Source organism: Protomyctophum parallelum, assembly GCF_964188405.1.
Source record: "Protomyctophum parallelum genome assembly, chromosome: 3".
NCBI classification, from domain to species: Eukaryota; Metazoa; Chordata; class Actinopteri; order Myctophiformes; family Myctophidae; genus Protomyctophum; species Protomyctophum parallelum.
The window spans coordinates 27,958,872-28,030,960 of NC_139698.1; the positions used below are offsets into that span (position 1 = coordinate 27,958,872).

At 43.1% G+C, this 72,089-nt stretch overlaps 1 protein-coding gene across 4 annotated transcripts; it reads left to right on the forward strand.

Moving 5' to 3' along the window:
- The first annotated feature begins 24,802 nt into the window (after positions 1-24,802).
- Positions 24,803-53,118, forward strand: LOC310855598 (uncharacterized protein). 4 transcript variants are annotated; one of them, XM_083760667.1, is made up of 24 exons: positions 24,803-25,003; positions 26,254-26,316; positions 26,877-26,982; positions 27,295-27,397; positions 28,351-29,091; positions 29,196-29,312; positions 29,591-29,698; positions 30,048-30,158; positions 30,293-30,361; positions 30,563-30,664; positions 30,839-30,910; positions 31,417-31,476; positions 31,896-31,967; positions 32,178-32,246; positions 32,686-32,748; positions 33,391-33,525; positions 33,772-33,834; positions 34,484-34,768; positions 35,703-35,863; positions 36,879-36,934; positions 38,245-38,400; positions 39,162-39,308; positions 51,171-51,242; positions 51,676-53,118. In XM_083760667.1, exons 1-24 carry the CDS (start codon positions 24,848-24,850, stop codon positions 51,682-51,684), a joined length of 3,096 nt encoding a protein of 1,031 aa, XP_083616793.1. In that variant the 5' UTR covers positions 24,803-24,847; the 3' UTR covers positions 51,685-53,118. The 4 variants fall into 4 exon arrangements, with proteins under 4 accessions (XP_083616793.1, XP_083616795.1, XP_083616794.1 ...); XM_083760669.1 differs by having other exon boundaries at positions 30,048-30,143; XM_083760668.1 differs by having other exon boundaries at positions 29,591-29,683.
- Positions 53,119-72,089: the final 18,971 nt, after the last annotated feature.

Below are 72,089 nucleotides of genomic sequence, written 5' to 3' on the forward strand. Positions count from 1 at the left end.
ATACTATAGCACGCCGTTTTTCAGCATTTTTGAGGATTTGAAAAAAATACAAAAAACATGGGTTATAGCCCATCGTTTTTTGAATTTTTGAATAAAAAGTTTAACCTCTTTTTCCATCATTTTTTAACATGGGCTATAGACCATACCGTACGGCATACTATAGCATGCCGTTTTTCATCATTTTTGAGGATTTGAAAAAAATGAAAAAAAATGAAAAAACATGAGTTATAGCCCATCGTTTTTTGAATTTTTGAATTTTTTTTAATCCTCGTTTTTCATCATTTTTGACCATGGGCTATAGCCCATACCGTACGGAATACTATAGCACGCCGTTTTTCAGCATTTTTGAGGATTAAAAAAAACAAAAAAACAAAAAAAAACATGGGTTATAGCCCATCGTTTTTTGAATAAAAAGTTTAACCTCTTTTTTCATCATTTTTTAACATGGGCTATAGACCATACCGTACGGCATACTATAGCACGCCGTTTTTCATCATTTTTGAGGATTTGAAAAAAAACGGAAAAAAAACAAAAAAACATGGGTTATATCCCATCGTTTTTTTTATTTTTGAAATTTTTTTAATCCTCGTTTTTCATCATTTTTGACCATGGGCTATAGCCCATACCGTACGGCATACTATAGCACGCCGTTTTTCATCATTTTTGAGGATTTGAAAAAAAAAAAAAAACATGGGTTATAGCCCATCGTTTTTTGAATTTTTGATTATCTTTTTTTAATCCTCGTTTTTCATCATTTTTGACCTATAGCCCATACCGTACGGCATACTATAGCACGCCGTTTTTCAGCATTTTTGAGGATTTGAAAAAAATACAAAAAACATGGGTTATAGCCCATCGTTTTTTGAATAAAAAGTTTAACCTCTTTTTCCATCATTTTTTAACATGGGCTATAGACCATACCGTACGGCATACTATAGCATGCCGTTTTTCATCATTTTTGAGGATTTGAAAAAAAAAGAAAAAAAAAGAAAAAACATGGGTTATAGCCCATCGTTTTTTGAATTTTTGAATTTTTTTTTATCCTCGTTTTTCATCATTTTTGACCATGGGCTATAGCCCATACCGTACGGCATACTATAGCACGCCGTTTTTCAGCATTTTTGAGGATAAAAAAAAAAAAAAAAAAAAAAAAAACATGGGTTATAGCCCATCGTTTTTTGAATAAAAAGTTTAACCTCTTTTTTCATCATTTTTTAACATGGGCTATAGACCATACCGTACGGCATACTATAGCACGCCATTTTTCATCATTTTTGAGGATTTGAAAAAAAAAAAAAAAAAAAAAAAAACATGGGTTATAGCCCATCGTTTTTTTTTATTTTTGAATTTTTTTTAATCCTCGTTTTTCATCATTTTTGACCATGGGCTATAGCCCATACCGTACGGCATACTGTACCACGCCGTTTTTCATAATTTTTGAGGATTTAAAAAAATAGAAAAAAAAAAAAAAAACATGGGTTATAGCCCATCGTTTTTTGAATTTTTGAATTTTTCTTTTATCCTCGTTTTTCATCATTTTTGATCATCATTTGGCTATAGCCCATACCGTACGGCATACTATAGCACGCCGTTTTTCATCATTTTTGAGGATTAAAAAAAACAAAAAAACAAAAAAAAACATGGGTTATAGCCCATCGTTTTTTGAATAAAAAGTTTAACCTCTTTTTTCATCATTTTTTAACATGGGCTATAGACCATACCGTACGGCATACTATAGCACGCCGTTTTTCATCATTTTTGAGGATTTGAAAAAAAACGGAAAAAAAACAAAAAAACATGGGTTATATCCCATCGTTTTTTTTATTTTTGAAATTTTTTTAATCCTCGTTTTTCATCATTTTTGACCATGGGCTATAGCCCATACCGTACGGCATACTATAGCACGCCGTTTTTCATCATTTTTGAGGATTTAAAAAAAAAAAAAGAACATGGGTTATAGCCCATCGTTTTTTGAATTTTTGATTATCTTTTTTTAATCCTCGTTTTTCATCATTTTTGACCTATAGCCCATACCGTACGGCATACTATAGCACGCCGTTTTTCAGCATTTTTGAGGATTTGAAAAAAATACAAAAAACATGGGTTATAGCCCATCGTTTTTTGAATAAAAAGTTTAACCTCTTTTTCCATCATTTTTTAACATGGGCTATAGACCATACCGTACGGCATACTATAGCATGCCGTTTTTCATCATTTTTGAGGATTCGAAAAAAAAAGGAAAAAAAAGAAAAAACATGGGTTATAGCCCATCGTTTTTTGAATTTTTGAATTTTTTTTTATCCTCGTTTTTCATCATTTTTGACCATGGGCTATAGCCCATACCGTACGGCATACTATAGCACGCCGTTTTTCAGCATTTTTGAGGATTAAAAAAAAAAAAACAAAAAAAAAAACATGGGTTATAGCCCATCGTTTTTTGAATAAAAAGTTTAACCTCTTTTTTCATCATTTTTTAACATGGGCTATAGACCATACCGTACGGCATACTATAGCACGCCATTTTTCATCATTTTTGAGGATTTGAAAAAAAAAAAAAAAAAAAAAAAAACATGGGTTATAGCCCATCGTTTTTTTTTATTTTTGAATTTCTTTTAATCCTCGTTTTTCATCATTTTTGACCATGGGCTATAGCCCATACCGTACGGCATACTGTACCACGCCGTTTTTCATAATTTTTGAGGATTTAAAAAAATAGAAAAAAAAAAAAAAACATGGGTTATAGCCCATCGTTTTTTGAATTTTTGAATTTTTCTTTTATCCTCGTTTTTCATCATTTTTGATCATCATTTGGCTATAGCCCATACCGTACGGCATACTATAGCACGCCGTTTTTCATCATTTTTGAGGATTAAAAAAAACAAAAAAAAACATGGGTTATAGCCCATCGTTTTTTGAATAAAAAGTTTAACCTCTTTTTTCATCATTTTTTAACATGGGCTATAGACCATACCGTACGGCATACTATAGCACGCCGTTTTTCATCATTTTTGAGGATTTGAAAAAAAACGGAAAAAAAACAAAAAAACATGGGTTATATCCCATCGTTTTTTTTATTTTTGAAATTTTTTTAATCCTCGTTTTTCATCATTTTTGACCATGGGCTATAGCCCATACCGTACGGCATACTATAGCACGCCGTTTTTCATCATTTTTGAGGATTTGAAAAAAAAAAAAAAACATGGGTTATAGCCCATCGTTTTTTGAATTTTTGATTATCTTTTTTTAATCCTCGTTTTTCATCATTTTTGACCTATAGCCCATACCGTACGGCATACTATAGCACGCCGTTTTTCAGCATTTTTGAGGATTTGAAAAAAATACAAAAAACATGGGTTATAGCCCATCGTTTTTTGAATAAAAAGTTTAACCTCTTTTTCCATCATTTTTTAACATGGGCTATAGACCATACCGTACGGCATACTATAGCATGCCGTTTTTCATCATTTTTGAGGATTTGAAAAAAAAAGAAAAAAAAAGAAAAAACATGGGTTATAGCCCATCGTTTTTTGAATTTTTGAATTTTTTTTTATCCTCGTTTTTCATCATTTTTGACCATGGGCTATAGCCCATACCGTACGGCATACTATAGCACGCCGTTTTTCAGCATTTTTGAGGATTAAAAAAAAAAAAAAAAAAAAAAAAACATGGGTTATATATAGCCCATCGTTTTTTGAATAAAAAGTTTAACCTCTTTTTTCATCATTTTTTAACATGGGCTATAGACCATACCGTACGGCATACTATAGCACGCCATTTTTCATCATTTTTGAGGATTTGAAAAAAAAAAAAAAAAAAAAAAAAACATGGGTTATAGCCCATCGTTTTTTTTTATTTTTGAATTTTTTTTAATCCTCGTTTTTCATCATTTTTGACCATGGGCTATAGCCCATACCGTACGGCATACTGTACCACGCCGTTTTTCATAATTTTTGAGGATTTAAAAAAATAGAAAAAAAAAAAAAAAACATGGGTTATAGCCCATCGTTTTTTGAATTTTTGAATTTTTCTTTTATCCTCGTTTTTCATCATTTTTGATCATCATTTGGCTATAGCCCATACCGTACGGCATACTATAGCACGCCGTTTTTCATCATTTTTGAGGATTAAAAAAAAAAAAAAAAACATGGGTTATAGCCCATCGTTTTTTGAATTTTTGATTATCTTTTTTTAATCCTCGTTTTTCATCATTTTTGACCATGGGCTATAGCCCATACCGTACGGCATACTATAGCACGCCGTTTTTCAGCATTTTTGAGGATTTGAAAAAAATACAAAAAACATGGGTTATAGCCCATCGTTTTTTGAATTTTTGAATAAAAAGTTTAACCTCTTTTTCCATCATTTTTTAACATGGGCTATAGACCATACCGTACGGCATACTATAGCATGCCGTTTTTCATCATTTTTGAGGATTTGAAAAAAATGAAAAAAAATGAAAAAACATGAGTTATAGCCCATCGTTTTTTGAATTTTTGAATTTTTTTTAATCCTCGTTTTTCATCATTTTTGACCATGGGCTATAGCCCATACCGTACGGAATACTATAGCACGCCGTTTTTCATCATTTTTGAGGATTAAAAAAAACAAAAAAACAAAAAAAAACATGGGTTATAGCCCATCGTTTTTTGAATAAAAAGTTTAACCTCTTTTTTCATCATTTTTTAACATGGGCTATAGACCATACCGTACGGCATACTATAGCACGCCGTTTTTCATCATTTTTGAGGATTTGAAAAAAAACGGAAAAAAAACAAAAAAACATGGGTTATATCCCATCGTTTTTTTTATTTTTGAAATTTTTTTAATCCTCGTTTTTCATCATTTTTGACCATGGGCTATAGCCCATACCGTACGGCATACTATAGCACGCCGTTTTTCATCATTTTTGAGGATTTGAAAAAAAAAAAAAAACATGGGTTATAGCCCATCGTTTTTTGAATTTTTGATTATCTTTTTTTAATCCTCGTTTTTCATCATTTTTGACCTATAGCCCATACCGTACGGCATACTATAGCACGCCGTTTTTCAGCATTTTTGAGGATTTGAAAAAAATACAAAAAACATGGGTTATAGCCCATCGTTTTTTGAATAAAAAGTTTAACCTCTTTTTCCATCATTTTTTAACATGGGCTATAGACCATACCGTACGGCATACTATAGCATGCCGTTTTTCATCATTTTTGAGGATTTGAAAAAAAAAGAAAAAAAAAGAAAAAACATGGGTTATAGCCCATCGTTTTTTGAATTTTTGAATTTTTTTTTATCCTCGTTTTTCATCATTTTTGACCATGGGCTATAGCCCATACCGTACGGCATACTATAGCACGCCGTTTTTCAGCATTTTTGAGGATTAAAAAAAAAAAAAAAAAAAAAAAAACATGGGTTATAGCCCATCGTTTTTTGAATAAAAAGTTTAACCTCTTTTTTCATCATTTTTTAACATGGGCTATAGACCATACCGTACGGCATACTATAGCACGCCATTTTTCATCATTTTTGAGGATTTGAAAAAAAAAAAAAAAAAAAAAAAAACATGGGTTATAGCCCATCGTTTTTTTTTATTTTTGAATTTTTTTTAATCCTCGTTTTTCATCATTTTTGACCATGGGCTATAGCCCATACCGTACGGCATACTGTACCACGCCGTTTTTCATAATTTTTGAGGATTTAAAAAAATAGAAAAAAAAAAAAAAACATGGGTTATAGCCCATCGTTTTTTGAATTTTTGAATTTTTCTTTTATCCTCGTTTTTCATCATTTTTGATCATCATTTGGCTATAGCCCATACCGTACGGCATACTATAGCACGCCGTTTTTCATCATTTTTGAGGATTAAAAAAAAAAAAAAAAACATGGGTTATAGCCCATCGTTTTTTGAATTTTTGATTATCTTTTTTTAATCCTCGTTTTTCATCATTTTTGACCATGGGCTATAGCCCATACCGTACGGCATACTATAGCACGCCGTTTTTCAGCATTTTTGAGGATTTGAAAAAAATACAAAAAACATGGGTTATAGCCCATCGTTTTTTGAATTTTTGAATAAAAAGTTTAACCTCTTTTTCCATCATTTTTTAACATGGGCTATAGACCATACCGTACGGCATACTATAGCATGCCGTTTTTCATCATTTTTGAGGATTTGAAAAAAATGAAAAAAAAATGAAAAAAACATGGGTTATAGCCCATTGTTTTTTTTATTTTTGTTTTATCCTCGTTTTTCATCATTTTGTATGTAGCGTGCCAAAGTTTGTGCTATTGCCTGCATTGGGCGTTTAAGTTAAATAACTCAGAAACTATAAAACATTTCAAAGTAAAAAAGTTCCAGCATGTGTCTCCACAGTAAGCTGAATAATAAAAAGTGTGAATGGAGTTTCTAGGTGAAAGTGATTTTTGACGTGCCAATGTCTGCCATTGAGCCCCATTGTACATTTGAAAGCACTATATTTCTAAAACCATGACACCTTTCAAAGATTCCTTTTCAGGCAAACATGTCCACCGTAAGATGAACCTAAGTAGGCTAGAATGGGGTTGGTAGGTTTAAGTATGTAGGACTAGTAAAATGCCAAAGTTTGTGCTATTGCCATAGAGAATGCATTGGGCGTTTAAGGTAAATAACTCAGAAACTTCAAAACATTTCAAAGTAAAAAGTTCCAGCATGTGTCTCCACAGTAAGCTGAATAATAAAAAGTGTGAAAGGAGTTTCTAGGTGAAAGTGATTTTTTGACGTGCCAAAATCTGCCATTGAGCCTCATTATAAAAGTCTCAAATTTGAAAGCACTATATTTCTAAAACTATGACACCTTTCAAAGATTCCTTTTCAGGCAAACATGTCCATCGTAAGATGAACCTAAGTAGGCTAGAATGGGGTTGGTAGGTTTAAGTATGTAGGACTAGTAGCATGCCAAAGTTTGTGCTGTTGCCATAGAGAATGCATTGGGCGTTTAAGTTAAATAACTCAGAAACTACAAAACATTTCAAAGTAAAAAGTCTCCTCCTGCCTGACTCCCCCTCACCTACTCTCCTCCTGCCTGGGGCCCCCTCGCCTACTCTCCTCCTGCCTGACCCCCCCTCGCCTAATCTCCTTCTGCCGGGGGCCCCCTCACCTACTCTCCACCTGCCTGACCCCCCCTCACCTACTCTCCTACTGCCATGGATATCAATTATCCACTGTCTGTGATTTGAGTATGTCGGGGTTTGAACCGGCACACTTCTATTTGGTATACTATGGATATCTGACTTACCTGTTGGGCCACTGAGGCACACAATCATTGGGAATGTCTGTGCTGCTTTAAAGTTGTCCTTCTGAAAGTCAGTGTGCAAAGCTAAGTGTCACAGAGCCACATGACTAATGTGGGATTTGAACCTGGGACCTGTGGATCACCAGCACAGCCACTCATCACACTGAGCTAACTACAACACAGCTTTTCTGTGCTACTTGATGTTAGTGTGGAATGCAAAGTGTCACAGTAAAGACTGGGTTGGAATTGGCCCCTTTATTTCTTTGTTTGAACTTGAGTGGGGTTTGAACCCACCATCTCCCGATCACGTGGCAGCGTTCTAACACACTGAGCCACTGGCTCCAGACAATTCACTCTGCTTTTTTGTTTGTTTTATTCTTCTGAAATTGGTCTTGAAAGTAAAGACTTGAGTGGGGTTTGAACTCACCATCTCCCAATCATGTGGCAGCGTTCTAACACACTGAGCCACTGGTTCCAGACAATTCACACAGATTTCTTTGTTTGTTTTGTTCTTCTGTAAATCGGTCTTGAAAGTAAATACATGAGTGGGGCTTGAACTCAACATCTCCCGATCATGTGGCAGCATTCTAGCACACTGAGCCACTGGCTCCAGACAATTCACACAGCTTTTTTGTTTGTTTTCTTCTTCTGAAATTGGTCTGGAAAGAAAAGACTTGAGTGTGGTTTGAACTCACCATCTCCCAATCATGTGGCAGCGTTCTAACACACTGAGCCACTGGTTTGAGCCACTGGTTCCAGACAATCCACACAGATTTTTTGTTTGTTTTGTTCTTCTGTAAATCGGTCTTGAAAGTAAAGACTTGAGTGGGGCTTGAACTCACCATCTCCCGATCATGTGGCAGCGTTCTAACACACTGAGCCACTGGCTCCAGACAATTCACACTGCTTTTTTGTTTGTTTTATTCTGCTGAATTTGGTCTTGAAAGTAAAGACTTGAGTGGGGTTTGAACTCACCATCTCCCAATCATGTGGCAGCGTTCTAACACACTGAGCCACTGGTTCCAGACAATTCACACAGATTTTTTGTTTGTTCTTCTGTAAATCGGTCTTGAAAGTAAAGACTTGAGTGGCGCTTGAACTCAACATCTCCCGACCATGTGGCAGCGTTCTAACACACTGAGCCACTGGCTCCAGACAATTCACACTGTTTTTTTGTTTGTTTTATTCTTCTGAAATTGGTCTTGAAAGTAAAGACTTTTTTTCTTCAGATTTTAGTAATGCAATTAATTTAATCATAGAAGGGTGGGTAAAAAATCATAATGCCAGTATTCTTACATTCCAACAAAACATGATAGACCTACTCATCTCCAATTCTGGCTTCATTACATAGGTTACAAATCCTCTGACTTCTTTCCAGTCCTTTATATCTACCGATAACCTTTGGAATTCTTGTGTTGTTTAGCCTAAAGTTGCAAATAGCCCGTCTATACTTTTTTTCTAATTTGAACTCTTGTTTGTATTCAACATAGATGTCACATGATGTCATACTATTGAGTTCACTTTGCCACTTTTGCCAAAAACTGGTCTTTCAACCATTGTTCGACAGTTCGCTTCAACCAGTCAATGTGATTACATTTCTGGGTCAACCAAATGTAAGACATACACAGTCATCCAGTATTTTCTTCACCTGTGCAACCCAAGGTGACACATGGGCACCTGTGTTGAACAGGTTAAGCAGGCAGTCGTACATTATTCAACTCAGTTTACTCTCTTTTCCTTCGATCAACCGGGCTCACATGAAGTCATTACAACAACGATGGTTCCTGTGTGTCTCCGGCTGTTATTTCTGTACTTCAGTCTTGAATTTATATATTTGGGAATTAAGACCTCATGAGCCAAAAACATAAAAGTGAATTGTATACAATACTATACATAGTAGTGGCTGGGGAGCCAAAGAGTCTTTTCCTTGTATCCGTTTTCCCCCCTCAACCATTTCAGCTGTTATGGACGTTTCCCACAGTTTGCTATTATGATTTATACACAGCGCAATATATACGGATTACAGCAATCAATTATAACATACTGTGCAGTGTTGCGCATGGGTTCAAATGCTGTTATTCATCAGGGCACTTAACTGCCAGCTGGAAGAGTCACTGCCAAGGGAAGAACCGTGAAGTTTTCCCTGCAGAAACTAGACCTAGCTGGCTAAATTCTTGGTGACGTAACTGTGGCTTTGTCGACACGAGGCTGGCTGTCAGCAGCGCATTTAATAGAATCTCAAACTGAGAGCGATCCTATTAGCACTAGCCAAACCATGTGACATTGAATTACACACAGTTAGGTGACACGTGTAGTGTGGTTGATGTCACATGTTAGAACCCCAACTTCACCACTTGAACTGCATGGAGTCTTTGGGGTCCATAACATCACATGATATCGCCGGGTGGTTTTGGTCTGTGGCCGGTAACAAATCCGTTTTGCACTGATCATGCTCGGTCCGTTGGAGGTGGCAGATAAAAAGTTCAATAACTAGTACTAATAATAAGTTCAATAAATATTGTGTGATCTTTTCACAGACGCCTCCTCGACGCTTGTTATCGACAACAACAAACAATTGTTTGTTGTTGTTTATAAAACAATTGATTTATAAAAGTTTGGAAAAGGCCTGCCATTTTCCAGCCAAATGAGCTCAGCTTCGGGCAGAGGGAAAAAATGTGTCGCAAAATAAATGTATGCTTTTGAAACCTTTTGGAGCCACATGAAGAGATGGAACATTTAAAAGCATCTCATGGTCAGATTAACATCAAGACAAAAGCAGCACAGTCAGTACAACCAGATCGTGCCGATGTGCTCGGGGTGAAAGATGCCAGGAACCTAGTGATTCATGCATGGGAGGCAGACGAGACAGACAGACCGTGGGCTATATTCTGTACGTGTTGGTGAGCTGATGAAGGACAGATCAAACCATGGACCCGACGCAGAGTGAGACATGCGGAAACCTAGACATGAAACAATGGTTTTGACTGGATCCTAAGAAAACAAACGCACATCTTATCCGGAACCAGTCCCCCCCCTCCCCCCCATTCACTGACCCCAGTACTGACACGGCCCACATGGAGACCTCCTCTTCCTCTGCCCCCCTGATGAAGAACACAGCCAGGTTCCTTCTCTCGCTCCACATTATACTTCCTGTCTGGTCCAGGAATGCAGGAAGAGGGCCATCAGTGGAGAGGCCATGTTATCCATCATGGGGCTCCATGTCAGTCAGGCCTGGCTACTGGATGGATGGTTGGGACTCACCTCAGTTGATTTCCTCGACTAGAAATATGACGAAAAATGCACGTCAACTACACCTTTTTTCACTAAAGAAACTAAATATATTTAGTGAACAAATAAATATAGTGTTAGGGAGGGACTAGTGGAGAAGAGATCCAGTAGAACTAAGTCAAGTCATCATGGGTGCGCGACTGCGCGTGGGTGTCACAGACTGACAATTCTGCTTTCGGCTATTTTCGGCATGCAGCTAAATGAAATTCAGCCATTTTGATGACATCACTGCATGTCCGCAAAAGGTAATTTTTAGTTGACTAAATCAACTATAGAATTTGTCGACAAAAATCTCAATTAAAACTAGACTAAAAGTAAAACATTTTAGGTGACTAAAATTTGTGTTCAAATTAACACTGGGGCTCATTCACATCACTGGAGCCCCCCAGTCTCTTCCGCATCCAACTTCAACACACATTGTATTTGATTATATTGTGCAACTCTTTATTGAGCAAATGGATATTGGATCATGTGATTATTTGTGACACAATGCCAGCTCTCAAGCTTCTTTTGTGTTCTATCCTTTTGACAGATGTACAAAATATATGGTCATGTATCTTTCTGAAGAAAAGAAACATCCATCAATAATGTCTTTATTGTGCTTCATTGTGTATCTCTAAAATCCTGAGTGTTCATGTAACGCTGATAGAGTAATATTCTATTAAAAAAGCACCTTGTGTAATAGCGGATGTACAAGCTCACAGCACGTCACTTTGTGCCGCACTGTGAGCTTGTATATCTGCTATTTTTGAACATCTTGACGTGTGAGAACTACTGATTTAGAAGGCATTTGTAGAGACAAAGGGCACCGTTCCTTTCAGCTGTGTGTTTTTGAACATGAGAAGGCATGCGTGTAATGATCATTTCACCCTTCATAAATCATGTGTTGATGTGCACATGACATGGCAGCCAACAAGGACAGATGACAGCCAATTGTTTGATCACACATGCAGACACAGTTTGGAGACAATGTTCTCGTAAAGCACTTTTACAGGCATGAGAGGCGGATGTTATTGCATTATTTGTGCTTTCTTTCGCCTTTAAAAAACAAAAACATCATGCCCTTTGACATTATTTTTTTGCTTTTAACATTTATGGAGCCAGACCGTTTATGCGTCTGGGAGTGTTCTTCTCAAAACAGAAAACATTTTGGCCAGGAATAACAATGTGAAACAAAATGTTAAAAAAAAATGGGCTTGAAATTACACACATGGGCCTTGAAGACGAGCAGGTATCTCCGTCCAAGATATGTTGTACTCTCTCATCTTGCTGGAATGACACACACAAACACACGGTAACATTGTCGCCACTCCGTCCGGCTGTCAGCAAGCCACACTTGGACGGGGCAAGACAAAATAATAAAAGGCGAGATCAGCTATAGATAAAACGTCCCTGATCCCCAGGCCAAAGCTGTGTTTTGGCAGCTAATGGCAACATACATAAATAGATCACAGTATGCCAGTGGTTGAAAGTAACTAAGTACATTCAGTAAAGTATACTGCACTTTAGTACTTTAAGGTACATTTACTATCCATTAATACTTTTGTACTTTAACTCAATTAAAATGTTAGACCTTTTTAATTTGTAGCAGAGTATTTCTATATTGTGGTATTGCTTTCACTTCAGTAAAAAGAATCAGTGTACATCCTCCACCTCATGTCCTCATTAGTGGATGAACAGCAAACAAGCAGAGGGCCATGAGGAGGGCTGAGCTTCAAACAGCGTACGGATCAGAAGGAAGACGGCCGGGGTTTGTTTGGACAGAACCCTTCTGGGTCGTCTGTGGGAATATTTTCCCTAACTGGTGGTCAGTTTGATTTTCCAGTGACTGGCTGCAGCAAGAATTTGTCAGGAAATCTGACGGTTTATTTGGAACATTCGCATGAAAGATTTTGTCTAACTCTCTAGACCACATCGTTTTTGTGATCTTGTCACAATCATTCATTCAACACCAGGTGCGGTTGCATAGTACTGTATACAGTACGCTACAGTTGATCTGGGGTCCGGGGTTCCCAGCTAAATTAGTTACTGAAATATAGTATCAAAATCCATTTAATTTACCACTTAAAGCGTTGTGAGTTGATCGGCTATTCTCAACACAATAACAGAAAACAGAAAATGAACTAGTATAGAGCCCTGAGGGACTCGGGTCAATCAGGGTTTAAGTGGTTAACCCTATAGCCTATACTGTATATCAAAGTCCTCATAGACGTTTAAAGCTGACCTAAAATCATGGCTCCACCTCAATTGATTTGCTTAAAACTGTAGTTTTACCCATCCCAGTTTTGAGTGTTGAATGTTTAATGGACCACAAACAATGGGCCATATGTGTCAAAACAATATTCAATCAATCATCAAAATACATCAGTTGTGTGAAGATGGCCCACAAAATAATTTGAACTGATAAGCACTTTGACTAGGTTCCACAGATCGAACTACTGTAAGCCTACAAGCGCGCAATGCCTCACACTGCAAGGCGTTTGTCATTTTGACATTTTGGCCAATTTGGTATTAAAGAGGTCTTAAAAGTCCTTAAATTGTCACTTTATAAATACAATGCAGATACCCTTATACACTGTTTACTGCTGAGTGAGAAAACAATGTTGCCCAATTAAGCCAGCAATCATCTCCCCAAAATAATTTGGGAAACCCCCTGGGGGTCACGACCCCTGGTTTGGGAACCACAGTAGTAATACCTCCCTTGGCCAAGGGAGATATCAGGAGCATCAGGCAGGGCTGCTCTGTCTCTGCTACAGGTACACTCATCTCCTCTGCATGGGGGTGAGACGTGATACCAGAAGGGAAGTCGGCTTCATTCTTTTCACTTCCCTATTAGTTAAGTTGACACCTTGAACAGTGAACCGGCTGCCAGGCCAGCTGCCCCACTGCCCCAGAGTCCATTACAAGAGGATAAATGGCACCTGTGGTAGGTAACGGCGGTGTAATGTGTCTCATTCATTCATCGGCGTGATGTAAGAATACAGCACCGTGTGTCTGGCACACCGATGACTCCGCTGCCTGGAATTCTACAGTGAAATGGTCCCAGATGAAGTGTCCCAGATCTCTGTAATTCATCAGAGCCCCCTTCCTGAAAATTGAACATGAGAATGGCAGAATGGCATAGATAAGAAGATTTAACCATGATAGCCAACTACAGTCGTGGCATGGTGGCATTACAGTATGTTTCCAGGTTCTCCTCAGAACAACAACAACAACAATATCTCAGAAACACCTCAAGGGGATTTCCTCACATTTGGCAGAAATGTTCACTTGGACTCAAGGATGAACTTTAAACAATCTTAATTCACTGTAGGCTACTATATCGTTGCTGTCGGGCAGAAACCTCTTCTCTCTATGTTTTAACTTGTTGTGTTTTTCGCCTGTAAATTAAGACCATATATTTGATCATCCAACAGCTTCACACAAAAGCATCAAAAGCAGCAGACCCACAATCTCGAAATCTTGCTGATCTTATCAGACTCTGAAGCTTCCTGAAGCAATTCACTCAGTGGAGTGGGCGGGTCCATTGGCTGGAAACCATGCAGGCTATATATCGATCTGCTACTTTTGCCGTTTTTGAATTTGAATCGTGAAAAGTGAACAGTTCTCCTCTCCTCTCCTCTCCTCTCCTCTCCTCTCCTCTCCTCTCCTCTCCTCTCCTCTCCTCTCCGGAGACCCTTCCTCTGCTTCCAGACCTCGTTAGTTCCTGTGGTGCCCCCCCCCCCCTCTCATCATGGACACAGATTGTCTGTGTGCTGTCAGTCGACCAAGACAAACACAAATATTCACACCGGACGAGACCCTAATCAGAACTTCAATGCACGCACACACGCACGCACGCATGCAGTGATTCACAGAGTGCGATGACATCATCACCTGGGACCCCTCTGCTCATGACATCACCCACGCGTTAACGAGTCTGCTTGCGGTGACCCTGCGATGACCTCCAAGGCCACAGAGGGGTTTTTCCATCCGAGTTTTTTGGAACCCCCCGCCATCCTCCCTCCCTCCAGTTTCCTCTGGGCTGCTGGAGGATCATGTGGTTGTAATAAATCCTCCACAAACTTGAAAGCACAGCTGAAAGATGTTTGGATAGCCCCCGATGCACCGACCCTCTGCCTCCTGCACACCCCCCCCCCCCCCCCCCCCCCATGGCTCCATTTCTCCTTTCTTTGGAGGCGTTTATTTTTGTTACGTTTTTCCCCCCATATCGCTTAGTTCTTTAGTTCCTCCCACACATGTGAAGCAAATAATTCGATCGCCTTTGCGAGACAATGCGCTGTATGTGTTTTCCACTTCCAATGCAACAATGCGGGGGGGGGACATTTGCATGAAATGTGTTGGCGCTTGCTGCAGTTGCAGGCAGCGGGCGGACTCCCCGTAGCGTCCAGCTCCAGTCCACCCAGTACACCCCCACAGCTAAACCTGGCTCCGATCTGGACGCTGCTCATCTTTGATCTATAGGAGGGATGACTGGCACATTGGCCGCTTGCAAGTGAAGTTCCACATGCCCTCACGATAAATGTGTCTGGGCGAGTTTGAGAGGAATGATTTGGTGTTTACAGCGTGGAAGGCCTTCGGTTGAGCCGCAGGGCTGTTCCTTACCGCTTGGCCCGCTGGGTGTTTATCAGCTCATAAATGAGCTAATATGAAGAACGTCTCATATAGACCGGTCTCTGTCTGGAGACTGAGGAGCTCAACTTGAAAGAACACACATGGGTTTAAAGGAGAGTGCAGTAATTCCTTGGCCAACAGGCCTGGACCTGATGGGGCTCTACAGGGTGTGAGCTGAGCTTACCCAGGCTACTGACCCAAGACCGATGCTGAGCTAATCGTCTGGAACAGTTGTGGCGGATAACTTTAATGCTTTAATGTGCAGGATTCAGGGTTGTTCGGAAAGTACGGTATAGTCTCTCTCTCTCTGTGTGTGTGTGTGTGTGTGTGTGTGTGTGTGTGTGTGTGTGTGTGTGTGTGTGTGTGTGTGTGTGTGTGTGTGTGTGTGTGTGTGTGTGTGTGTGTGTGTGTGTGTGTGTGTGTGTGTGTGTGCGTGCGTGCGTGTGTGTGTGTGTGTGGCAGGAAGACGTAAATATTTTTAACCTTGTTATTCTGAAGTCTGGTTCCCATTTGGCTCCAGGTCTCACACTCTGGATTATAAGAATCATTCTGGTTGAAGGCTGCTTCTTTTTTCTTGGAAAACATAAGGATGAGGAACGCTTTGCTGGTCAAGTAGGACCGTTTCTTAGCATTGCAGTATACACAGTGCAGGACAACAAGTCTCTGACGTGCAGTTAGCCCCCGCGCACAGCACACCCATTTACAGCACCAGACACGAAAACAGGCCAACCACCTACTTCTATCATCAGAGACTCAACAGGCACTTATATTTAGAAGGATTTAGAATTTGGACACCTCTGTGGTGTAGCCTACAATCTTTACACCACCCAAATCCCTCTCACATATAGGGCCTACTGAAGGACAATAAAGTCTATGGGTCCAAAGAGAAAGCGTCACAGCGGCTGGGAATCATCACACGGGGGAAAGTAGATGCCACTTAAGGGCTTTGACTCTCCCTGGATTAGTGGCCAGTTGAGACGGAAATGAGCGTAAGAAGGGATTTACACACTAACACATTTTGGCTCGTTAGCGTAGCTTTAGTCAGCAAAGGTTGGACCTCTTGGTCCGTAGCGAGCACAGCTTGATCTGCCCCGGGGCTTTTTAGTAACATGATGTGCATGTTAGCGGAACGTCTCAATTGGTGGCTGCTATGATATTATAGCATTGTTGAATGATTAAAAAGGCAACTCTGTGACTCCACTCAGAGGTTTGTCATGGCTTTCAAAGATCCACCGCCTGGGGAAGAACTGTACTGAACCATGAAATTGCAGCCTTCGAAAAAAGGGCTGCTCTTCAAGTTGATATGACACTGATTTGGGGTTTGATTTGAAGGTTTTTCCCGTGTCTGTCTTAAGGCTATGGGGATACGGCACGTTTTGTCAGCACAAAGCGAGGGCACAAGTGCGGGATGAAGGGAGCTCGGAGAGATCAAATCGCAGCCTTGTGAAGAACCACAGGATCTTTTTGCAGACATGCTATAGAAATGACTCCACGTCTGCCAAGCAAGCGTGCCAGGGTGTAATTAACGGTTGTGTGGAGAGGTTGTAATACAACTTTACATATCCCCTTTCAGTGCTCCTGCCTTTTTAGGTACGAGGCGTTCATTGTGCAGCCACAGTTTTGAGAGAATTGACTGTCATTATGTCTGTCTCTGTCTCCATGAGCTGCTCCCATCTCCTCATTCTGTGGTTCAGATGACACACAGCGCTGTGTGTTGCAAGTTTCACAGTGTCACACTGCCATGACATCTAAAGCAAATTCAGTTGGTTTTAGTTTCCCTGAACGCATGTGTGATGAAAGATATCTTATAGACATTGTAATGACCACTGTGATGAGATATATCAGACATTGTAATTCACCATATCCACACGGCGGCCGTCTTGCCATTAAGTTAATGAAATGCCACCCTGTTGCCAGCCTGCTTTTTCAATGTAAAATGCCAACATGGCCACTGCGTGAATATGGTCTATGACTTGTGTGATGAGAGATATCTTATAAACATTGTAATGACTGGTGGGGTTGAAGAGCGCCATGAAAATACCTCTCGTTAGGAAAAGGAAACTCCTTTTTTGTGTGTGGTAATGGCAGCACACACAATATACAGTGTATGCCTATCTGTGTCCCGTACATTACAACATGAAGTCATTTACAGTAAACGGCTCATACCCAATTTCTGTCAATGTCTCGCGGTCGCGCTAATGCATGGCACCCAAACCCACAGGACCGTGGGAGGGCTTTTTGAAGCCAAAGTGGCAAACTCTGGTACTGCATGCTTGACCTCACCAGTTCATGGCTCGACCAATGGGTTCGATGCACAAAGGACCCTAAAGCCTACGTGTTACAACCTCAGTGGAACTTTCATTGAAATTAGTGGGTTTTATAGCTCCAATGGTTGCACCTACTAACTTGTACATTGGCCAATTTCGGTGTGCGACAGTACTCAGTCTTCAAACAACGAATGCATAATGCCATAACCCCCATCGCCCACGTTTTGCAACCAGTCCAGTATTAAAATATACGTTACAACTAAATAAATGGACCAGTGTAATTATGGTCTACGGCTTTCCGTATTCCGGCAATTTGCACGTGCGAATACCATGCACACACCACCATTTCTCAATCTGCACTAGACAAAGACCACGATTTGATCCCAGTCTAAGTAAAATGGAACATCAAACAACAACACTGACTGATCACATTCACAACTAGAACTGCACTCTGTCAGGGGCACGGTGGCACAGTTGGTAGTGCTGTCGCCTCACAGCTAGAAGGTCCTGCATGGGTTCGATTCCCGCTGGGGACGCTGTGGGCACTGGTGGCGTGTTCCCTCCTCCGCGTCATCAGTGCCGATACCCGAGATACCCGGTTGGCGAAAGGGTCTTTCTGTGTGGAGTTTGCATGTTCTCCCCGTGTCCCCTAGGGTAGATACTCTCACAAAAACATGCAGTAATCCTGGTCTCTAAAACTACCTCCCCCTGGCCAGCCGGGGCGCCTGATGGAGGGGAAAGGAACTGGTCGGAATAACGTGTCCCTTCCACGCGCTACGTCCGGCCGGGGAAATTCCCCTCTGTCAGGTGAAAAGAAGCAGCTTGGACTCCTCATGCATAGAAGGAGGCATGAGGTCAGTCCGCTGCCCCCCCAGGTTGGCAGAGGAAGTGTAGCGCCCAGGATTACATTAGATAATTGGCACTGGGTGAAAAGAAAACTGGGTTACAAAATCGTGAAAAAAAAAAAAAGAACTGCACTCTTGTCGAGTGCCTATACTTGCTTGTTGCACACAAGTAGGCCATAAATGGCCTACTAGTGCGCAAGTACTGACGACCGCTATAAACTGTAAAATCTCAGCTTCTAGTAGTAAGTATGGTAAAAGTTGTAATTAATATGGATGAGTGATGGCTTTCGATGGTGACGTATATGTCGATCAGTGTCGGGTGGATTGAAGGAAATGTATATGTAATTTGTAAGTTGATTAGCGGTATACTGTGGTTACTTTGCGTATGCCCCGTTTGATGCGTATGTATCGTAGCAGCATATGACATCAGGGTATAACTGGTACAACTAGCTCTCAATGATGACGTAATAAAGATGTGGATTAAAGGACCCAATGCCAGGGTAATTGGTTTTCGATGGTGACGTAATGACGATATGTTTTAGTGTTGGGAGGATTAAACGTAATGCCCCTATGTATACATGTATATGTAATCTGACACCACTGCCATATCAAGCACGAGTAGTCATTACGTCATACGCTGGCACGGCGCATAAGACATCAAACGGCGACATCAAAGCGCTGGACGAAAACTATTACTTGCGCGCTCTGCTTGCGCAAGTAATAAACACATAACCAATTTCCTAAGTCCAATAACCATGCATGCAATAACACAGCAATAAGCAACTGTACATCTGTAATCCGAGCACAAAGTATAGTTTTTTTGAGCCCCTCCTATATCCAGCTTTTAATGTATCTTCTCAAACGTTGTCCTACACAAACATTAAATTCCCATTGGCAATGAATGGAAAAATTTATGTCATAGTGTGATTTCTTTATTCAGTGCTTTGATCGTTGAAGTACCATCTATACGTTTTGAACTAAACTCTTATCTCCACTGAACATCTGGTTCATCTCTTTCTCTCAATAAACAACTGTAGTGTGCACCATCTGAGGCATGGTGGGAAGTCAGTCCTCGTCACATACTGGCACACACCGCGGGACGCCACAATATTTACTTTGGTCAATGCATAACTCAGAATGAGGCGGGTTGGCTGGAGTTGGTCTAAAGCTGGATGTACCTTCTGAAGACTCCTTCACGTGGGCAGCTTGGTATGTGTGTGTGTGTGTGTGTGCGTGTGTGGGTACAGGTGTGTATGCCTTTGTGGGTGGGTGCGCACGTGTGTGTGTGTGTGTGTGTGTGTGTGTGTGTGTGTGTGTGTGTGTGCGCGTGCTCACTGATAAATACACCCTTAGACACAGCTGAGGGTACAATGATGTTCTTAATGTCCTTGGGTGGTCCGGCCTCTCAAGGAGACTCAGGCTCCTTCTTCGGAGTCCAGAAACATTAAGAGTGCTCATTATTAGCAGACAATCCAGCTCCTCCACAACCAGGCTGGGATTAGCTCCTAGCCCAGCAGCAGATGTGAATGTCTAAACAATTCAGTCTAAACTGCTCTGAGTATTCTATTACAGGTTCTCCCTATCCTATCCTTACACCAGATCCAAAAGAGAGAGAGAGAGAGAGAGAGAGAGAGAGAGAGAGAGAAAAGAAAAAAAGTAACTGAATAAAGTCATTCATTTTCTGGTCTGATGTCATCCAAAAATTGCCATAATTGCGCGGGTCTGGCGTCTCTTGTCTGTGACTGGCAGGGACGAACAGCGGCCTCCACCAGTCGTCAGTCACACTCGTGGACATAGTAGTCATAACTCCAGTATAAAACTATAAATACTCCAGCTATAAGTTGGTTACAAGACGTTCTCACATTTGAAACGTGAATAAAAGTAGTGGAGTAAAAAGTAAGTACAAATTGCAACATGCATTTTCAATTTGTCATTATTATATAGGGCTTTAGAAGCTCATAACACGTTGCATTATGCCGTCGATCTTCACTATAGCTGAAATAGTGCTCAAATGTGGTGAATTCAGAAGTACCAGAATGTAGTGGAGTGATACACAACAAGTATATTAAACATTTTACAAATACTCAAAGCATGTACTATACTTACTGTAATTACTCAAATCAGTTACTATTATTTACAGTACTGTCAACACCGTGCACGAGGCTGATTGGTGGATCCGCGCCTGGAGTGGATTCTCTCTCGTCGGCTGCAGAGTGCAGGAGGGATGCTATGGGAAGAAGCAGGGACCACTTTCCTGTCCTCTGACCGCTTGCAGTGGCTTTGGAAGCCAGAGGCGGTGGCGTGGGCAGCAGCGCTCCGCTGCTGTCACATGGCTAAGACAAGACGAGGCCTGATGTGGTCAGACCCGCAGGAGGGAGGGTAATGATAGACTCCGGCAGAGCTCAGCGTCAGAGACCTGATGTAATTCACCCTCTCTGGGAAATGCACATGGGGATTTGCATTTACGTAACCATGGGAACCGGAGTCCCAGGGGGCATTTGGGGTAAACAGGCCAGGGTCAGATGATCGCGTAAGTCGGGAGGAGAGGGTCAAGGGGTGAGCGAGAGGTTCCTCTTCCTGGAAGGACCTCCCAGTCTCATAGATGGACTAATCGCCGGCCTTCTTAACACCTAAAACCGATAAAGAATTGGAATATGTTGTTTGCTTTAAAAATATAATAAAAAATCTAAGAAATCTAAAACAAAATTAAGATCAACGTTGTAACTACTCCCTGGCATAAAACACATTCACGTTCACATGGAGTTCTGCAGCAAAATGCATATTTGGGGGTCCTTGAGATGGACAAATATTTGAGAAGCAATGGGGTGTGGAGCAATTGTCTTTATTCAGACCGCAGCCATCTTGCCAGCAAGGTGCTACCTAGGTGCTACTTCCCATAGACAGCCCATTCATCCAAACAGAAAAGTCCTGTCTAATTATATTAAACAACGTCAAACTAAACTGGATTTATATGGAAAAAACACTTTGCAGATAGTAAGACGCTAATTCAAGCTTTTCGTACAGCTGCAATGTTGGTGAGTTTGACGTTATTTAATACAATTAAATGTCTATGGGAAGTTGCACCTACAGTAGGTAGCACCTTGCTGGCAAGATGGCCGTGGTCTGAATAAAGACAATGGAGTGTTGAGAAGCTTCAGCAGGATGCCCAGGAGGGCGGCGTTGCTTTCATCCTTTCTTAGAAGCAGAGCGTGGCAGACAGAGAGTTTATTCCTTTCCTAGTAGCATACAGAGTTTATTCCTGGTAGCAGAGCAGGGGACAAAGAAAGAAGTCCAGCTTTTTAAGGGATGTAAAAGTCTTACAGGTTGAGCTTGATTCCTGGCTGCTTCCTCTTATTGGCCCGCTTCCTCTCCTACCTCTAGGTGAACTGGCCCAATTCTCAGGCTGGCTGTCCCAGTTCCTGCTATCCCGGAGAGAGAGAGAGAGGCTCTTGTTATGTCCCCTTAATCTTTTGTATTCGTTTGATCATTGTGTTTCTTTAGGTAAGAAGGTAAGAGACAATGAAGGGAAAATGTATCATGTATCATGTATCATCTTGTCCCCACACGTCTCATATTTGCCATCGACAATGAAAGGAGAAATTAGGTCAAAAATGTCCGCCAAATATGACGTAGATTTGTGGCAACAGGCATTTTGATTGGCCAGTATGAGATGATGCATGATGATGTACGATGATAAGAGCGCCCCTCACTTTTGATTTTTGGCCTACCTCTGAACTAATTTGCCCATGTTTGTCAACTTTGATAATAAATTTCTGCCTTTTTTGGATTTTAAACTGGTGTCGACTGTCTGTGTTTGGGCCTGCAAATGAAGGAGTACATTTTTATGCTACAGCCTGGTGACCCCTAGGCCGGGTTATAAACAGGCTCTATTGGGCCTGTTGTGTAAGACCCACGTAAAGACATACCAGTAATACCCTGGAGTAAAGATGAGCCATTAGCCACTGACCGACCGCCCACAGTCACACCGTCATTCATTCATAGACACAGCTTGAAATCCCTTCGTTAGCCTTCCAGCGGAGGACGGTACATTTACTTGAGTACTGTACTTAAGTACTTTTTTTTAGTATCAGTCTTTTAGGCATGGAAATGTTGACAACCATGCACTGGGTTATCACAGTTACTAGTATTAGATTACTTGTTTTCCCCTCAAACAGATAATCCATAGTTACTATATGGTTTGTTTTTCCTAAACACGCTTTTTGGTGGTGGCAAGCAATGCCAATGGTGTTTTGTAATGAAACAATGTATAATAAAACAACAAACAGTTCATTAAGAGGGGACATAATTGCTATTTATAGGGTCCATATAAGCTGTGCTGGACATGGGAGGATACATTTCCAGGCCATAAAATTGCCAAAGCCAATTCAAATTCCCCCAGTGAGGAAATATGTTTGATCCAACATAAATAGCCTGCAGCTGCAATCGAATCTAACTTGAAACCAATGGTGTACTGCAAAGTAACTAAGTATACATTCACTCAAATACTGTAGGCCTAGTTTTGACACCACTGCTTGAAACTCTCGGAGAGCCCAGTCCCCAATCTCTCCCCGTATAATTGGAGAGGAATTCAGTAGAGGGGTGTTACTCAAGGTTGAACTGCTAATTGTGGTGGACTGTCTAGTGTGTGTGTGTGTGTGTGTGTGTGTGTGTGTGTGTGTGTGTGTGTGTGTGTGTGTGTGTGTGTGTGTGTGTGTGTGTGTGTGTGTGTGTGTGTGTCTCTGTCGGTCTGTCTGTCTGTCTGTCTGTCTGTCTGTCTGTCTGTCTGTCTGGTGTTCTTTGAACCTCAGTTTTCCATGGAAAGGATCGAGAGGATGCTTCCCTAGACAGGAAACAGAACGTGCTTCTGCTCTGCTCTTTCCCTGACAACTCTTCCAAGGTGGTTCTGCTCTGCATACATAAAATATAATACGTTATTACAAAGGATGCATTCGCAAGGATATCGGCTATTAGAGTGGATACCTCTCTGAAACAATTAAAGGACCACTTCACCACTGTATCATTCATGATAAAATTGTGTTTTTCTACTCAGTCTGTGTCTCATAGGAGGGCTGGGGGCAGTTTAGAAACCGTCATCCAGTGACATCATCATTAGGCAGATTTATTTTTAAACAAGATTTATTTTACAAAGATGTTTAGATTTTCATTATCGTGATGGCTTCCATTTTCGCTTTTCTAGTCCTTTTCAGGACTAGAAAGCCTGCAGTTTCTATTAGCTTGTATTCCCCATCGATGATGTCACTGGAGGACGGTTTCTGAACTGCCCACAGCCTTCCTATGAGACACAGAGTAGGAAAAATTTTTTTTCACGATTATTAGTGAGGACCTATTATATGAAGATAGGTTGAAAAGTGGTCCTTTAATTCTCTGTAAGAGTTTGAATATCTGAATGAACTCCAATCTCATCCCTGTAAATGTCAAACTGACATATCATTTTCTGCAATGATTTTAAAATAATAAATAAAATAAGACTAATAATAGGCTATTAAGACTATGATACAAGTGATAGTATAACACTCCAAAGTAAACAGTAGGCCCATACTACGGGTTGTGAGCCCCTCAATGTGAATATTATAAACTATGATATGCAAATGTTATTTTATTTGCAGCCTATAGACTTTCCTACATTTTGATTCCATGGATATTAACATGAGATTGTTTCCCCATATGTGCCTCAAATCTGAGGAAAAAAAGGGTGGTATGATAAAATGTATTTGAATTATCCCTCTCTTAAAATGTCTTGACAGTTGATTTCATGATCCCCAACGCCAACCGTTTGACAACAGCATCCTCTAGTGGTAACCTACAGTAGCTGGCATAACACATTTCTTGCAGAAAAACATAGGCAGAACAGCCACTCTCCACGAGAGTCGGCAAGCAAATTAAACATAAACCGGGACCGGACCAATGCACCTTTTAGACAGACTACTCTGCTCAAGTCGCAGCCGAACTGAATTTGTTAACTATTTTGGTGCCCTCTCTCGTCTCTACTACGGCACATTGTCTATATTTAGGCGAGTTGTTGTCATGTGCCAGAGAGCACTGGAGCAGTGTTGACAGCAGGCCAGTCAGCTGGGCCCCAGCCGTCACTTTCCTGACAGTACGTTGACAGTCACAGTGTAGTGTTGTAGAGGCAGTGCCCAAACTGGGGTCCGGGGACGCCCAGGGGTCCTTGAGAGAGTTCCAGGGGGTCCCCAGCCAAATGATAAGTTCCATTTGGTTGCATTTGTACAACAAGCATTTGTCTCAGAGTTAAATTAAATTAATATTGATTTTACAATATACATTGGGGTCCATAGAATTAAATGCCATTAAATGGGGGTCTTATAGACATGCATGTCAAACTGGGGGTGCTTGCAATTTAACGGTTTGAGATTCATGAATCTCTGACTATAGTGTAAAATGTCGCGGTCCTTAATGAAAAAGTTTGGGAACCACCGTGCCACTGCCACCAACAGTCTAGTAGTGCCATCACCAGGACACGCCCCTCCCTCGGTTGAATGGAACTACAGTGTGTTTGTGCGTAAAGACGCGCCGCGCTCTGTGTGTTTACATGCGTGCACGGGATCCAAAAACGTCCTACATGTCTGCCTCCGTTTTTGATAATAATAACAATAATAATAACTTCAATGCGGCGATCATGACGCGAGAGGAAGACCTGATCCGGATCGCCAAAGAGTTGGACAAGATGGTGTCTAGGAACAACACGGTGGGTGTTTATAGATTCTGACGCCTTGCGCGTCCGCGTTTATTGATGTTGTCGCCTCGGGTCCTATAGCTGCTGCTGGGTGTCACGATAGCAGTAGGCTACGAGGAATTAGAAATTATATTAAAGCACACAAATGCAACTTAAATAAAACTCACCACCGCGGCACCGCCGGTGGTTTAGATGTTTTTAATCACTTTTGTTGTTGCTAAATGTATAGCTATACACTATTTACCCTTTTTTGGTTGGGTTTCTTAATGCCATTATTCGAAATTGCATAGTAAAGCCAGGTCCATACCTATATCCTGTGCACACAACAAACAGTTGCGGTAGGGCTGTTAACAACTGTTGAACAGGTGGCTACACGCTCGCGCGCGCGCACGCACGCACGCACGCACACACACACACACACACACACACACACACACACACACACACACACACACACACACACGTACACCGCATGCTGGACACTAGACCTACAAAACCTGCACCAAGACCAAGTCATGGAGATAAATAAACTTTTGCAAGCATGTTTGTTCCCCCACCCCCGCCAACCTTTTGGCCTGTTAATTGTTTACTTTGTTTTCTGTCTAACTTGGTGTACGGAGAACTAAGTGAAAGCAAACAGTGCTGTAGTGTGCAATGCGCTGTGCCGCTGGTTGAGCGCAAGGTCGTGCCAGCCCAGTAAAGACCGCAGACCAAGAACTAGGCCATTATTCTTGGCGGTCATAATCGTTGGTTAATAATTCACAGACACTTTATAAATGGACTTATGGACATCTCACACCTCCTCCTGCGATTGCATTGCACTATTATGTAATGTGCATACTACACTGAGGATATTAGCATAGTGTAGTATTAGTGTGTATTTATAACGTGTGATTATTGTATATTAGTCAGTATAATACAGTAATAATCAGTATCACAATCACAAATTATAATCTTGTTAAAACTTGTTGTGACTACACCACTGGACTGCATAATACACTAATCATGTAACTACACTACTCTACTTGTAATTGTGTATTGAATACTATTTATTGATTGATTGATTGATTGTGGTTTGAACAGATTTGAATATTTTAATGTATCATAATTATATATTTCAATAATCACTGGTTAACAACACAACTGGGACTATACATTATGCACTATTACACTACACAATTATCAAGTATCATAGTTTATACATATTGATAATGGTTTCAATAGATTATGTTGTTTTTTAATACCCATGTTTGTGTTTACAGGAGGGGGCTTTGGACCTGCTGAAGGAGCTTAAAGATTTCAATATGACACTGAAACTTCTTCAGGTAGAGTAGGCCACAGTTTTGGACACCAAATGACACCAATAACACCATCATTACAAACTAAACTTACCAAAAAACTGAACGTCAGTTTAATTAACGAGGCTATGTTGACTGATGATAAGGGTCTAAACAAGGGGTCTTCAACAGGGGGTTCGGGACCTAGGGGGTTCTCAGAGCTATATAGGGGTCCCGACAAATGTTTTGTAAATATTTTTACAGATTGAACCCCAGCATCCCTATTCTGATGGTAAACATTAGCCAAACATAGCCGATCTACAAGTTCACAACGCCTCGCAGAGCGATGTGTGAGTGAAGTGAAGTACTAATAAGTATTGAAGGTTTAAGTGGTTAAATGTCTGAAATGTGCACAACACTGGTGATAGTCAATGAGCTATCTAAATCCATGAATACGTTTAAACGGCAACATAATTGTAAATAATGTAGTGGGGTGTCCCTGCTTCATCTCTCTCACAGCTAAGGATCCTTGGCCTGAAAAATGTTGAAGACCCCTGATCTAAACTGAAAATGTGCCTTTTCTCTGCTCTACGGTGGTGATGTTTTAGGAGACGAGGATCGGCATGTCGGTGAACAGTGTTAGGAAGCAGTGCACCGATGAGGAGATTGTCGCCTTAGCCAAGTTCCTCATTAAAGAATGGAAACGCCTTCTGGGTAGGAGGACATTACCCTTTTATAAGAATTTTATATGCATTAAGGCCCAGTGGTTCTCAAAGTGGGGTCCGGGGGACCCTCAAGGTTCCTTGAGGGGGATTGATTGATAGTTTGGAACCAATTGGACTCTTATGGGTCTGTAACTCAGAGTGTACAAATTGACCCATTATAGGTTCCCCATTTGGTTCCATCTGTTCACTCTAAGTTCAATGAACAAAAGGCCCACAGTGGTTAGCAACTCCAGAGTTGGTTATTTCACAAACATAGCTGAGTGAAACGCTGACATAACATCATTTTTCTCCCTCCCAACAGACTCAGCAAGTTCTCAGGGCGAAAATGTCAACGACATTAAAAACGGTACTGATGTTACCAACACGGCAACATCACTAAATCATGCATCTGAGAAGGAAGGCAGGTTGGTACCTTAACTAACAGATAATGAGCGTCGCGCCTGTCACAGACATGAGCAAAGCAAGTTCAGTCAGGAAACTCAGTGCAGTTGCCGGCGGCAGTTCATTGGGCCACCTCAGCATCACGTTTTCATTCACATGGTTCACTCATTCCAGCTTCATACCGGCAAGTTTGCACTGTTCATCCTGCTTGCTTGCTCCACCTGTCGTTTTGGATCTGCTGTTTAGGTACGGGGCATTCGGAGTCCCTATATTTGGGAGTTAGGACTGATGCGCTTGATCAGAGTACCTAAAAAGCAGATCCAATTAATCGCCAAACCATAATAAATATATTGCTCATTTTATATTCAATAAATATATAGTCCATCCATTCATGAGTTGTCCTGACTGAACCACACACACACACACACACACACACACACACACACACACACACACACACACACACACACACACACACACACACACACACACACACACACAATTTGAGTCCACAAATTAAATGAACTTACAGGGATGGCAGTTACAATGGGTGTGTGGGTGATTAGCTGTTTAAAACAGTAGGCTGGTTCATATCTCATTGCTTGCAGATGGTAGCCATGTCACACACACCCTCAGCTGTGTCTAAAAGTTTAAAAGCCTATTCATGCTCCAGTTTTAGGTGATAAGGTGACCACCAAAACGGTGGTTAGTAAAAACAGAGAGAAGTGGTGAGCGGTGAGTCGCTTTAATATCACATGACATCATGTTGTAGTTAGAATAGGCCTTTAGGCTGTATTTAGCACAACACACACATCCCTGCCCACATCCACACACACACACACACCATATCTTATCTCTTTCTTACTGTGACTCTTTTTCTTAGTCGACTCGTGCAAGATGCTCTCAGTGTGTTTGTCGGCAGAGAAATGAGCCGAAATAGTCAGAGGTGAAAATGATTTGCTCTTTTGTCTGTCAGTGACAGGAGACTGGATGTGGGATTGCAGCGTAACTCTGACCCCGAAACGAAATCCCCCGACATCGACGACAAACACAGGAAAGAAAAGCACAATGATGACAAACACAAAAAGAGAGACGAGGTGTTGTCGAAGGAGAGACACATAGAGAGAGATTGGACGCAGCGAGAGGAATCCCCCCAAAATAACAAAGAGGTACCAGAAAACAGAAAAGCGTGGCATTCGGACGACCCCAAAAAACCAAGACCCACTGAAGACCCCAAGCGAGACAGGACAGACGGAGTGAGGAAGGAGAGGTGCAGGGAACAAACACACCGAGAGGAACCCTCAGATAAGAAACGTCCACATCATACTGGCAAGGAGAAACATTCTGAGGAAAACAAAAGACAGAGACCCGTTCAAGACTCCAAACCCGAAAGACAAGATGATCCCAAAAAAGAGAGGCCTGCGCGAGACCTTCACGGTGACAAAACCAGGCAGGAGCCAGACAAAGAAAGCCCGACAGCAGAACAGAAGAAGATCAGAGGCGTGGAAGAGATCATGAAGGAGAGAAATTCTGAGGACCCCAAACAGCGCAGGTATGTGGACAGACACGCGGAAGACAAGCGGAAGGACAGGCCCGCGGAAGATCGTCGAAACGAAAGGCGTGCGTACGAAGCCCCGTATGAATCGCAGCGAGAGAGGCCCTTGTTCGATCCGCAACGAGAGAGACCAGTCGACAATCACAGGTCGATCTTTGAAAGGTGAGAGGCGACACAGGAACGACCGTTTCACTCACTGTAGCATTACTGTGCCACTATTAGCAAGCAGGGCTTGGTTTCAGAACTGCTGAATTGTTCCCTTCTAGGAGAGGAGTCATGGACAACCTCTATCCAGATCCATACGCCATGTGCCTTCCCCCTCGTCGTCCCTCCCGCCCCCTCCTTCCTGTCAAACGTCCCTCCATTGACGTGAAGAAAGACAGGTCAGGATGCTCGTGCATTTTTGGGCGGAGAGGACTGCATGCAAAGACAGGCCAACTTGTCTGCCAATGCTGCATGATGACATTTCACTCATCGCTTGGTTCTCTATTAGTCAGTGTGACACAAATTAATCCTGACGTTTGACTGACTTGTTCCTGCAGTATTTTAACTGGACTCCTGACCCAGTCAGAAGTATCCTGTGCACTGTGCATGACGTTCAGAGGCATGCTGTGTTCCGTGTGACCCCGGCACAATTGAGTGTTGTAGCCGTTTTGTTCAGGATCAAAGACGTTCCGGACACCTCCTCTTCTCCTCCTCCTGCTAAGCGTCCCTTGCTGGAAAAGAAGAAGAAGAAGAAGAAAAAGAAGAAGAGGTCAGCCACTCTCAAGTGTGTGCAGTGTTTGTTGTGTGAAAGAATTGGGAGTGAGCCTGTGTTGTACACGACACAGACTGGTTATTAAAGTTTAATACTTGTTGTTCACCTATTGTGACATGGCCTGAACAGGGACGCTAAGGTTCATGTGGTTAAAGGTCGGGGGGTTGTGATTTGAAAGGATTGATCTATTCAGGAACCTAATCTATAAGCAGAAGGCCCCTGCTGTGTATGGTGCATGCGTGATGGGCTTTGTCACGTGTGTCTTTATGAGAATATTGGAGGTTTAACTACAGAGGCATGCTGTATTTTGTGCAAACCCCACGACTGCACGACAGACTGAGCATGGTGACATTTTGTTCAGGAAGGAGAAGAAGGACGTCCCGGACCCCTCTCCTCGTCCCAACGTCCCGAGGCCGTCTCCTCCCGCCAAGCGCCTGTCACTGGAAGTGAAGGAGAGGTCAGCCCCTGTGAAGTGTGTACACAGTACAGTATGGTAGTTGTTGTGTGAAAGACATGGAGTGCGTTGCACTCGACACAGCACGGTTGTTGAAGGATGGGCTTAAAGGTCAAGTGGTTTCAAAAGAGTCTCTTGCTGTCTCTGTTCAGGAAAGTCCCGCTGGACCCAAACGCTCCCTTTGCTCCTCTTCCTCTGCATCTTCATCCTCCACCACCAAGGTCAGGCATCTGCAAGTAATGTGCCTGCAGCTAACCCACCATCAACTCTGTAGTTGTACTGTAGTTGACACAACACCGTGCAATATAAGGTGTTTCCGTTTTATGGAAGTTTTGCTTATTTACTTGTGCTATAGTATCATATTGTGCAGCACTGTGGAGGAAAATGACTTTTATACATTGTACTCATCTATGTGCTTTTAGAAAAGAGCCTCCGGATCCAAACGCACCGTTCGCTCCTCTTCCCTTTCACCTTCACCCCCCTCCTCCCACAAAGCGCCCCTCAGTGGAGGTCAAGAAAGAGAGGTCAGGACAGCCATGTGTTCTCATTGCAGACTGCAAGCATGTTGTTTGTGTGATTTAGTGAAGTGCGTTTTTGAGAGTGGAATCTGTCATTTTCTAGTGGGGGCTGTTTTATTGTGGCTGAAAGCCTTATTTTTGTTCTACTCTGAGCTCTGTCATTATTGTTTGCCATCCCAGAAAGGAGTCGTCGGATTCTAAATCCCAGTCATTGAAGACGGTGTCAGACCACGTGAAGAAAGACAAAGACAGGTCTGGGCAGTGTGGCGCCTTTGCTTTCATCACTTGGTGACTAGGAAAGTCAAACACTGAATTGTTCTCTCGGGAAGTGTTGTGGACTATATGATTTCGGATTGTTGATTCTGCTTGAGTTGGCTCTGAGTTGGAGGTTATAACGTTTGTGCAATACATTTGTCATGTACTGTACTGTACTGTACTGTACTGTACTGTACTGTACTGTACTGTACTGTACTGTACTGTACTGTACTGTACTGTACTGTACTGTACTTATTGTCTCAAAGCTATAAATTAAATGTAGCATTTGAGGTGATGTTTATACTGACAAAACACGGTCAAATGAAACATCAGATTATATATCATATTTGCAGCTCTCTGGCACTAATTTACAGAAGGTATAATTCCACCACTGCTACGCTATCTGCGATGCAATATTTGTGGCTGGTGTGGATGTGTGGATGATGTGGAAGAATACAGATTGTGTGAGCCTTTTAGTGCTAAGGCTGTTCTCCTGTTTGCAGGAAAGACTCGTCGGAGAGCAAAGTGCTTAAAAAGCACTCAGAAGAAGCCAAGAAAGAAAGGTTGGCTTGTGATCAGGCATGAAGGGGCGATGTTTGCACACGAGGCATTTGTTTACACACGACAGAACAAATTGGCATCAGAGTATTTTCAACTGCATGTCATCAGCAAACGTTAAGAATTTTCCAAACGTTTATTTTCAAAATTAAAAATAATTTAATAAAGAAATGTACAAAATTGTTTTGAGAATTAGCTTTAGCTTACAAAATTAGCTTACAATGCATTGCATGCGATGAGCATGTAGATTGGCTATTTTCACTACTCATCATATGGCAAATAATAGGACAGGTGTGAACTGTAGCTCACCAAGTCACATTCCTTGTATTTGCACACATACTTAAATGAGTGTGATTCTGTTCTGTTATTTTCATACGTTAAATTTCTCCTTTATCACACACATGCAAATGTTTCCTGTTTTCAGGGAAGATTCATCTGACTCTAAACCCGTGTCTCTCAAAAAGACGAGTTTGGAAGTGAAGAAAGACAAACCCAGGTGTGCAGGAAGGCATAATAGGCCTATGGCATTTTCTTTATTATCTTCGCTCCACCACTAAGTGCCCTCGAGGACAATGAAAACGAGCTAAACTGATTATTGCACAATAATCTGTGCTCAACAATGTCATAAAAAAGTGCACAAAAAAAACAAATAAAAAACAGCACTGTCAACAGGTTTTTAACTCTGATGTTTGTGTTTGTGATGCAGCAAGGACTCCTCTGACTCCAAGCCAAGCCAGCCTGTGAAACGCCATTCAACCGAGTCCAAGTCAGACAGGTACTGACTGGTTTTGTTTTGTTTTTTGCATTTTAAACGCTTGCATCATAGCTGACATTCTTACCCACCAAGATTGGCTCTTCCAAATTGGCCATACAGTATCGCCCATGACCAAAATGTGCATTTTAAAACAAAATGCCATACGCCAGATGATTAAAGCCTGATTTATACTGCATCGTACAAAGGTTTCTCAATGCCGAAAATAGCCAAATCTACAAAATTGCCTATTTTTAGCACATGACACCAGTGTGTAAACCTGGCTACAATGACCAAATATGACGTACTGCCAGGGCAAATCCATAGTGCTCAGACTACATTCCCGTGATCACAGATGCTCAATAGCAAAATATTATCATAATTATAATTATGAGAAGGGAGGAAAAATATACAATGGTAAGAGAGAAATATGGTATATAAATATTTTGCTAAACTATTTCAGGAGGGAGTCCACTGATTCAAAGAAAGATACTTCACCCCCAGCGAAGAAGCTGACAGAAGAGAGGTACAACAAACACTAATACCCTTCTTTAGCCTGATGTTGTTTGCCAATTGATTACTTAACATGTCCACTTTTCACAGTCAGTTTGCACTCTTCAGACACAGGCAGACAGACAGATACAGAGATCTCCATGTGGGATACAGACAGACAGTTAAAATGGGTGCTATGACAATGGGTACTATTTCATACTACAGAGATCTCAGTATGGGCACAAAAGGGACACAGACAGATAGTTAAAACCGGGGCTGGACTGGGCCAAATTGGGCGCAAATTTGGCCCAGACTAGCCCACCACAACCAGCACGCAGTTAGCAGAAACTATACCGCCCGCTTCGTCGAGGCACACACAAACAAGCCAACAACTACACAACCCTTTGTTGCTCTCACAAGAATGATGCTGGCAAAAGGATACAGGTACAGTGAAATGATCACTGGCAGAATGGCAGCACGCCCGGACCTTTCCTGGTGGCCTGCCGCCTATTGGCCTGCCTGCCTGTAAAAAGAAATAAGTTTTTATTTGTATTTTTTAAGTGGTGCGAACCACTTCCTTAAGTGAGTATGTGTGTGGGTGCCTGAGACAGAAGCTTAATGATGATTAATGAGTCTGACAGAGACGGTGTTGATGATGTTTGGTTCTGTACACCAGGAGAGAGTCTCATGGCTCCAAGCCCTCTAACCTGGGTTCCGTGCAGAGGAAACCATCAACGGACAGCGTGGACAAGAGGAAACCATCAACGGACAGTGTGGACAAGAGGAAACCATCAACGGACAGCGTGGACAGGTATCTAAAGGAGTGTTCACCTCAGCATGTATTCATTCATTCATCCATCCATTAATTTATTCAAATTGCCGATAGAAAGACAAGTTGGAGTGTGTGGCATACAGTATATCTCCATGTTTCAACTTTTTATATAAATCATATTGAACATCGTTTAAATATGGTATGAGAGAAATATGGTAGATGGTACAGTAGGCTATAAGATCAAATAAGTAAGTAAAAAAAAAACATTTTGCTAAACTATTTCAGGAGGGAGTCCACTGATTCAAAGAAAGATACTTCACCCCCAGCGAAGAAGCTGACAGGAGAGAGGTACAACAAACACTACTAATACCCTTCTTTAGCCTGATGTTGTTTGATGATGATGATGACCCATTAAGACCTGAGGCCTACTTGACACAAGCGTCATACAAAAGCTTCAAAAGTAGACACGTTTTGAGCTTGTAGATCTGCTACTTTTGAATTTGAATCCTGAAAAGTAACAGTTTTGGACATATGAGGTTCCACCCTAAAATCTAATCTAGACCAAAATCTAAAATGAAACAGAAGCTTCCCAGTTTTAATGGGTTTTTAACTCATTCTGAACGGGAACCCCTTTTGTTGTTTAAGCATTATGTTTTAATTTAGCTATTGAAAAATAGCTGATCTACAAGCTCATAGCTCATCTGCTATTTTTGAAAAATCGTGAAAATGTGGCGCAAATCTTTGAATATATATTCTTTCAGAGCGTTTTTAACTCAAATCTTTGCTTCTGAGGCGTACCTGGAAGAACATATTTTCGGATGGGGGTCTGCGGCCAAATACAGATCATTCCGGGGGTCCTTGACATGGAAAGGTTGAGAACCACTGACATAGAAACATGGGTTTTTCAGAAAACAGTTTTTTTAAATCGGCCTCAGGTCTAAATGGGTTAATGAGTCTGACAGAGACGGTGTTGATGATGTTTGGTTCTGTACACCAGGAGAGAGTCTCATGGCTCCAAGCCCTCTAACCTGGGTTCTGTACATGGGAAACCATCAACGGACAGCGTGGACAAGAGGAAACCATCAACGGACAGCGTGGACAAGAGGAAACCATCAACGGACAGCGTGGACAAGAGGAAACCATCAACGGACAGCGTGGACAAGAGGAAACCATCAACGGACAGCGTGGACAAGAGGAAACCATCAACGGACAGCGTGGACAAGAGGAAACCATCAACGGACAGCGTGGACAAGAGGAAACCATCAACGGACAGCGTGGACAGGTATCTAAATGAGTCTTCACCTCAGCATGTATTAATCCATTCATCCATCCATCCATTCATTCAAATCGCAGATAGAAAGACAAGTTGGAGTGTGTGGCATACAGTATATCTCCATGTTTCAACTTTTTTATATAAATCATATTGAACATCTTTTAAATCTGTGTGGGTTTTACAAATATTGAAACTGACTCCAAACTCCACAGCTATAGAGAGTATGCACAGGCATGATTTTCCCATCACGCCCCCATCATCTAGACTGAGTGGCAAAACATTGAGCAGCATGGAGTGTTGGAGCTTGGAAGCGCTCGTTGGAAATCACTCAACCACCTGTTTCTAAATCACATAATGTCACATAATGCATGAGGCAGCAAAATGTTGTGTTATTGAAAACAAGCTCAAACTCTGACACTTAGAAAAATAATCAAATGCAGGGCATTTCTTGACAGAAAGTAGCACATACATAACGTTTCTATGGTGATTTGTTATGAAACTAAAACTTTGCAGATAGAAAGCGTTTCGTACAGCTGCAATGTTGGTGAGTTTAACATTGTTTAATGCAATCAGACAGGACTTTTCTGTTTGGATGAATGGGCTGGCAAGGCCATAAAGTAGTTTTTTGCCACTCAGTGGGCGTTCCCGCATAACTTCCAGGTACTATGATGTCACACGCATACCCTCTATTATAATAATAATAATAATAATAATTTAAATCCATGACTAATTCGACTACTACCCTAGTGTCGACTAGTGGTTATTCTAGTCGTCTAGTGAAGGCAACTAGTTGGTGAATCCCCTAATCCTAAAGTGAGTTCGAAAGTGACTCAACATTTAACAACCCATCTAACGTAGGGGGGGAAAAACTGAAGTAAAATCATCAAATAATGACTATTTCATTTGTATAGTAACGTGAGGTTCGGTCATTCTCGTTTGGCAGGAAAGGGAAAGTGGACATACCCAAAACGCCCAGCACCCCCACCAGCCCCACGTCCCCCGGCTTCAGTTCACCCGGGGGTCCGCTGTCCCTGCGCCTCGCCACTGGAGACTCCGTCAGAGACAAATGCATTGAGATGCTGACCGCTGCCCTGCGCACGGACGGTAACACGCACGCACACACACACACACACGGAAGCACACACGCTCGCTCAGGGCGGCGGTAGCTCAGGGGTAGAGTGGCTGGATGGTAACTCACTCACTCACGCACGCACGCACGCACGCACGCACACACGATGTACAGTATTAGATTTTTACGGCTACCATTTCCATGTGCTCTATCTTGTATCATCTTGCCCTGTCTCTACAATAGACGTGTTTGTACTTTACCATCTAATGCCTGACTGAGTCCCTGAGGGTGGGAGGAATCCCCAGCAAAGCCACGGGCAGGTGGCATGTGGCAAAACCAACAGACATGTAGAGGGTAGAGGGCAAGACGGTACCATCATAGTTGAACTTGACATTTTTAGCCCAAGGAGTGTTTTTCGTGCAAAACTAAAGCTTGGAATGGATTCAGAATCAGTATGTGACATGTCAAATGAGGGGGGTTTCACCCTAGTTTGACATGTCACATGCTATATAAAAATTTGAAAATCTTGCCTTATATAGGATGTTAATGGTATGGTCACATATCCCCCTAGAAAAAAAAAGCTCAATGCTGACAGCCGGTCAGCCGGTCAGCAAGTGGATTCATGAATGTATGTATATAGACAATATTTTGGCTGCCGGACTATAGGTAATATCTGACAGTTTGACCCTTATTACAGTATCATTTGTTGTTTACTTTTGGATATTATTAGTATATTTACTTATTTTTCAGTTTAGCGGTATTAAAAGGGTCTTAAATGTTTTTAAATTGTTACTGTAGAAATGTCCAGATACCCTGTATGTATACACTTGGTTTGTTTACTGTTGAGTGAGAAAACAATCACCTGGGGACCCCCAAAAATCCCGGGTCCCCCAGGTTGGGAACCACTGCTGTACATGTCAATTGGATCGACGTCCAGCAGGTGTGTAGTTACACCAACTCAGGGTCTAATTACATTGAATTAGCCATCACCACCACACCAGGGATAAATACCAATCTAATTAAATAATTTATTTTCTGTCCTTTCCATAGATAACTACAAAGAATTTGGCACCAAGTGTCAAAGTATGGCTGTGGAGATTGAGGATCATATCCTTTGACTGTGTTGTTGAACAGGCTGTGCTAATCGCAGGCCTTAGTCACACATATGATGATCACACGGTTTATATGCTGTATACTACATCGCACGTCAATCAATCTGCTAAACTGAATACATAAACACACTTCTGCTGTTTTCTGTTAGGCGGTAGCTCCTGAACAAGGAGTGTGATGATAATATACACGATATACAGAAAACACTAAATTATACTAAATTGGCTGTTTTTAGGCATACTTTATAGAAGAGGCAATATGATAAGCTTAAGTTTGTCGTACCACGGACTGGATATTAGCCCATGTGCGCAGGTAGCTCAGTCGGTAGACATTTGCCATTGAATCACAAGTTTTATTTTATTTTTATATACCTATCTCATCTGGATACCGCCAACACAGTGTATGATTAGCGTGGTTTGATTACATACTAACACTGTAACTAAAGAGTTAAGTCTAAAAAGACAAAAAAAGAGTGGCCCTGACACTGATAGCCAAAGTGCCGATTACAATTTATTTGGATGTATGTATTTGGATGCAGAGTAGTCTGCATCCAAATAAATAATCGGCACTTTGGCTATCAGTGTGTGCGGCCACTCTTTTGTCTTTTTAGACTTAACTCTTTTGATTACATACTAAGACATGTGTAAGTACACAGCGATCCATCTCCCAGTGTCAATAGCACATTTTAAAGGTATATTCAGTGATTTCACTCAAAAAACCTTAGGTTTCGTTTTTGGCTGTGGGACCCAGCCTTTCGTCCAATCAGGATAGAGAGTCAAAAACGAAACCTAAGGTTTTTTGACCCCCAGGGGTTAACTGGGGACAGGGAGGAACTCCTTATATGGCCAGCACACTCTATAGTAGGGAGGATTATCACAACAAAACAAAAAAATAAGTGATATTTGAATTAAGTGAAATCACTGAATATACCTTTAAAGTGGATGATAGACACCCCCAGTGCTTGGCTGGCTGATAACCAACAATAAGCCACTTTCGACATATTCACTGATTTATACTTGATTGGCACCAATGTCCTCCAATAGCTTTCTTTTTTTTCTAAAACATTTTTTTGCACTCTTGGCACGCAACAAATTATACATCAGCTTTTGCCTTCAACCGCAGCCTATAATGGATGGAGTTGAAGTTAAAAGCTGATGTATAATTTGATGTATAATTTGATATAATTGTATAATAGTGCTAAGTGTACTAAGGCAACTAAGCAGTTTGCTTATTGCACTAGCTGCTGTACTAACTGCCACTCGGGTCTTTCATGCAGCCTTAACTCCCATCCTGTTTTGAGGCTGCACATATCTACCAGGAGATCAAAGCCACCGACATGAAATACAAGAACAGGGTGCGGAGCCGCATCAGCAACCTGAAGGACCCCAAGAACCCTGGGCTGCGCCGCAACGTCCTGGCAGGATACATCGTGCTGAGTCGCTTCGCAAGCATGACCGCTGAGGTACGTCAGAGCCGAGCTGCGGGGCGCTCGGGTGGCCCAGTGGTAAAGTAGAATGCCCACCAACACAGACTCTGGGGGTTTGAATCCACCGACTTTGTTGAGCGTCTATTCACAAACACAATTGGCCCATGCTCGGGGGGAGGGAAGCCGGCCAGGGAGTTGGATCATTGTTACTGCATGTAATCCTACATGCTGGGGCGTCACCTGGGTAGCAGGGAGAGTTGGGCGGGAGGAGGAGGGAGGCTCCACGTTCTCCCGGTGGAGGCTCCAAGCTGGTCGGTGAGTTGTCAGATACAACAGCAGCGACACACACAAGAAATGTGTGGGGAGGAAATATTAGCAACTCATTTTGTAAAAAAGCAAGGAAAAAACGCAACCATGACTGCTGTGGTACAGGCTGCGGCTTCAACCACATCTTCCTGTACATACATGTGCTGAACTTGTTAACCCTAGAACACTAACATTGAAAACTGTCACCAAGGTGCAGTACGTGGACTGGTGGAATTTGGGATCCCTCGACTAACTCAAGAATGAACAGTAATGCTCAATTCAGCGATGCTGAAATCAACGCAATAATGCAACTCCCAACTGATTGAAAGAGACTGTTGGGTGACTGTTGTTGGAGTCGGTCACTGGCACAAAACCTCCTTCAGATTTGACTGCCTAATTGTAGCGGTCTCATTCATTCACGGTCTTTCTGCTATACTCTCTCCACTCCGCATTGTCCGTCTCCTGCCCTCCCCCGTCCTCCCTGCGTCCAGGACATGGCCAGTGACGAGCTGAAGCAGCTGAGGAACGTCATGACCCAGGAGGCGATCCGGGAGCACCAGATGGCCAAGACCGGAGGCACCTCTACCGACATGCTGCAGTGCAGCAAGTGCAGGAAGAAGAACTGCAGCTACAACCAGGTGAACGAGCACGCCCTCGCTACGGTTGCAGTCAACAGCATTTGCATTTCGGATTTGATATCGCTGAGAAAAATAGGCCTGTAGAAACCAATGGTGTAAAGCTGTCCATATATTTTTTTACTGTTGGAAATACTCCAGTAAAAGTATGTCTGAATTACAGTACTTGAGTAAATGTACTTATTTCCACCTCTGCTATAAATCTATGATGTTTTAAATGTAGTTTAATATGCAACACAATTTCTTTTTATGATAAAAAAAAAAATCAAACACAAGCAACAACAGCAACAACAGAATACATATGCATGGACATTATGCATGGGCACAAAAAATGGACAAGATAAACAAATACAAATAAATCAAATTAAAAGTTTAAATTAGTTTACACGACCAAAGACGCAGCATCATCAACCGTATCATATATATATACTGAGGCCTCATTTAGACGGCGACCATCTCCAGATAAAACGGCAAAGTCCCGTTGCGTTCTAATTTTTTTTACCCTTTACACGAGAACGCACACGTTATGCTATAATGTGCTATTATGCTAGGTGGCGATAACGGGCTGCCAAATAGAGCAGTCACCCACGTACAAGAAGAAGAACCCCTTCTGCGCAACACGGCTCCGTCTTTTTGGTAAATCTAGAACTTCCTGTTTGAGAGCTAGCAAATTTAAGACATTCGGTTGCTTTCAGAATAAAAGTGTCGTTAATTAAATAATTATTACATTACATTATTAGTATTATTATTACATTACAGTTATTGTAAAGACACACATTATGTTTCTGTGTAAAAATAAGTAATTAAATAACACAGAAACAATGTGTGTCTTATAGCATCATTTAAATGCTTAATTTGTAGTTTTAATGTGCAAATAACTTTTTTTAAACACTCTAGAGGGTACTCTTATTTTGAAGAGATAGTCTTACATTTGCTGGCTTAGATTTGCCAAAAAAACCAGTGCCGCACACTTCTCTGGGCTGACAGGCAGCCCAGAGCATGCAGGCAAAGCGCGCCACGGGATGGTTATATATTTTATAATACATTAGGCTACATAAACGCTGCTGCCGCGGCTGCCGCCTATCACAAGGCTTTTTATTTACATCATGGTTTTACATTCACCATCGCTAATGAGCAGCACTTTGTAGGCGAGGAGGGAGGCTTGTTCAGGAACTCCATTATATCATATATGGCTCTGCATCAACATAATAAACATATGCGCTGTGAGCCAACGTGAGCCATGATGTCATAAGTTTTGCGGATTCACCGTTTTGCCTGTTTACACGGAGAAGGGATAAAACAGCGTTCTCAAAGATTTCCACTCTGGAAGGTGGTTTCACTTTGTTGCATTTTCACCTCCTGAGAACACGGTTCTCGTCTAAACGGACCACGGCAAACGATACTTTATCCTTTTTTGCCGTTTTCTATGAACACCATCCTCGTGTAAATAGCACCTAAGACAGTAAACAATCAGAAGGGCATTGCCTGACCACGGATCACATCATGGACCTGCAACATGACTGAGGAACACGTTCAAAATGCAACACAATTTGATACAATAATGTATGTATGTACTGGACTACTGGAGGGTGACAGGGATACCTGCTTCATCTCTCTCTAAGCCTTATTTTATTAAAAGCTTTTCAAGGGAAGAGACAGTACATTGTATCACTATTCTGAGGCCCATTCTACAAATGTTTTCTATAAACTCTCAAACTTTTTCATGTCAAGGACCCCCAAAATGATATGTATTTAGCCACCGACCCCCACATCTCAAAATATTTACTCCCCAGACGCAAATGTTTAATTTGAAAATGTGCAGTATATAATTATATTCAAAGATTTGCACAAAGTGCAAAATATGGCTAAATTATAATGACAAAGATGCTTTCCTGGTTGTAATGGATGCAACCAGATCTTTATTTTAATGATGTTTGAGAGACAAGAAACACTTTCCTGGGGTTTGTATGTGGTTTATGTGTTTTTAGATATTTTAGTATTTCAAAGTGTCTCTGTGATGTCATGGACACTGGTCTCACTGTTGGATTACTACAATTACCATAATGCTTTGCTGCACTCACCCCACCTTGTGGATAGGGAAGGCAAAGATGGTCTATTTATGAAGATGGGCGAACTTCATTGGAGCCACTAGAGGTGCAATGGACTACAAATCCTACAAATGGTCTCCTAAGTAGTCGTGGTTTGCTCCAGAGAGAGGCTTCCAGACTCCTCTCAAATCTCGAGAGAGTTTGTTGCAGGGATAAAGAAAGGTCGATAACAAAGTAGATTTTCTCCTGATTTGTCTCGCTAAAAGAAGCCATTTTAGTATGAATATCTTGGAAATATTGTATGCCTTGTGATGATTGGGTCCAGCATTTAGTTCAGTGACCGTGGAGTTAAGGAATGGTTCATAAACTGTGTTCACGTTCATTCTCCCATTGGAAATGAATAGACTCCAACATTTGTCCCGTCTCCTAATATTGTCCCCGCCCCCTTCACGCAGATACGGGAAGTAAAGTAGACTTCGTGCCTCTTGCTAATTTTCCTCTTGGGTGGAGGGCTGTCTTACTGAGACAACATGTAGTCCAGGAAAGAAGTGAGACCAGTGTCCATGACATCACAGGCACTTTGAAATACTAAAATATCTAAGAACACATATTACCCACATAAAAACCCCAGGAAAGTGTTTCTTGTCTTCCAAACATCATTAAAATAAGCTCTGGTTGCAAAAGGGGTGAAGTGGCCCTTTAAGTAGTGCAGTGATATTAATATATGGCACATCTACTGTACCACTAGAGATGAGACGTTATTATTATGACTACAGGCAAGGGAAATCAAAAGCACAATGTCAGAGCCCACCTTACAGCAGCCACATTACACCCAGGACAGCAAACTGTATGCCCACTCTGACACAGGATACCTAGATAGGTGGGCACTAGGGATAACTGGGCGCGGTACCGCGACGTGAAGCATACATAAGCATTAAAATTGTACACATACTGTAGCACTCTATAGTGTAGAGGGAGGGCAGAATCCATTTCTTGCGACCGGCACGTCGGTCGTTAACCACCGTCAGCCGGTCTTTTTATAGGTCGGCCGGTCGGTCTGAATGCAATTTTAGCAGGCTGCTTGTCCGTCTGTCCGTCTGTCCGTCTGTCTGCGTGTCTGTCTGTCTGTCTGTCTGTCTGTCTGTCTGTCTGTCTGTCTGTCTGTTATACCTGAGCGGCCCAGGTGAGGAGAGGAGATTTAAAAAAACAGCTATTTAATTATTTTTTTTTTTAAAGGCAGGCAGGCAGGCAGGCAGGCCGTCCGTCCGTCCGCCCGCCCGCCCGCCTGCCTGTCTGCCTGCCTATCAAATAATGTATTAATTCAATACGGCTATTTTTTTAAATATAATAAAATGTTGCCTGCCGCGAGCGTGATTCGAACCAGCTTCCACATGCAAAAGTAAATTAAGAGGCGAGAGCATAGACCGCTACACCAAGGAAGCCATACATTACTTAAAAGAAGTGTTCCACTGGACTTTAGGGCATTCATCAAAAAATCGATTTATCGATTTATCGATAAATGATCACGAGTCGACTCGCCAGCAGCGCGAGTCGAAAGTTGAGCTTTTTTTCTTTTTTTTTTCCTCCCCTTTTTTCATGCGATTGTGTGTGTGGGACACGGAATGCAAAACCTGATTGGCTTACCCTGATAGTGTGTCCTGGTTTTACCAATAATCACCTCATGCGTAAACACAGAGGGCGGAACTTAGCACGGTGGAGGGAAAACTTAAACACAGAGTGCGCCAGTGCGGAACTTAGCACGGTGGAGGGAAAAATAAGGAGAAAGGTGACAAGACGAAAACAACAATGGCGGAGAGAGAGAATGCAGGTGAAACCAGCTCGCAGACCCCGAAAAATAAAAAGTCACAAGTGTGGAAATACTTCACATTAGATGAGGAAAAACAAACGGTGTCCTGTACACTCTGTAAGGCGACCTACGCGTACCACAAGAACACAAGCGGTATGCTCGGCCATCTCAACAACAAGCATGCCGGTAAGGGGGATACTAGTCGCCCAGTGCAGACGTCAATGAGCAGCTACGCCAAAAAGCCTCTATCAGACCAAAGAAAACGGCAAATCACAGGTTTAATTATGGATGTAATCGTCCAAGACACCAGACCTTTGTCTATAGCGAAAGGGAGAGGCTTCAAAGCGATGCTGAATTTTTTTGAACCGGAATACACAGCCCCGTGCCACAAAACTCTGTGGGCTAATATCAACCGAGAGAGTGACTCCGTGCGAGCCAGCATTAAAGAGGAGATGAAAGGCAGGAGTGTGTCGCTAACAACGGACCTGTGGACGTCCTCAACCATGGAGCCCTACATCACGGTAACGGCCCATTACATTACAGATGAGTGGACCATGACAGCTAGAGTCCTGACTACCTCCCTCATGACAGAGCGACACACAGCTACCAACATCTCTGCTCGCCTGTCTGCAATAATCAAAGAGTGGGACATACAGGCGTTTTGTACGGTGCATGATAATGCCTCAAACATGAACCTGGCCTTGGAGATGTGTGAGCTGTCGCCAACAGACCTCGGATGTGCAGGGCACACTCTACAGTTGGCAATAAAAGCTGGATTAGTCCTACCTGAAATCGCCAAGTCCGTGGAGCTGGCGAAACGTGTCGTGAGTCATTTTCGCCATTCATCGACGGCAACTTGCGCTCTGAAGGCAAAACAGCATGACCTCAAAATGCCCAAAAAAAATTAACTCCAAAATGACTGTGCGGTTCGGTGGAACTCCACTTTCATGATGCTTGAACGCTTACATGAGCAAAGGATCCCCGTCCAGTCTGTCCTGGCAGATGAGTCCGTGACAAAGCCAAGTGTAGCCAAGGCCCTCGCGATGCGAGCATCACATTGGGAGCTGATAGAGCAACTCATTCCTGTGTTATCTCCCCTGGCAAAGGCTACCAAACTGATGTGTGGCGAGTTGCATGTTGGCCTGTCCTTCCTCTATCCCGTGATTTTCAACACCGTCAACCAAACCCTCTGTGTCAAGGAAGAGGACCTGGGTGCGATCCGCCACTTCAAAACCACCGTTAAAAAACAACTGGTAACTCGCTTCAAACTTGAGTCCGATGGCCTGGCAGAGTCAATTCCCATCATTGCCTGTCAGCTAGATCCACGCTTCCACCATCTGCAGTTCCTCCCAGACAGCAAGAGAGACGACGCCCGCGACCACCTGCATAAGCTGCTGCGAGACGAGGAGGCCGCCGCCGAGCTGCCGCCTGTTGCCGCAGGTAGCCTAATGTTATAATGCCTTATAGTTATAGTGCAGTCTAATAAGTCTATCAATAATTCTGTCCAGTGGAATTACTTATTTTGTCACAATAGCCCATGCTGCTATTATAACAGTCGGCTCTACTATGTATAATTAAAAACATTTAATTGTTATTGTTAATTTATTATAGGCCTACAAATTTTTGTTTTGTTTTATTTCTATATTTATTTCTTCATTTTTTAAACTATAATAATTATCTTGGTGACTATGGAAATGTAGGCCCAATCCTAAATACAATTTGGCTGCAATTATTCTTGCATGTGGTTATGTAAAAGTAAACTAATCAGCGTTATTCATTTTCATTGCAGGTGAAAATGATGATGACGACGAGAGGAATATCCAAGCTGAAGTTGGGGATGATGGTGCTGTTCCGCGCCCAGTGATAAAAAGGTCCAGACTGGAAAGTGACTTTGAGGAACTTTTCGGTCCACATTTTGAAAGCGGGAAGGATGAGAGTTGCGGTCGCTCCACTCCAGCCGAGGAGATACAGGATTACTTCGCGACTCGTCACATTCCCACAATGAATAACCCTCTTAAGTGGTGGTCCCGAAACCAGGAGCAATTCCCGCGATTAGCCAAACTCGCTAAACGTTACTTGGCTGTGCCAGCTACCAGCACCCCCAGTGAGAGGGTGTTCTCTCTGGCCGGGAATACAATCATCCGACAGCGGTCTAGCCTTCACCCAGAGCACGTGGATACCCTCATCTTCCTCCACGAAAACCAGAAGGACAAGGCCAAGATCGTAAAAGAGGACAGCAGCGATGAGGAGGAATAGAATGTTGAATGTAGGCCTAATTATTTTCCGTTTTATGGGATTATTTTATTTTCGTTTTTATTTCAAAAGCATATCTGGGTGAGTTTTAATTTAATTTAATATTTGTTGAAGTTGTCTCAAGTTGAGAGTGCAGTAAAGTCAGCGCATATCTTTATTTTATTTTATTGTAATAAGCTGACGTCTTTTGTGCATGCAGCAATGTGGTCTTGTTAATTTAATATTTGTTGAAGTTGTCTCAAGTTGAGAGTGCAGTGCAGTCAGCGCATATCTTTATTTTATTGTAATAAGCTGACGTCTTTTGTGCATGCAGCAATGTGGTCTGTCTGAATATAATATGCGCTCTGCCTCTAATTAGTGTGGTTGCCCGAATGGGCAACCAGACTCTTGTAACTGTGACACTTTATTATTATTATTATTTTTTTTTCACTGGAGTAGTCTTTATTTTGACGCTTTATACCTCCCACACTGTACGCTGTACGCACTTGAGCCATATGTCAAATTGACCAGAAAAATCGGGAATCGTGTGCGTGTATTTTGTTAAGAGAAATGTTGTATAGTTTAATTGATATGAATTTATTAGTGAATTAAATTTCCCCATTGACATGAATGGGAAAAGGCAAAAATTCACATAAAAGTATTTGTTCCTCGGAGACTGTAATCACTATAGTTACAAAACTGTTAGGGATATTTCTTAATTATCACTAAAATTAATTAAAATTATAATTTTATAGGTCGGCCTCATGGTGGCGCTATAACAGCCCACTTTACCTTTTGGCTTATAACTCTTGAACCGTAGGTCGTAAAATCAAAATTATTTTTTCCCTGGATTCCTTGGGTCATGACGCATCTCCCCATATAGGCCACGCCCATTTCCGCCATGATAGATTTTCCGCCATTTTGAATTTTGTCCAAAACACACTTTTTGCTTTTCCTCCTACAGATTTCGTTCAAATCTCACAGAAATCGGCACACGTGATCTCTGGACCCATCCAATTAAAACTGAGCCGCAGAATTTTGAAAGTGCGTATCGTTCGGCCGTAATCGTCTTCCGAAGTTAGTAGGAGGGGCCTATATCACAAAAATGCCATAAATCATGAACGGAATGTCCAATCCATCCCAAATTTCAATCACATGTCCGGGGTGGTTCAATCAACCAAGTTCTAAAAGCAATTCCATTTTCATCCATAGGGGGCGCCGCAAATGCGAGAAATGTAACCGTTTGTCGCAAAAACATGAATTTCGGGGGTTAAATCCCCTCCGAATGACTTACGCATGATCTAAGGTGTGACTTGAAATTGTAATTGGCTGGCAATACTAGTGGGAGGGGCATATGTAAGCCACTGCGGCAACCACACTCTGCAATTTTTTTAAATTGCGAATTTTCTAGTTAGTGTGGTTGCCCGAATGGGCAACCAGACTCTTGTAACTGTGACACTTTATTATTAGTGTGGTTGCCTGAAGGCAACCATACTATTGTTTTTGTGACCTTTTATTATTATTATTTATGTTTTTATTATAGATAAACTTTATTTTGACGCATTATACCTCCCACAGTTTTTGTCGCATGCACTCGAGCCATATGTCAAAACGACGGGCTACATCGGGAATCGTGTGCGTGTATTGGGATAAGACATTTGTTGGATAGTTTAATTGATATGAATTAATTAGTGCATTAAATTTCCCCATAGACATGAATGGGAAAATGCAAAAACTCACTTTCAAGTATTTTTTCCTCTGAGACCGTAAGGGCTATACTTACAAGACTTGGAGGAGAGATTCATAATAATTACTAAAATTAATTACCTTAGAAGTATAACGTTCTGCCTCATGGTGGCGCTATAACAGCCAACTTTACCTTTTGGGGTATAACTCTTGAACCGTAGGTCGTAAAATCAAAAATATTTTTTCCCTGGATTCCTTGGGTCATGACGCATCTCCCCATATAGGCCACGCCCATTTGCGTCTAGATAGATTTCCCGCCATTTTGAATTTTGTTCAAAACACACTTTTTGCTCCTCCTCCTACAGATTTTGTCCAAATCTCACAAAAGTCGGTACACATGATCTCCGGACCTATCCGATTAAAACAGCACAGTCAGAATTTAGATCTTCTGTATCGTTCGGCCGTAATCGTCTTCCGAAGTTAGTGGGAGGGGCCTATTTTACAAAACATGCCAAAATTCACGCACGGAATGTCCGATCCATCCCAAATATGAATCACATGTCGAGGGTGGCTTAATCAACGCAGAGCCAAAAGCGATTCCATTTTCGACGGGTGCGATGTAGGCAACCACACTTTGCAATTTCCCAGAATTGCCTCTTTCTAGTTATTTTCTCACTGGAGTAGTCTTTATTTTGACGCTTTATACCTCCCACACTGTACGCTGTACGCACTTGAGCCATATGTCAAATTGACCGGAAAAATCGGGAATCGTGTGCTTGTATTTTGTTAAGAGAAATGTTGTATAGTTTAATTGATATGAATTTATTAGTGAATTAAATGTCCCCATTGACATGAATGGGAAAAGGCAAAAATTCACATAAAAGTATTTGTTCCTCGGAGACTGTAATCACTATAGTTACAAAACTTTTAGGGATATTTCAACATTATCCCTAAAATTATTTAACCCTAAAATTTTATCGGTCGGCCTCATGGTGGCGCTATAACAGCCCACTTTACCTTTTGGCTTATAACTCTTGAACCGTAGGTCGTAAAATAAAAATTATTTTTTCCCTGGATTCCTTGGGTCATGACGCATCTCCCCATATAGGCCACGCCCATTTCCGCCATGATAGATTTTCCGCCATTTTGAATTCTGTCCAAAACACACTTTTTGCTTTTCCTCCTACAGATTTTGTCCAAATCTCACAGAAATCGGCACACGTGATCTCTGGACCCATCCAATTAAAACTGAGCCGCAGAATTTTGAAAGTGCGTATCGTTCGGCCGTAATCGTCTTCCGAAGTTAGTAGGAGGGGCCTATATCACAAAAAATGCCATAAATCACGAACGGAATGTCCAATCCATCCCAAATTTCAATCACATGTCCGGGGTGGTTCAATCAACCAAGTTCTAAAAGCAATTCCATTTTCATCCATAGGGGGCGCCGCAAATGCGAGAAATGTAACCGTTTGTCGCAAAAACATGAATTTCGGGGGTTAAATCCCCTCCGAATTACTTACGCATGATCTAAGGCGTGACTTGAAATTGTAATTGGATGGCAATACTACTGGGAGGGGCATATGTAAGCCACTGCGGCAACCACACTCTGCAATTTTTTAAAATTGCGAATTTTCTAGTGTTATTTGTTAGTGTGGTCTTTATTAGTAGTCTTTATTTTGACGCTTTATACCTCCCACACTGTACGCTGTACGCACTTGAGCCATATGTCAAATTGACCGGAAAAATCGGGAATCGTGTGCTTGTATTTTGTTAAGAGAAATGTTGTATAGTTTAATTGATATGAATTTATTAGTGAATAAAATTTCCCCATTGACATGAATGGGAAAAGGCAAAAATTCACATTCAAGTATTTGTTCCTCGGAGACTGTAATCACTACAGTTACAAAACTTTTAGGGATAATTCAACATTATCCCTAAAATTATTTAACACTAAAATTTTATCGGTCGGCCTCATGGTGGCGCTATAACAGCCCACTTTACCTTTTGGCTTATAACTCTTGAACCGTAGGTCGTAAAATCAAAATTATTTTTTCCCTGGATTCCTTGGGTCATGACGCATCTCCCCATATAGGCCACGCCCATTTCCGCCATGATAGATTTTCCGCCATTTTGAATTTTGTCCAAAACACACTTTTTGCTTTTCCTCCTACAGATTTCGTTCAAATCTCACAGAAATCGGCACACGTGATCTCTGGACCCATCCAATTAAAACTGAGCCGCAGAATTTTGAAAGTGCGTATCGTTCGGCCGCAATCGTCTTCCGAAGTTAGTAGGAGGGGCCTATATCACAAAAAATGCCATAAATCACAAACGGAATGTCCAATCCATCCCAAATTTCAATCACATGTCCGGGGTGGTTCAATCAACCAAGTTCTAAAAGCAATTCCATTTTCATCCATAGGGGGCACCGCAGAAGCGAGCAATGTAACCGTTTGTCGCAAAAACATGAATTTCGGGGGTTAAATCCCCTCCGAATTACTTACGCATGATCTAAGGCGTGACTTGAAATTGTAATTGGCTGGCAATACTAGTGGGAGGGGCATATGTAAGCCACTGCGGCAACCACACTCTGCAATTTTTTAAAATTGCGAATTTTCTAGTTGGCCTTGTTGTTTTGGGTTGACATTTCAAGAAAAGTGCATACTGTGATATGTTGCTAAGACACAGATCTTCAAATACAAGTTGCTCAAGTTGAACAGCAGTGTGTCAAGTGTGGTTATTCTCCGCGGCCTTCCCGCACCGCGGCCTTCCCGCTCCGCACCGCGGCCTCCCCCCCCCCCCCCCCCGTCGCCATAAACGATAAATCGATAAATCGATACTTTACTGTCCGACAAGTCGACTTGGAAAAATCTCAAGTCGTTAATGCCCTACTGGACTTATCTTTTGCAACGAGAGCAGAAAAAAAAAATATGAAGAAAGACCTAATCACGGACCGGCCGACGCACATACGGACCGGCCGACGTGAACACAGACCGGCCGACGTAAAGACGGACCGGCCGACGCACATACGGAGCAGCCGACGTAAATACGGAGCGGCCGACGTAAATACGGAGCGGCCGACATAAATACGGAGCGGCCGACGTAAATACGGAGCGGCCGACGTAAACACGGACCGACCGAAGTAAACACTGACCGGCCGACGTAAACACTGACCGGCCGACGTAAACACTGACCGGCCGACGTAAACACTGACCGGCCGACGCACCTACGGACCGGCCGACGGTGTTTACCGACAGACGTGCCGGTCGCAAGAAGTGGATTCATCCCTTACTGATAGTGTATGCGCATAGTTTCGTTTTATATTCCACTTATCCGACTTAATTTTATCCTTCAACTTCTTGATTATGCCCCAAAATGACTGGATATGTGAGTGGCTATACAGGTTTCGTATCAATTTGTAGAAATATTAGACCTTAATTGTCGAATGTTTAAGCATGTTCTGATGATGTAGGCCTATACTTTAAGTTAAAAATATTTTCTAAATATTAAATATTTTAACATTTTGGAGAAAATTGCCAATTTAACACCAAGGTGCCAACTCTTCCTGCCCACCTATCCTGTTACCGCCCACTCTGTCTGTAGAGTTGTTTCAATACCTGTATCAGAACAGCTGCCGATATACTGCCAAAGTCTCACAAATGTACAAAAGTATAAAATAGGGCTCATGTACAATTACGTTTTCAAATAACAAAAAGTACAATATTTCCCTCCGAGATGTAGTGTACAGTAAAGTATCAACAATGGAGAAACTGAAGTGAAGTAACCGTACCTCAAAAAACAAACAAAAACCAAAAGCGTAAGTACACCACTGCCCCGTAGCTGATGGCAGTGTTGTAACACGAGGAAGAAGGCAACAGTTGTTATGTAATCAGCAGCTACTCAAAACATCCCCATCTACAATCTACATTCAGCACACAACAGTAGCACTTGTTCTGTGAAAAGGGCTGGTTACAGAGGTTTGTGTTGTCTCTCCCTAGCTTGTATAACCATCATCTCATATGAACACTTGACCGGTTATAAAACGCTCTCTCTGTGTGTGTGTGTGTGTGTGTGTGTGTGTGTGTTTTGTAGGTGCAAACCCGCAGTGCTGATGAGCCAATGACCACTTTTGTGCTGTGCAATGAGTGTGGAAACCGGTGGAAGGTAAGACCTTATTACCCACTTCAGCTCCCACACACACACACACACACACACACACACACACACACACACACACACACACACACACACACACACACACACACACACACACACACACACACACACACACACACACACACACACACACACACACACACACACACACACACACAGTTATGTTACTGTTCCAAACAGTCCTTTAGCTGTTCCATGCAATCAACCAGTTGAAGAAATCACAGATTGAAGCTTTAACTCTGGTTTTATGGAAGATGCTTCTGATCTGAACATGTATTCCATTGCTACTTTGACCAGTTAAGCTACTCGTTATTCTTAAGGTTTACTTTAATATCTACTATATCATTGCTGTCAGGAAGAAAGCTATTATGTTATCCATATTTTAATGACATTTCTTTCTTGGTTGTATTTTTCTTTTCAGTTCTGCTGATGTCCTCTGGCTCAAGTCACGACGATCTCACTGATTACACTGAACGACAACGATATTTTTGTTTTTGTTCCGTTTTTCTACAAGGGGGAGGGGAAGTTTATTAAATTATTATTAATATTATTATTAAATACTGCAGCTAGTGGTTTTAAAGATAGCGTGTTGAAATTCTTACGATTTATACTTGAATTTTTAAGATTTGTTAAAGGGTAAGACCACTTTTTTTGAGGTTTGGGTTGTGTAGTTACTTTGCCATGATGCAACTCCAAATGTGGACAAGAAATAAAAAATAACTGCTCCAGTGATTAGAAATTGATAATTCAAAATATGCTCCTCATTGACTTACATTGTAGCTAAAACAGCTCTCAAAGTCACTCTTTTAGTACGTAAACAAACACAAACAATGTTGATTCAGACAATATAGAGCATCACCAAAACTCATGTGGTTTTATTTTTTCATAAAAATGTTATCTTCCTGTTGATTTGTCCATTTTATTGGGAAGAAAACCCGGACTGGATCCGTGGATCCGGATCCAGATCTTCAAATAGTAAAATCAACAGGAATCTAACATTTTTATGAAAAAATAAAACCACATGAGTTTTGGTGATGCTCTATATTGTCTGAATCAACTTTGTTTGTGTTTGTTTACGTACCAAAAGAGTGACTTTGAGAGCTGTTTTAGCTACAATGTAAGTCAATGAGGAGCATATTTTGAATTATCAATTTCTAATCACTGGAGCAGTATTTTTTTATTTCTTGTCCACATTTGGAGTTGCATCATGGCAAAGTAACTACACAACCCAAACCTCAAAAAAAGTGGTCTTACCCTTTAAGCATGTGCTTTTAATTAACTGGGGCCTGAATCAAGGAACGCGTTTTACTGGGAGTTGAACCACTTAAACACTGTTATACTTTGTTGACCGGGGACCCCCAGGGCTCTTTACTAGATCCTCTAGTACAGTGGTTCATGTCAAGGACCACCCAAAATGATGTATTTCACTGCCGAACCCCCTCTCAAAAATATCTTGTGCCAGGGACCTCCAGAAGCAAAGATTTGAGTAAAACAAAGATACACAGTGTTTAAGACAAAGTTTGAGACTGTCAACCCTGGTAGAACACATGGTGCTAAGGGTGTTGCTCATCATACTTCAGATCAATTCATCATACTTCAGATCAATTCATCATACTTCAGATCAATACATTTTCTGACGGTGCATTTTATGCCAATTATTCACTCATTTGTATATATACATCTTATTCCAACAGCACTACACACTATGGATTAGAAAATGTGACGCAGAGCAACGCATTTTGAGCTTTTTGATCTGCTACTCTTTTTTATTTAAAGCCTGAAAAGTAAGCAGATTGTCTGTCCTGATGAAGGTCTAATCGACCGAAACGTCGACCCAATAAAGAGCAACATTTTGGCAAGTGTCTGACAGTGTGCGGGACCTCTTCTTTTTAAGTATGCTCTTTTGCCCTACGCCCCTGTCACTAGCCTTCTAAGGTGTGCATCGGCCTTTTGCTAAAAAGCCCTAAAAAGACTTAGCAGGTGTCCACCCGACACCCGACCCTCCACCCGACCGAGACAATATTATACATTACATTATATTATACACTTACACAATGTGTAATGTTTGGGTATTATTGGCTTTCTTATAGACAACTCCCTTAGAAATAAAGGTGCCCTGCACTCTACGAGATTATGACAATTTTATTCAATAGGGATTCTTTTCAATTCTATCAAATTGTGACTTGGTCTAAATATTCAACATTTATACATATACATAAAACAGTACTCTAATCTCTCACCCAGTTGTTAGAGATACAGATATATTCTAATTATCTGATCCTTTTGGATGATACTAACATTTTCCAAACAATAGATATTTAGCCTTGAACTGCTTATTGGCTAGCTCATGATTAAACTAGGGATGCACCGATATCGAAATGATTGGCCGATACTGATATAGATGTTTAAAATAACAATTCAGCCGATAGCCGATACTTTCACCGATATATTTTTTATTTCCCCCTTTTGTGCCAGGGAAACAAATATGCCTTCAAAACAAGAAATAAATGTTCAGAATCTACAGCTTGGTAGGCTGCAGATCCCCAACACACCAACATAGCCAAGCCAACGCAAAATGTATACTTATCAACAACAGATAAATATCCGCTACTGCCACTGGTTAATGTCAGTTTTATTTGCCGATACCGACATTGACCGATAACAGCAAATTCCGGCCGGTACCGATATGTGGCCGATACGATCGGTGCATCCCTAGATTAAACCATTTAGACCTGAGAAAAGATTCAACAAATGCCTTCTAAATCCTGACAGTTTTCTGAAAAACCCATGTTTCTATGTCAGTGTTGCTCAACCTTTTTCACGTCAAAGACCCCCAGAATTATCTGTATTTGGCCGCGGACCCCCATCTGAAAATATGTTGTTTCAGGGACCCCCCAGAAGCTAATATTTGAGTTCAAAATATTCACTGTGAAAGAAAATTCAAAGATTTGTGCAACATTTTCACGATTTTTCTACAATAGAAGACCTACAAGCTCATAGCGTGGCACTCGATGCCATGCTGTGAGCTTGTAGATCTGCTATTTTCCAATAGCTAAAGTATAACATAATGCTTAAAATACCAAAAGGGGTTCCCGTCCAACTGTGGTTACTCTTAGATTACCACACACATAAGAACGGCCAGGACCAAAGTAATACGCATTCACATTCATTTGCATGGGACTTGAAATGCACTTCTGTTCAAGCCAGGGTCTAATAATTGATATGTTAATAATGTGTCAGAAATAGACATGTTGTGAGTGTACAGTACAAAAGCCCATGGGGGGAAACTGAATCCTTAATTCCATCTTTGAATATGTTAGTGTAGAAATGTCCATTACAAGGAGGAATAAATGACCATAACTAAAGCTGGGTTTTTTTGGGAACATTAGGCTGGAGTTGCCTCACAGAAGCATATATGTTCTGCCTTGATTTGATAGTACAGCTAGTGCAAGGTTGACAGGAATGTAGGATAGTGACATGCATAAAAGGTCTGTGAGGTTTGGGAATGGAACCCGGCCTCTGTTGCTGATTTACCATGCTCTTCTGAGTCTGAGTATGTCAATGTATGAATGTACTCAAAGAAAGTGGGGTGCTTGCATACAGTCCAATAGGTCAGTAACAGTTGTTGGCCAAGAACTGTCTGTTCTTCATTTCAGAGGTAGAACCTGTTGTAAAACGTCTGGGTTTCCGAGGCTAAACCATGTTGTAACTATACTGTAACTATACTCAGTGATCTACTGATTAGATGGGTGGAAGAAAGTATTTGCCATCCATATAATTTCTACGTGCTGCCTGTGACAAGATTCTTTGTTGGTGCGCACACGCACACGCACACAGTATGATGATTTTGAGTTTGACAGTACAGTACAGTACAGTGACCCCCTGGAAACCTCCACACGGTAACTCTGTCATTTTTCAACCGTTTCGGACGTGGGGCGGCTCGCCGGAACCACCCCAGGCCCCTGGGCGTGTTCCTGGAAGTTCAGGGGATCTCTCAGGGACACCCACATGGAGTTGCACCACTTACTTTACACGGGTGTGATTTTATTACTAAAACAGTGCTATAGTGTCAGTGTGAATCGATGGCACATTGAATCGATGATGGTTTGTACAGGTGATGTCTGGTGTATAAACCTGTCGCCTGTAGTATTGATTGTCTCCGCCAAGTGCAATGCACACGCATTGTCAAGGCTGAATGCTTTCCGTACGTGGCCTTTGGGCAGTGGGCACACACACTCAAATGTCAGAACGGTATCCGGCCTTTGATCAGAATCGACCCCCTCTCCGACGCTATTAACAAAAGCCACTCATAAATAGGGGGAGATGAGCACAAGACTCAGTGACATTTACTCAATGAGAGGAAGTCATGCAATATATATTTCTTTGTACTTTTGCAAAGCGTTCTGCACCGCCAACTCTCTTGTTCTACTCCACTGTCAGTGCTTTTGTGAGAGAAGTAAGTAACCAGGTCTACGAAAACAAGCCACATGAGCACTTTAAACCTATGCAACGGCTGTTTGAAAATAGATGACAAGTTCATGTGAGCTTGTAGATAAAAAAAAAGCCAAATCTGGTACTGGGGGGTCTCTGCCTGGCACAACATAGTTTTAGATGGCCATTCCGCAGACAAATACATTTAAATGTTTAAGAACTACTGGTTTGGACAACATTAGGAAGCAAACTATAAAGTCTGGCATATGAAGAAAAAAGCCTCCTGGAAGTCTTGTGTGTTTGAATTAACTCTACTGGTTGTATAATACCAGCACAGGACGCTGCTAAGCTGTCCAATAGAAGAGTATGCACGTGAAGTTATGTGGGAACGCCTACTACTGAGTGAAAAAAAAACTACTTTCTGGCCTTGACAGCGCATACATACAAACAGAAGAGTCTGATTGCATTAAACGACATTAAACTCACTTTGTCCCTCGCTTTATGCATGAGCAGACCCTCTATTAGGGCCAAACAAACTTGGTACGGATGCAAGACCACAAGCACTTCGCTGTTTCTTTTTTCAATTTCAATTTATTTTACGATGACGCAACGATACAACACGGTGTGAGCTCGTATAGATCACTATTATTGTACAACGAGAGGGAAGTCTGGACCTCTCTGGTGGAGCTGTTGCCCCCACGACCCGACTACAGATAAGCGGTTGACTAAATAAAAAGGGTTGTAATTTTTCTTCTCTGTGTTCTCTGTCTGAATAAACAGCCTTGCCTGTTGACGTGGATATGAGATGGATAATGGATACCAACTTTAAAGATGGAGTGCCATGATTTTTCCTCTTAAAACATGATCATCATGGTAGTATGATTGTTGGATGGGCTCCCCCAGAGTTAGTGTTGAAGTGTCCTTGAGCAAGACACTGAACCCCTAATTGCTCTCGATGTGCTGGTTGGTGCCTTGCATGGTTTCCGCCGCCATCGGTGTATGAATGTGTGTGCATGGGTGCATGTAATGCACAATCTATGTAAAGCGCCTTGGATAAAGGGCGCTATATAAAATGCACCATTAAATGCATCATTAAGGCTTTCCTGGGGCCTTTTAATTGAGCAACTTAAGTATGCAAGATTGGACAAACCGATTAATTTAGCAACAATATAAAAAGGCGAAATATTTGATTCCTGGGACAGTTATGTCACTAAAGTGGTATATTTCGATTGGGCCTTTTGACTCAAAGGCTTTCAGCTTTCAGGAAGAAACAAACAATACACAGGGAAGACATATTTCAATATTATAACCACACCTGGGGGTCTATTAGACTAATGGTAAATCCATAGACACACAAAAATCACGACATCTTTACGTTTATTATGAGTGGCCAAATACATATCAATTTGGGGAGTCTTGTCATGAAAAAGTTTCAGAGCACACAGGCATTGAAGAGAGGGCACGGAGGGGGAATAATTAGCTTGTTATCCAAATCAACACACGTCTTAAATCAGCGTTGTATCCAGTTATATCCACTGCCATTCTCGTGCTTTATTCTAATTTAACCAGAAGTGAGTGCAAGGACAAAAGGATGTAAGCAGACATAGTCCAAGCATATGGAAACTGCTCGTTCAGAGATAATTCAAATGGAGATTAGGCAGCTATAACACAGTTTCCCTGACAACCATATTCTGACAATTTAGACTCTTGGTGTTCCTTTTTTTTTGTCACGCAGACTATTAGCCTTGTCAGTGGATTTATGTTGCTAGGGAACAGTTTGGGTCCAAGTCTATTTCCTGACAGCCACGGATACTCAAAAGCACTTGGCGACTCTACGACACATTTATAAAAAGCTGTGGAACCCATTTTAGAATGTTCATGTTGTCAAGTGTGAAAAGGTCTGTCCTTTCCTGTGGTGTAAAGTAACTAGCATAAACTCAAGTACTGTACTCAAGTACAATTCTGATGTATTTGTACTTTGATTGTATGTATTTCTGATTTCCAATACTTTTATTTCTACTCCACTACATCTCAGAGTCAAATAGTATACTACAATTATATTGAAAACTATGAGCCGGATTTGGATTATTATTGTAAAACATACATTAACCACTTATTAGCCCTACATACAGTACATTTCAGCCATTTGAAAATAGCCGACAAGCCTACAAGCTCAAAATGTGTCGCATCGCAACGCATTGTGAGCTTGAACATCTTCAATTTTCAAATTATTTTAATACTTTTTGGAAACCTTAAATGGGACATTCTGCATAACGATGAGGACGAGCATCTCCAAATCTGAGGCCATGGTTCTCAGCAGGAAACCGATGGATTGTGCAGTCCGAGTAGGGGAGAGACTTTTCCCCCGGGTGAAGGAGTTAAGTGTCTCTGGGTCTTGTGCACGAGTGAGGGGAGGACGAGGAGGATCCCAGCAAGGGCAGAATCCATTTGTAAAAATTGTAAAAATCATTTTTTTCTTTTTTTCTGTACCGAAATGGTAACTCTGTCATTTCTCTACCGTTTTGGACGGGGGTGGGCTCATTTGAATCGTGTCGCCCCCCTGGGGGCCTCAAGGTTCGGGGACCCCCAGGGACCCACAAATGGTAACTCTGTCATTCCTCTACCGTTTTGGACGGGGGTGGGCTCATTTGAATCGTGTCGCCCCCCTGGGGGCGTCTTTGGGGGTCTCAAGGATCGGGGTCCCCCATGGACCCCCAAATGGTAACTCTGTCATTCCTCTGCATTTTGGACGGGGGTGGGCTCATTTGAATCGTGTCGCCCCCCTGGGGGCGTCTTTGGGGGTCTCAAGATTCGGGGACCCTCAAGGATCTCCAGGGACCCCCAAATGGTAAATCTGTCATTCCTCTACCGTTTTGGACGGGGGTGGGCTCATTTGAATCGTGTCGCCCTCGGGGACCCCCAGGGACCCCCAAATGGTAACTCTGTCATTCCTCTGCGTTTTGGACGGGGGTGGGCTCATTTGAATCGTGTCACCCCCCTGGGGGCGTCTTTGGGGTCTCAAGGTTCGGGGACCCCCAGGAACCCCCAAATGGTAACTATCAATTCTCAACCGTTTTGGACAGGGGTTGGTTGGAATCGTGTTGCCTCTCTGGGCGCATTATCGGGGTTTAGGAGGTTCGGGGACCCCCACATGGTAACTCTTGACATTTTCATGATAGATCTTTATTGATGGGAGGGAGACAGAACCATTTATATTGATCTGCATATTCTTCTTACTATAGCTCTCTCTCACACACACTTTTCAGATATCACTTGATATGGACATTTAACCAAGCTATTTCCCGATTCACACAATTCAAATGAGCCCACCCCCGTCCAAAACGGTAGAGGAATGACAGTGTTACCATTTGGGGGTCCCTGGGGGTCCCCGAACCTTGAGACCCCCAAAGACGCCCCCAGGGGGGCGACACGATTCAAATGAGCCCACCCCCGTCCAAAACGGTAGAGGAATGACAGAGTTACCATTTGGGGGTCCCTGGAGGCAGGGCCGGATCTACCATATGGGCACTTTGGGCACGTGCACGTACCCTAAAAAAAAGAAAAAGGCGACCGGAAATAGGCCAATATAACGGCATAAAACTGCCCCAAAATGGCTACAAAACAGCAAAAATGTTGCGTGCGCGTGAAGGGGGGGGGGGCCTTCTAGCTTCAGTGCCCAGGGGCCTTCAGAGGTGTTAATCCGGCCCTGCCTGGAGGTCCTTGAGGGTCCCCGAATCTTGAGACCCCCAAAGAAGCCCCCAGGGGGGCGACACGATTCAAATGAGCCCACCCCGTCCAAAACGCAGAGGAATGACAGAGTTACCATTTGGGGGTCCCTGGAGGTCCTTGAGGGTCCCCGAATCGTGTCGCCCCCAAAGACGCCCCCAGGGGGGCGACACGATTCAAATGAGCCCACCCCGTCCAAAACGCAGAGGAATGACAGAGTTACCATTTGGGGGTCCCTGGGGGTCCCCGAACCTTGAGACCCCCAAAGACGCCCCCAGGGGGGCGACACGATTCAAATGAGCCCACCCCCGTCCAAAACGGTAGAGGAATGACAGTTACCATTTGGGGGTCCCTGGGGGTCCCCAAACTTTGAGACCCCCAAAGACACCCCAGGGGGGCGACACGATTCAAATGAGCCCACCCCCGTCCAAAACGGTAGAGACAGTTACCATTTCGGTACAAAAAAAAAAGAAAAAAAAGGGGGGGGGGGGGGGGGGTTTCGGCCGGCCGACCCACCCACGGATAATATAAGTATGTAATGATCTAACAGTTGATCTAGAAAGTTAACAATTAAGTTAACCATTACAGGGCAGGCAGGAAGCTCCTGCACTAAATAAGACTGATGTCTCACTGAGGCAAGCAGGATGGCCATTGGCTAAAGACAGGGGCAGAAATACTGTCCCTGTCGATCTGATTGGTTGCCAAAGCAATTCCCTGCTTTAAGTATACTGTTGGCCAAGGGTTGAATTTAGATTCACCAGACCATCGTGAGAGAAGCAGCAGAAGGCCAGCGGTAATTATAATTAGATATGATATGTGCATTATTCATAACTATGTTTTAATGTGTAATGATAATTAGATTGTAACCAAGTGCTATTGTGTTTCTTTTCTCCAATTAATAATCTTGATATGGCAGATTTAAAACCACATACCTGGTTAGTGGGTGGAACACCACACAAAAGTGGAGCCACACACACATTACAAAGTGAGCATAGTGGAACCACACAAAGTGGAATACCGCACACATGCACACTTACTTAATGGAACCTCGCAAAGAGGAATACCATAATTATGTTTCAATATAACTACACTTCTCCAAATGAGAGCAGGGTTAGGTGATAGACTTTAAGGGCGTGCTAAGTCACAAATCCAGGGTACTATTATCAGTCTGTGTGGGGAAGTTTGAACGAATGTCTATATATGTGTTTTATGTTTAATAATGAATCAATAAAAACCCTATAAAAAGCATGTTTGATTCGTAAAATAAGGAAATTATTAGCACTAAACAAACCAATGTGCGTGTTATATCTAGCTAAATCTGCTTGCATTCTGGGGAATTCGGATCCCGGCAAATCTCACCGAAAACCGAACAATCTTGTTTCAACATTTCAGCATGATCAATGATAAACAGCTAGCAGTCGCTGCACCATCATAACACTGTCCTCGGAGTTTACTTATCGGCAGTGAGAATCTCGTCAACACGTCTTGTAACAGCAGGAAAAGTGCCTTGGATGTTGTGCTCGCCGTCTCGTAAAACCCAAGAAAAAGTTCGTCTGTCTGCAGGTCGGCATTCACAAAACGAACACAGATAGATGCTTGCTCCTTGACTGTGATGTCAGCTGTCTCGTCCATAATCACAGCGTAAAACTCTGCAGCATGTATGTCCTTTAGTAGAGTTCTCAGCAAAGCATGAGCGATTATCTCGATCATTTCGTTCAGTATGTGGCAGCGGCGGTCTTTGGTGTGAGCAGCCGGGTCTTTGAGGCGGCAGCGCCGAATTGTAGCATGGACTGGACAAATCTCTTCTTGGCTGGAGGTGGCTTCATCATCGTAGTCAAATGGAAATAAATCCTGTACTGTACTGTATGCAACATTTATACTCTCTACCTGGCAGCAGAACAAAAGCCACCTTATTAGCATTTGAATGCCCATGGGCGGAGGCCCAACACCTATCTTGGCCCAAGGGCCCCCAACCACCCGTAAAGGTATTATGTGACTACGTGCATGACAACATGACCACTGGGTAAGGGACATTTCAGTCAGGACAGTGGGTGCATATACTGCATATTGATATTGGCTTATTATTTTGCCCGTGGGTGCTTCTGCGCCTGAGCACCCGCGGAGTTGACGCCGCTGCACCCACGGACCGGCCGACCCATCGCACCGGCCGACGGGCCAGCCGGTACAAATGGATTCTGCCCTCCCTCGAGGATCATGGGCTCAGCCGGAGAATCGGAGCAGCAGGGGCGGTATTGCAGTTGCTACATCGCACTGTTGTGACGCAAAGAGAGCTGAGCCAGGAGACAAAGCTCTCTGTCTACCGAGCAATCTTCATTCCTGCTCTCATCTATTGTCATGAAGTGTGGGTCATGAGCGAAAGAATAAGGTTGCGGATACAAGTGGCCGAAATAAGAAAAGATCAGTCACACGGGAGAGACACACGAGAGTAGAGCTGCTGCTTCTTTATTTGGAAAGGAGACAATTTAGGTGGTTCGGGCATCTAGTCCCACTGGGACGAGACCCTGGGGCAGACCACATGGGGGGGATTACGTATGTGGGAACGCCTCGGGATGCCCCAGGGGGAAGTTGCTAATGTTGCTCTGGAAAGGGAAGTCTGGCAATCTCTATGGATAAGCAGTTGAAAATGTGGTTTTCAGGTCATGGTTGTGGGTTTCTCTTCATAAGTCAAGAAGATCAACTCGCCGCACCAACAGTTGAAGTAACGAGGGTACGAGTGACACACTACAGCAGCTGCTATAGCTGTAAGAATGAGTGACAAATAAACCCTCTTGATTCTCTTGAAATTTGACTGTAGTGACTGCACATTGTGATTTGATTGATTCCAGCAACCATTACACATTTTTGAACAGGTTCAGAATGTTTCTATTGGAAAATAAAAGTTGGTTCTGAACAGGAACCGAAGAATGCTTGGTTCCGTTGCCCTGGAACCAAAGTGAACGTGACTATTCTACAGGTTGTCAGATGCAATTCATATCCAACACATTGCAGGCCTGGAATCGAACCTGCACATTGTAAAGTGCTTGCAGGATGAAGGCGCTATATAAATGTGCCATTTACAGGGAAGCATTATTAGACTTCTTCAGTTGCACTCGTTGTGGGTCAGGGTTATCTACTTCACCACTTTTCAACCTACCTTCATAAAATTGGTCCTCACTAATGTTCATAATAAAATGCCACACATTTTGTTCTACTCTGTCTGTGTCTCATGGGAGGGCTGTGGGCAGTTAAGAAACCCGTCAACCAGTGACATCATCGATGGCAAATCCATAATAGAAAGATTTCTATTTCTGAAAAGTTGCAATGCGATAATGGAAGCCATCGTTCTCACGATAATACAAATCTAAATATTTTTGTTAAAAATATCTTGTTAAAAAAGAATATCTGCCTAACTGTTACGAAGGAACGTAGTGCCTCTCTGACATCACAACCAGGACGTCAGGAGTGACATCACTCTCGACATCCCAACACCATAAATACCGATGCCTACGCAGGTTTGGACGGAATGAAGCAATACGGACCAGATACCAACAGCAGACCTCGGATATACTATCGCACTATACCAGGATCTGCCGGCTCCACGCTTGCGCTCAAAGAGAGAGGCTTCCGCTACTCCCTCTTCGGCACTATCCCCGACTAGAGACCAGGTCTCGGTCACATTTGGTCCTTAAAAGCCTTGGAAATGGAGGGCCAGAACGAAAGGGCAGTCCCCTATTCAACCTGACCACTCTCGGCCTGACTTTCACATTTGGTGACAAGCAGGCCACCCAGCGCTCAAAACCTAAGGAAGACGCCTTATAGATGTCTACATACAGTCCAAACCCACCCACTGGAAACTTGTCCCAGCAGGACGAGCTTCAACTCGCAGCCGCTGTTCGAGCTGACACGGCCAGGAGCCGCAGCCAAGGAGCGGTGAGCCTCAGCCAAGGAGCGGTGAGCCTCAGCCAAGGAGCGGTGAGCCTCAGCCAAGGAGCAGTGAGCCTCAGCCAAGGAGCGGTGAGCTGCAGCCAAGGAGCCCAGGAGCAACCCAGGAGCAGCGCCCCACACACAGTTGCCCCACCCGTCCTGCCTTACCGTCGTCCCGGAAATCGGACGACAACGAGTACCAGCACCCGCATCCCCCGAACCCCCCACCACAACAGTACCAGCCACCCCGCGATCATGGTCAGTCGTCTCAGCGACATGACAGGGGGAGGGACGACCGAGGTGGCAGGGAGAGGGACGACCGAGGTGGCAGGGGGAGGGACCGCGGCCAGCCGCGAGCGCCCGACAGACCGGCCACCGTGACTCACCTCAACACGGCCAAAGGCAACAACAGGTTCTGTCCGATCTGCAACTCAGACCAACACTACACCGCCAAATGCCATGTCCTCCGGAAGATGACCAAGGTGCAAAAAGAAGAGTGGCTAAAGACGAACAGAGGCTGCTACAAGTGCGGCAGGAGCCACCAGGAGAACGATTGCAGCCTCACCTCTGACTCCAACCCCTGCAGCATGTGTCCCGGCGACCACCTTACGCTCTTCCATGAACTCAACAAGGACGCCAGATACCCAGAGTGACTGGCAGGACGCTACGGTCGACGGGGGGAGAAAGATCGACCGCGGCGTCCGGCCACCCCGTCACTCAAAAGGGAAAGCCAACAACGAACCCCCACAGTTCGAGGGAAGGCCAGAGCCGCCCCCCACTCCACCGAGCCAGCCTCACTGATGTCATCATGCACTAACCAAGAGCCACGCCAAGCGGGCAGCCAAGTGTCGAGGACGTTCGGCTTTACGACCCGAACACCAAGACGGCAACCGCCTCTGCCTCATGCCTCCCTAGCAAGATCGGGACTTCGATCACGTCCGGATCATGCATGCTAGCAAGCCAAGTCTGTCCGCCGTTCGGCTTTACGACCCGAACGCCAGGTCCGTTTGTCGTCCGGATTTACAACCCGAACGCCCAATGGTCGAACGGTCCTGGCGCCCACAGCCCTCAGGCCCGCCTGCCTTCAGGCCCGCCTGCCCTCAGGTCCTGCCTTCAGGCCCGCCTGCCCTCAGGTCCTGCCCTCAGGCCCGCCTGCCTTCAGGCCCGCCTGCCTTCAGGCCCGCCTGCCTTCAGGCCCGCCTGCCCTCAGGCCCGCCTGCCCACAGGCCCGCCTGCCCTCAGGCCCGCCTGCCCACAGGCCCGCCTGCCCACAGGCCCGCCTGCCCTCAGGCCCGCCTGCCTTCAGGCCCGCCTGCCCTCAGGCCCGCCTGCCCTCAGGTCCGCCTGCCTTCAGGCCCGCCTGCCCTCAGGCCCGCCTGCCCTCAGGCCCGCCTGCCCTCAGGCCCGCCTGCCCTCAGGCCCGCCTGCCCTCAGGCCCGCCTGCCCTCAGGTCCTGCCTTCAGGCCCGCCTGCCCTCAGGCCCGCCTGCCCACAGGCCCGCCTGCCCTCAGGCCCGCCTGCCCTCAGGCCCGCCTGCCCTCAGGTCCTGCCTTCAGGCCCGCCTGCCCTCAGGCCCGCCTGCCCTCAGGCCCGCCTGCCCTCAGGCCCGCCTGCCTTCAGGCCCGCCTGCCTTCAGGCCCGCCTGCCTTCAGGCCCGCCTGCCCTCAGGTCCGCCTGCCCTCAGGTCCGCCTGCCCTCAGGCCCGCCTGCCCTCAGGCCCGCCTGCCCTCAGGCCCGCCTGCCCTCAGGTCCGCCTGCCCTCAGGTCCGCCTGCCCTCAGGTCCGCCTGCCTTCAGGCCCGCCTGCCCGCAGGTCCGCCTGCCCGCAGGTCCGCCTGCTGACCAACCGCAGTCAGCGGTGAAGTCGGCGTTCCACAGCCCAGTACTGTCCGACACTCCAGCCTCATCCTGCAAAGGACGCACCAAGGCCACTGCGTTGAAATAACGCAGGGGGGGAGAGGAACAAACGAACAAACAACAACAGCAACACATGCCTCAACCCTGACGCCGCCCAGACTGGAGAACGCACACCCACAACCGGTCAACACTCGGACAGCGGCTGCGAGAGCACCTCAACACACCTCAGGGCGAAGGAAGCCTCCTCGCACACGAGGCCAGAGCCCGGAGCGGCGATGGCCGCCACGGGTGTGAGGGGGGGAGCTCGAGGGAGGACTCCCCATCTGCACTACAGCCGTAGTGCCAAGGCTCCAAAGCACCCAACCCGCAATACCAGCGACGCAAGCCGCCCCAGAAGAAGTGGCGAGCCCGGCGCCGATCAAGAGGAGCCATCCTGGACTCCAGGCCTGTGAGCCATGCCTGATTAGGACACCGGATCGCCCTCCCCATGGGCCAGCCCGATCCCACCAGTCACCCGTCGCGAAGCCAAGCTGCTCAGCGACAATCCCCGGCTCCACATCGACCAGCCGCCCCTTGTGAAGAAGCCCCAGACGCAGTCATGCAGCCTACAGCTACACACGGCCCATGACGCGGCTGTTCGAGTTCCAAGAAGCTGCCGGCTACAGCCGCAGCGACTAGAGGAAACGAATAGTGAAGCTGATAGCTTCACTAAGGGGGAGTGTTACGAAGGAACGTAGTGTCCCTCTGACATCACAACCAGGACGTCAGGAGTGACATCACTCTCGACATCCCAACACCATAAATAACGATGCCTACGCAGGTTTGGACGGAATGAAGCAATACGGACCAGATACCAACAGCAGACCTCGGATATACTATCGCACTATACCAGGATCTGCCGGCTCCACGCTTTTGCTCAAAGAGAGAGGCTTCCGCTACTCCCTCTTCGGCACTATCCCCGACTAGAGACCAGGTCTCGGTCACACTAACAATGATGTAACTGGCGGACAGGTTTCTGGACTGTGACTAGATATGGGCTTTGAATTTAGAAAGATCCTTCATAAACATTGGCACATTATTGAGACTGATCCTAAACTTAAACAAGTATTCAATGACCCCCCCCCCCCCCCCCAAGTTGGTATTTAGACATTCCTCTAACCTTAGGGACCTAATCATTGACATGGTGAATCACATCTTGATGATGTCATCAAGATGTGATTCACCATGTTAATGATTATTTTCAGACCTGGGTTGAATAACTTTTTTTTAACCTTGTCTATCTTGTGTGTATATATACTGTATATGTGTATATATTGTGTTTTCATGCCATCATTGTTGTCCATATGCTGTCCTTATTTTGTACTGTAATTGACGGTACCCTACTATTATATTATATATTTTCTTTATTCTCGTCACTTCCTGTAGGCTGTGTTTAGATTTGTCTACCCTTTTGCAATGTTATATTGTGTTTGGTTTGCAGCAAATTATCCATTTTCCTGCACCTCTGTACTGTAATTTGTAATTGTAACTGTAGTACAAGTATTGTAATTTAACAGTTGGCCTCAGTGCCACTATTAGCTCCATTCTATGAGTTCTTGGCTTGACGCCACTCAGCCTACTCAGCCTGACTCCATATGTGGTGGGTGTGTCAGTTGCATGATTGCAAAATAAGACACTGAGATAAGAGGTGATCAAATAAAAGGTTGGAATTAAGCTAGGCTGTGATTAAAAGCCAAGTCGAAAAAATGGCGGCCACGGCAAAAGCACGGTCTTGGGGGTCAATAGTGAGAGGTGCGCTGAACTCAGGGCTCTGACCGGCTTATGGTGTTCAAAAGGTTCAGCCAGGTAAAGGGGGGCCAGTAAAAGCAATTATCAAAATGTTTAAATCTATCCTAAATTTGACAGGGAGTCAGTGGAGTGAGGCGAAAACAGGGGAAATATGGTCGCACTTTTTCCTCTTTTTTGTGCCCGTGAGGACTGAGGAGGCAGCATTTTGTACTAACTGCAGTCGTCTGACCAAGGTCCATGCCAGAGTATAAAGCATTGCAATAATCTTGGAGGAAGTGAAAGCATGAATTATGGGTTTCAAGTTGCTTCGGGGGAAGGTTTTACTTTAGCAATCAAACGCAGATGGAAGAAACTGGTTTTGAGGCTGATGACAGCACCTGTAAAATGCTTTAGAGATGTGCGTACTTTCTTTTGGATTCTATTTTCAGGTTTCTGAACTGCCCACAGACCTCCTATGAGACACAGACTGAGTAGAAAAGGTTGTGGTGGCTAAATAAAGACACCAGCTACCATCAGGATAATGTGGTACTGTAGCTTTAGAAGCCAGACATAAATTACTTGAACTGGTTATATGAGAGTGGTGATTTAGATACCATACCATACCATTAGAAATATGTTTGAGGGACATAAACAATATTATATTAAATATTAAATACAGTTTTAAAATGCATGGTGTAGTTCCTTAAAAAAACAGCGGGGAAAAAAACAATTCAAAGGACGCAAGTCTGAGAAGTAAGTGACTAAGTGAGGAACTAGGATTCTCTAGGAGCAAATACACTAGGAGTAGTTGTAGCAGCATTACCAATTGATCAATTGATATTTGACTGTAGAGATTACACATGATTTGATTTATTTTGACTGATTCTAGCAACCATTATACATTCTTTGAACAGGTTCAGAGTGTTTCTACTGAAAATTAATTGGTTCAGAAGCCCAAAAGTTGGTTCTGAACAGGAACCAAAAAATGCTTGCATGGTTCCTTTGCCCTGGAATCAAAGTAGCGGTGACTATTCTACAGGTTGGCAGATGCAACAATGGCAAAAGCAGAACCGTGTTCTGCCAATGACAAAAAAGGACACTTTGACCGTTCATATTCAACACATGTTCTGCGCTCGTTGTGAGTCAGTGTGATCTGAGTCATTAGATCAGTACACCAATTGAATCCACTTTATCCACACAAAAGGGGCAGTAATAGTAGGTGGCGTGGTTGGAACCGGCTGAGACATGCAGGTGAGGGGGGACGAGGGAACTGGATGCCGGTGTGCCTTTCTTTGGTGTTTTCGCCCATGGGTGGACGTGGTTTTAAGGTTAAATCGGCGAAAGATTTAAATCGTTTAGATCGACTGTTACTTTTTTTACTTTGTGAATGTCGAACAATTTAAATCGGTGAACAATTTAAATCGGCAAACGATTTAAATCGTCGAACGACATCTGAACTGTCCACAGCAACCTCCTATGGTTGAGTGGGGAACATAGAATTATAGTTGAGTGGGGATTGGGGAACATAGAACCTTTTTTAAGTGGGGAACATAGAACCTCTTTTTGGTTGAGCAGGGGAACATATAACCTGGGGAACATAGGGATGACCCCCCATCTACAGCAAATGCTACCTCTGTGCTGCTATTCATTTCAGAATGCAATTTCTCTTCAGCCTGCTTCAAGCTTGCTAATCATCAGCTACTGTATGCTACTTCAACTGCTGCTGCTATGAGGTCTGTCTTCTCAGTCTCAGTCTGCTGCAAGCCCGCTAATCATCTCAGCTATGCTACTTCAACTGCTGCTGCCATGAGGTTGGTCTTCTCAGTCTGCCACAAGCCCGCTTATCATCTCAGCTATGCTACTTCATCTGCTGCTGCCATGTGATCGGTCTTCTCAGCCTGCTGCAAGCCTGCTAAAACATCACATCTTCACTTATTCAACTGCTGCTGCCATGAGGTCCGTCTTCTCGGCCTGCTGCAAGCCCTCCAAACATCACAAAAATGAGGTTAGTCATGAGCCCGCTGACTTAATTAAAGTTACTTTTCATCTGCTGCCAACATGATGGCCATGCTAAAGCTGTGTACTAAATTAGCTACCAAACTCAATGGTCATAATAATGCTCATTCATCAGCATTCTTTGATATTCTGCTTTGTGCTTCTTTTCCATGTCTGGCTTCCATGATCAATGCTCACATTGGCGCCTTATCGTATCAACATTGGTACGTTTCAAATTGGCAATTAATCTGCAATCAATAGAGGCAGATTGCATGGGTGGTCAAGCTGTTATTTAGTAGACTAGCGTTTCTTTGTATTGAGTTGTGCTTGAGATGTGCTTGAGATGTACTGTAATTCTGCAAACTGTTAATAATTTTACATATAGCTGGTGGTGGTTGCTTAAAGTAATAGTAGTTTTCCATCTAGCTTCATGCTGTCTAAATTAAAGTGTAATTTGCTATATTCTGCTTTATTTCAGGTCTCACCTGTCTCGGTAAGACTTTTTTTTGGAGGGGGGGGGGGGTTCTCCCTATTAAAAGCTGATATTATTCAATAAATGCAATTGGAGTCTAATCGCCAAAATGTTATGCCAATAATGCAAATGCTACGCAATAAATCCATTCATTTCCAACAACTTGATCTCTCCTTTCATTGAACTGAATTTAAAGCTGCTATCAAAGCAAATCTGGGCTTCCATAACACCTCAACAGTGCCACAGGCTTATCACCTCCATGCCACGCCCCATTGATTAAATAATTTGTTTCAAAGTATCCCAGACCACGTATTGAGTGCATAAATTAACATACGTTTCAGATGGTCGACATTTCTGTATTATTATGTTCTTTTTAGTGGTCTCATAAAATATTCTAATATTTTGAGAGGATTTTTTGATTTTCATGAGCTGTATGCCAGAATCATCAAGATTAAAACAAAAAGGTTTTAAAGTCGGTGCTCGTAGCTTCATAAAGGCAGTGACGTCCCTTAAATTAAGCGACAGGTTCTCTGTCTGCCGTCTCCCCTCTGCTCTGTTAACATTATGGGTAACTCATTCAACTGGTAAATTAAATGTGAAATAGATCCTCTATTGAGAAAACAACAAGATATGTTGACAAAGACTCTTCATACATTTGGAAACAAATCAATATAGTCTTCAGTTCATTTCGTATTATTTTAAAAGTAGGCTAACTGGACCGGTTCTAACAGACCAGAAGTGGGGCCATCTTATTTGGGGGCATGACATTTGTAGTCCCCATGTGTCTCTATCAAAGGATGACTCAATAGATTACGGCCATATTGCTATTACGTCCTGAGGAACTAAATCAAATGGTGGTCCAAGGCTCAAATACAGAATAAATAATGGATCATAATATGCAGATGGTTGAAAACCACTGTTTTGCATACATTCACTAGTGCATTTGCAGACTTTTAGCAGCTTTTTCTTTTCTCTTTTAAATACTTTGGTCAAAAACATTTTACAGAGTGTGGACCTCTCTATTCCTGTTTCTGTAGCGTGAGACAGCTTGATGTACAAGCAGGCTACACCTCCTGGACATGGAGTATTTCCCAGTGGATCTTCCAGAAGCAGTATTAATAATATATCTACAGTAAAGTGCACTGACTAAAGTGGCACAAGTTTTATGATCGGATCCTTTACTCTCCTATATGTTCATGTGTGAATGGAGGCAGCATTTTGACCTTCTGATTTAAACCCTCTTGTCTATTCTCAGAGAAACGTGAACCACAACTGCAGCTTGCATCACTTTTCTTCCTGTCTACACCGATTAAAGAAAAATACGTCTTTATTCTGAAATAATCCATGGGCATCTGTTCAATAGCAGCTATTATAAAGGAGAAGGCAGAGAGCTCTCTCTCAGCAAGCTGAGACGAGACGAGCAAACCATGAGAAGCATACGGCAGAGTATGGAGCGTGCCGTGTTGCTGGAGAATTTAAAATGAGGAAATAAATAAAGAATGAGGACAACAACACCAGTAGCTGTGCTCTGTAAAGACAACAAGACATAATAGACAAGATGTGTATTGGTCTAGTAAGTAGACCAATACACATTCTAACTAGACTCTAGTTAGAATGTGCTTCGGCCATGAGCTCTGGCTGGCAAGAAGCAGGCAGAGGCAGCAGACAATTCAACCTTTCATATCGCTGTCAAGCATGCAGAAACCTCATATCTCCATGTTCTAACTTGTCATGTTTGTTTTTCCACGTAAACTAACGCCCTACTTGTATCGTATCGTACTTGATCACACCACAGTGTCACACTGATGTTTGTTATGTCCTGTGTATGTAAGACTGAGAGTGCTCTGAGCAAAATACATTTCATTGTATGTATACTCTGTATCTATACAAATGACAAATAAACCTGAACCTGAACCTGAACACCACAGTGTCACACACAAAAGCAACAAAAGCAGATCCGCAAGGTCGAAACCTTAGGCTATTTCATGTCAGTATATACATTAGCATTGTTATGACTAGAAGAAATTGCAGTCTTCAGGCATTTGTCAATACCCGACCTTTGAGAAGGCCACGCATGACACAGTATGAGTATGCTATACCGTCTACCATGTGGGTTGTAAATGTTGTGCTGCTTTAACCTTTCTACTTAGAAAGTGTAGCATCTTCCATACCAATCAGTGAGCTACTATCTCACAACCTTGAAAGGGGTGTAAGAGCTGTCTGAGTCTGTGAAGTTGAGTGGCTCTTCAGATACAGAGGCCACACACACAAACGCACACGCCAGCATTTTCGCCTCCTTATTGGGCATCCCAAGCTGCCAAATATAAAAACAAATAGTCTGCACCATATAGCCCAGCTCTGAGATGGTATAAATGGTACATTTATATAGCGCCTTTATCCAAGGCGCTTTACATAGATAATCTATGTGTGTGAACGGGTGAATGTAATGCACAATCTATAATAGATTGTGCATTACATTCACCCATTCACACACCGACGGCGGACGAAACCATGCAAGGCACCAATCAGCACATCAGGAGCAATTAGGGGTTCATCCTCATTCACACACACGCACGCCACGCACGCACAACCGATAATCACCACTCACCAATAGGTTACTTATATTATAGAGGGTATGCGCATGCTTAAAGTGACTGGCACATC

Excerpts from the sequence above, each read along its gene's own strand:
- LOC310855598 (XM_083760667.1), top strand. The coding sequence starts at position 24,848 with ATGCGTGCACGGGATCCAAAAACGTCCTACATGTCTGCCTCCGTTTTT. Across the intron at positions 29,092-29,195 it reads CACAGGTCGATCTTTGAAAG|GAGAGGAGTCATGGACAACC; the intron begins GTGAGAGGCGAC and ends GTTCCCTTCTAG. Across the intron at positions 35,864-36,878 it reads CGCTGCCCTGCGCACGGACG|ATAACTACAAAGAATTTGGC; the intron begins GTAACACGCACG and ends TCCTTTCCATAG.